The sequence below is a fragment of the Chamaea fasciata genome, unplaced genomic scaffold (assembly GCF_029207755.1).
Source record: "Chamaea fasciata isolate MVZ Bird 193981 ecotype frontalis unplaced genomic scaffold, bChaFas1.0.hap1 SCAF_14, whole genome shotgun sequence".
NCBI lineage: Eukaryota > Metazoa > Chordata > Aves > Passeriformes > Sylviidae > Chamaea > Chamaea fasciata.
In genome coordinates this window covers 20,253,499-20,324,434 of record NW_027094099.1, presented here as the reverse complement: position 1 = coordinate 20,324,434, position 70,936 = coordinate 20,253,499, and the positions used below count along the sequence as shown (strand labels likewise).

At 51.7% G+C, this 70,936-nt stretch overlaps 3 long non-coding RNA genes across 6 annotated transcripts; all 3 read right to left on the bottom strand.

Moving 5' to 3' along the window:
• Positions 1–45,221: 45,221 nt before the first annotated feature.
• Positions 45,222–48,410, bottom strand: LOC136296843 (uncharacterized). Of its 2 annotated transcripts, none has more exons than XR_010723016.1 (7): positions 48,106–48,410; positions 47,986–48,027; positions 47,726–47,895; positions 47,563–47,641; positions 46,329–47,485; positions 45,561–45,783; positions 45,222–45,399 (listed from the first exon to the last, which is right to left on the bottom strand). It is a non-coding gene; the product is annotated as an uncharacterized lncRNA (long non-coding RNA). The 2 variants fall into 2 exon arrangements; XR_010723017.1 differs by having other exon boundaries at positions 46,398–47,485.
• An 848-nt stretch (positions 48,411–49,258) lies between these two features.
• Positions 49,259–52,056, bottom strand: LOC136296795 (uncharacterized). 3 transcript variants are annotated; one of them, XR_010723004.1, is made up of 5 exons: positions 51,966–52,056; positions 50,666–50,841; positions 50,511–50,565; positions 50,378–50,420; positions 49,259–50,179 (listed from the first exon to the last, which is right to left on the bottom strand). It is a non-coding gene; the product is annotated as an uncharacterized lncRNA (long non-coding RNA). The 3 variants fall into 3 exon arrangements; XR_010723005.1 differs by lacking the exon at positions 51,966–52,056 and adding an exon at positions 51,822–51,842; XR_010723003.1 differs by lacking the exon at positions 51,966–52,056 and having other exon boundaries at positions 50,666–51,714.
• A 10,781-nt stretch (positions 52,057–62,837) lies between these two features.
• On the bottom strand, positions 62,838–67,798 carry LOC136296872 (uncharacterized). Its single transcript, XR_010723020.1, has 7 exons — positions 67,645–67,798; positions 66,719–67,115; positions 65,430–65,534; positions 65,028–65,133; positions 64,349–64,497; positions 63,628–63,737; positions 62,838–62,990 (listed from the first exon to the last, which is right to left on the bottom strand). It is a non-coding gene; the product is annotated as an uncharacterized lncRNA (long non-coding RNA).
• Between the last annotated feature and the right edge of the window lie 3,138 nt (positions 67,799–70,936).

The following is a 70,936-nucleotide window of genomic DNA, read 5'->3' as shown; positions in this document are numbered from 1 at the left end:
GGGCTTCTGCCACTTAGAATTCTGAACAGTGTACTTACTCCCACAACCACGCTGCCATGAAGCTGAAACCCTAGCTGCCCTTAGACTGCCAAACACCCCCTGCAAACTGACATCAGGAACTTGGAGGGGTGAGTTTAGCTTTCCACAGAAAAGACCCACCGTTCCTGCACAGAACTACCGGCCACGCAGTGGGCTGCGAACTGAAAAAAATAAGTTCAGCACAGGACATCTGCCAGATCCAAGCATCCAAAAGCTGGAACCCTAACTGTCCTTGGAGTGCCCAATGTCTCCTACAGCCTGACATTAGGAACTTAGTCGGTGAGTATAGCTTCCCACAGAAGAGAGCCACTGTTCCTGCACAGAGCTCTGTGCCCGGGAGTGGGCTTCTGCCACTTAGAATTCTGAACAGTGTACTTACTGCCACAACCAAGCTGCCATGAAGCTGAAACCCTAGCTGCCCTTAGACTGCCAAGCACCCCATGCAAACTGACATCAGGAACTTGGAGGGGTGAGTTTAGTTTCCCACAGAAAAGACCCACAGTTCCTGCACAGAGCTCTGTGCCCGGGAGTGGGCTTCTGCCACTTAGAATTCTGAACAGTGCACATAACTCCCAGAACCAAGCTGTCAGAAGCTGGAACCCTAACTGTCCTTGGAGTGCCCAATGTCTCCTACAACCTGACATTAGGAACTTAGGGGGTGAGTTTAGCTTCCCACAGAAGAGAGCCACTGTTCCTGCACAGAGCTCTGTGCCCGGGAGTGGGCTTCTGCCACTTACAATTCTGAACACTGCTGCACTTCTCCCATATCCAAGCTCCCAGAAGCTGGAACGCTAAGTGTCCTGCGAGTGCCCAATGTCTCCTACAACCTGACATTAGGAACTTAGTCGGTGAGTATAGCTTCCCACAGAAAAGACCCACCGTTCCTGCACAGAGCTCTGTGTCCAGGAGTGGGCTTCTGCCACTTAGAATTCTGAACAGTGTACTTACTCCCACAACCAAGCTGCCATGAAGCTGAAACCCTAGCTGCCCTTAGACTGCCAAACACCCCCTGCAAACTGACATCAGGAACGTGGAGGGGTGAGTTTAGCTTTCCACAGAAAAGACCCACCGTTCCTGCACAGAACTCTCGGCCACAGAGTGGGCTGCGAACTGATAAAAATAAGTTCAGCACAGGACTTCTGCCAGATCCAAGCATCCAGAAGCTGGAACCCTTACTGGCCTTGGAGTGCCAAATGGCTCCTACAGCCTGACATCAGGAACCTGCTGGGGTGAGTTTAGTTTCCCACAGAAAAGACCCACAGTTCCTGCACCGAGCTCTGTGCCCCGGAGTGGGCTTCTGCCACTTAGAATTCTGAACAGTGCACATTACTCCCACAACCAAGCTGTCAGAAGCTGGAACCCTAACTGTCCTTGGAGTCCCAATGTCTCCTACAACCTGACATCAGGAACTTAGGGGGTGAGTTTAGCTTCCCACAGAAGAGAGGCACTGTTCCTGCACAGAGCTCTGTGCCCGGGAGTGGGCTTCTGCCGCTGAGAATTCTGAACAGTGTACTCACTCCCACAACCAAGCTGCCATGAAGCTGAAACCCTAGCTGCCCTTAGACTGCCAAACACCCCCTGCAAACTGACATCAGGAACTTGGAGGGGTGAGTTTAGCTTTCCACAGAAAAGACCCACCGTTCCTGCACAGAACTATCGGCCACGGAGTGGGCTGCTAACTGATAAAAATAAGTTCAGCATAGGACTTCTGCCAGATCCAAGAATCCAGAAGCTGGAATCCTTACTGTCCTTGGAGTGTCAAATGTCTCCTACAGCCTGACATCAGGAACCTGCTGGGGTGAGTTTAGCTTCCCACAGAAAAGACCCACCGTTCCTACACAGAGCTCTGTGCCCGGGAGTGGGCTTCTGCCACTTAGAATTCTGAACACTGCTGCACTTCTCCCATATCCAAGCTCCCAGAAGCTGGAACCCTAACTGTCCTTGGAGTGCCCAATGTCTCCTACAACCTGACATTAGGAACTTAGTCGGTGAGTTTAGCTTCCCACAGAAGAGAGCCAATGTTCCTGCACAGAGCTCTGTGCCCCAGAGTGGGCTTCTGCCACTTAGAATTCTGAACAGTGTACTTACTCCCACAACCAAGCTGCCATGAAGCTGAAACCCTAGCTGCCCTTAGACTGCCAAACACCCCCTGCAAACTGACATCAGGAACTTGGAGGGGTGAGTTTAGCTTTCCACAGAAAAGACCCACCGTTCCTGCACAGAGCACTGTGCCCCGGAGTGGGCTTCTGCCACTTAGAATTCTGAACACTGCTGCACTTCTCCCATATCCAAGCTGTCAGAAGCTGGAACCCTAACTGTCCTGCGAGTGCCAAATGTCTCCTACAACCTGACATTAGGAACTTCGGGGGGTGAGTTTAGTTTCCCACAGAAGAGAGCCACTGTTCCTGCACAGAGCTCTGTGCCCCAGAGTGGGCTGCTAACTGATAAAATTAGGTTCAGCACAGGACATCTGCCAGATCCAAGCTCCCAGAAGCTGGAACCCTAACTGTCCTTGGAGTGCCAAATCCATCCCATAAACTGACATCAGGAGACTTATGGGGGGAGTTAAGTTTCCCACAGAAAAGACCCACCGTTCCTGCACAGAGCTCTGTGTTCGGGAGTGGGCTTCTGCCACTTAGAATTCTGAACAGTGCACATTACTCCCAGAACCAAGCTCCCAGAAGCTGGAAGCCTGGCTCCCCTTGGACTGCCAAATGGCTCCTTAAAACTGACAATCTGAACCAGAGAGGTATATTTACTTTCCCCAGAAAAGCGGCCACCGTTCCTGCACAGAGCTCTGTGTCCCGGAGTGGGCTTCTGCCACTTTCAATTCGGAACACTGCTGCACTTCTCCCATATCCAAGCTCCCAGAGGCTGGAACCCTAACTGTCCTTGGAGTGCCAAATGTCTCCTACGACCTGACATTAGGAACTTAGGGGGTGAGTTTAGCTTCCCACAGAAGAGACTCATTGTTCCTACACAGAGCTCTCTGCCCTGGAGTGGGCTGCTACCTGATAAAATTAAGTTCAGCACAGGACATCTGCCAGATCCAAGCTCCCAGATCCTGGAACCCTAACTGTCCTTGGAGTGCCAAATCCATCCCATAAACTGACATCAGGAGCCTGCTGGGGTTAGTTTAGGTTCCCACAGAAAAGACCCACCGTTCCTGCACAGAACTCTGTGTTCGGGAGTGGGCTTCTGCCACTTAGAATTCTGAACAGTGCACATTACTCCCAGAACCAAGCTGCCAGAAGCTGAAACCCTAGCTGCCCTTAGACTGCCAAACACCCCCTGCCAACTGAGATCAGGAACTTGGAGGGGTGAGTTTAGCTTTCCACAGAAAAGACCCACCATTCCTGCACAGAACTCTCGGCCACGGAGTGGGCTGCTAACTGATAAAAATAAGTTCAGCACAGGACTTCTGCCAGATCCAAGCATCCAAAAGCTGGAACCCTTACTGGCCTTGGAGTGCCAAATGTCTCCTACAACCTGACATCAGGAACCTGCTGGGGTGAGTTTAGTTTCCCACAGAAAAGACCCACAGTTCCTGCACAGAGCTCTGTGTCCCGGAGTGGGCTTCTGCCACTTAGAATTCTGAACAGTGCACATTACTCCCAGAAGCAAGCTGTCAGAAGCTGGAACCCTAACTGTCCTTGGAGTGCCCAATGTCTCCTACAACCTGACATTAGGAACTTAGTCGGTAAGTATAGCTTCCCACAGAAAAGACCCACCGTTCCTGCACAGAACTCTCGGCCACGGAGTGGGCTGCTAACTGATAAAAATAAGTTCAGCACAGGACTTCTGCCAAATCCAAGCATCCAAAAGCTCGAACCCTAACTGTCCTGCGAGTGCCCAATGTCTCCTACAACCTGACATTAGGAACTTAGTCGGTGAGTATAGCTTCCCACAGAAGAGAGCCACTGTTCCTGCACAGAGTTCTGTGCCCGAAAGTGGGCTTCTGCCACTTAGAATTCTGAACAGTGTACTTACTCCCACAACCAAGCTGCCATGAAGCTGAAACCCTAGCTGCCCTTAGACTGCCAAACACATTCTGCAAACTGACATCAGGAACTTGGAGGGGTGAGTTTAGCTTTCCACAGAAAAGACCCACCGTTCCTGCACAGAACTCTCGGCCACGGAGTGGGCTGCGAACTGAAAAAAATAAGTTCTGCACAGGACTTCTGCCAGATCCAAGCATCCAAAAGCTCGAACCCTAACTGTCCTGCGAGTGCCCAATGTCTCCTACAACCTGACATTAGGAACTTAGTCGGTGAGTATAGCTTCCCATAGAAGAGAGCCACTATTCCTGCACAGAGCTCTGTGTCCCGGAGTGGGCTTCTGCCACTTAGAATTCTGAACAGTGTACTCACTCCCACAACCAAGCTGCCATGAAGCTGAAACCCTAGCTACCCTTAGACTGCCAAACACCCCCTGCAAACTGACATCAGGAACTTGGAGGGGTGAGTTTAGCTTTCCACAGAAAAGACCCACCGTTCCTGCACAGAACTCTCAGCCACGGAGTGCGCTGCTAACTGATAAAAATAAGTTCAGCACAGGACTTCTGCCAGATCCAAGCATCCAGAAGCTGGAACCCTTACTGGCCTTGGAGTGCCAAATGTCTCCTACAGCCTGACATCAGGAACCTGCTGGGGTGAGTTTAGTTTCCCACAGAAAAAACCCACAGTTCCTGCACAGAGCTCTGTGTCCCGGAGTGGGCTTCTGCCACTTAGAATTCTGAACAGTGCACATTACTCCCAGAACCAAGCTGTCAGAAGCTGGAACCCTAACTGTCCTTGGAGTGCCCAATGTCTCCTACAACCTGACATTAGGAACTTAGGGGGTGAGTATAGCTTCCCACAGAAGAGAGCCACTGTTCCGGCACAGAGCTCTGTGCCCGGGAGTGGGCTTCTGCCACTTAGAATTCTGAACACTGCTGCACTTCTCCCATAGCCAAGCTCCCAGAAGCTGGAACCCAAACTGTCCTGCGAGTGCCCAATGTCTCCTACAACCTGACATTAGGAACTTAGTCGGTGAGTATAGCTTCCCACAGAAGAGAGCCACTGTTCCTGCACAGAGCTCTGTGTCCCGGAGTGGGCTTCTGCCACTTAGAATTCTGAACAGTGTACTCACTCCCACAACCAAGCTGCCATGAAGCTGAAACCCTAGCTGCCCTTAGACTGCCAAACACCTTCTGCAAACTGACATCAGGAACTTGGAGGGGTGAGTTTAGCTTTCCACAGAAAAGACCCACCGTTCCTGCACAGAACTCTCGGCCACGGAGTGGGCTGCGAACTGAAAAAAATAAGTTCTGCACAGGACTTCTGCCAGATCCAAGCATCCAAAAGCTGGAACCCTAACTGTCCTGCGAGTGCCCAATGTCTCCTACGACCTGACATTAGGAACTTCGGAGGGTGAGTTTAGCTTCCCACAGAAGAGAGCCACTGTTCCTGCACAGGGCTCTGTGCCCGGGAGTGGGCTTCTGCCACTTAGAATTCTGAACAGTGTACTTACTCCCACAACCAAGCTGCCATGAAGCTGAAACCCTAGCTGCCCTTAGACTGCCAAACACCCCCTGCAAACTGACATCAGGAACTTGGAGGGGTGAGTTTAGCTTTCCACAGAAAAGACCCACCGTTCCTGCACAGAACTCTCGGCCACGGAGTGGGCTGCTAACTGATAAAAATAAGTTCAGCACAGGACATCTGCCAGATCCAAGCATCCAAAAGCTGGAACCCTTACTGGCCTTGGAGTGCCCAATGTCTCCTACAGCCTGACATTAGGAACTTAGTCGGTGAGTATAGCTTCCCACAGAAGAGAGCCACTGTTCCTGCACAGAGCTCTGTGCCCGGGACTGGGCTTCTGCCACTTAGAATTCTGAACAGTGTACTTACTCCCACAACCAAGCTGCCATGAAGCTGAAACGCTAGCTGCCCTTAGACTGCCAAACACCCCCTGCAAACTGACATCAGGAACTTGGAGGGGTGAGTTTAGCTTTCCACAGAAAAGACCCACCGTTCCTGCACAGAACTCTCGGCCACGCAGTGGGCTGCGAACTGAAAAAAATAAGTTCAGCACAGGACATCTGCCAGATCCAAGCATCCAAAAGCTGGAACCCTAACTGTCCTTGGAGTGCCCAATGTCTCCTACAGCCTGACATTAGGAACTTAGTCGGTGAGTATAGCTTCCCACAGAAGAGAGCCACTGTTCCTGCACAGAGCTCTGGACCCGGGAGTGGGCTTCTGCCACTTAGAATTCTGAACAGTGTACTTACTGCCACAACCAAGCTGCCATGAAGCTGAAACCCTAGCTGCCCTTAGACTGCCAAACACCCCCTGCAAACTGACATCAGGAACTTGGAGGGGTGAGTTTAACTTCCCACAGAAGAGATCCACCGTTCCTGCACAGAGCTCTGTGCCCGGGAGTGGGCTTCTGCCACTTGCAATTCAGAACACTGCTGCGCTTCTCCCATAACCAATCTCCCAGAAGTTGGAACCCTTACTGGCCTTGGAGTGCCAAATGTCTCCTACAGCCTGACATCAGGAACCTGCTGGGGTGAGTTTAGTTTCCCACAGAAAAGACCCACAGTTCCTGCACAGAGCTCTGTGCCCCAGAGTGGCCTTCTGCCACTTAGAACTCTGAACAGTGTACTTACTCCCACAACCAAGCTGCCATGAAGCTGAAACCCTAGCTGCCCTTAGACTGCCAAACACCCCCTGCAAACTGACATCAGGAACGTGGAGGGGTGAGTTTAGCTTTCCACAGAAAAGACCCACCGTTCCTGCACAGAGCTCTGTGCCCCGGAGTGGGCTTCTGCCACTTAGAATTCTGAACACTGCTGCACTTCTCCCATATCCAAGCTCCCAGAAACTGGAACGCTAAGTGTCCTGCGAGTGCCCAATGTCTCCTACAACCTGACATTAGGAACTTAGTCGGTGAGTATAGCTTCCCACAGAAAAGACCCACCGTTCCTACACAGAACTCTCGGCCACGGAGTGGGCTGCTAACTGATAAAAATAAGTTCAGCACAGGACTTCTGCCAGATCCAAGCATCCAGAAGCTGGAACCCTTACTGCCCTTGGAGTGCCCAATGTCTCCTACAGCCTGACATTAGGAACTTAGTCGGTGAGTATAGCTTCCCACAGAAGAGAGCCAATGTTCCTGCACAGAGCTCTGTGCCCGGGAGTGGGCTTCTGCCACTTAGAATTCTGAACAGTGCACATAACTCCCAGAACCAAGCTGTCAGAAGCTGGAACCCTAACTGTCCTGCGAGTGCCCAATGTCTCCTACAACCTGACATCAGGAACTTAGGGGGTGAGTTTAGCTTCCCACAGAAGAGAGCCACTGTTCCTGCACAGAGCTCTGTGCCCGGGAGTGGGCTTCTGCCGCTGAGAATTCTGAACAGTGTACTCACTCCCACAACCAAGCTGCCATGAAGCTGAAACCCTAGCTGCCCTTAGACTGCCAAACACCCCCTGCAAACTGACATCAGGAACTTGGAGGGGTGAGTTTAGCTTTCCACAGAAAAGACCCACCGTTCCTGCACAGAACTATCGGCAACGGAGTGGGCTGCTAACTGATAAAAATAAGTTCAGCATAGGACTTCTGCCAGATCCAAGCATCCAGAAGCTGGAACCCTTACTGTCCTTGGAGTGTCAAATGTCTCCTACAGCCTGACATCAGGAACCTGCTGGGGTGAGTTTAGCTTCCCACAGAAAAGACCCACAGTTCCTGCACAGAGCTCTGTGCCCGGGAGTGGGCTTCTGCCACTTAGAATTCTGAACACTGCTGCACTTCTCCCATATCCAAGCTCCCAGAAGCTGGAACCCTTACTGTCCTTGGAGTGCCCAATGTCTCCTACAACCTGCCATTAGGAACTTAGGGGGTGAGTATAGCTTCCCACAGAAGAGAGCCAGTGTTCCTGCACAGAGCTCTGTGCCCCAGAGTGGGCTTCTGCCACTTAGAATTCTGAACAGTGTACTTACTCCCACAACCAAGCTGCCATGAAGCTGAAACGCTAGCTGCCCTTAGACTGCCAAACACCCCCTGCAAACTGACATCAGGAACTTGGAGGGGTGAGTTTAGCTTTCCACAGAAAAGACCCACCGTTCCTGCACAGAGCACTGTGCCCCGGAGTGGGCTTCTGCCACTTAGAATTCTGAACACTGCTGCACTTCTCCCATATCCAAGCTGTCAGAAGCTGGAACCCTAACTGTCCTGCGAGTGCCAAATGTCTCCTACAACCTGACATTAGGAACTTCGGGGGGTGAGTTTAGTTTCCCACAGAAGAGAGCCACTGTTCCTGCACAGAGCTCTGTGCCCCAGAGTGGGCTGCTAACTGATAAAATTAGGTTCAGCACAGGACATCTGCCAGATCCAAGCTCCCAGAAGCTGGAACCCTAACTGTCCTTGGAGTGCCAAATCCATCCCATAAACTGACATCAGGAGACTTATGGGGGGAGTTAAGTTTCCCACAGAAAAGACCCACCGTTCCTGCACAGAGCTCTGTGTTCGGGAGTGGGCTTCTGCCACTTAGAATTCTGAACAGTGCACATTACTCCCAGAACCAAGCTCCCAGAAGCTGGAAGCCTGGCTCCCCTTGGACTGCCAAATGGCTCCTTAAAACTGACAATCTGAACCAGAGAGGTATATTTACTTTCCCCAGAAAAGCGGCCACCGTTCCTGCACAGAGCTCTGTGTCCCGGAGTGGGCTTCTGCCACTTTCAATTCGGAACACTGCTGCACTTCTCCCATATCCAAGCTCCCAGAGGCTGGAACCCTAACTGTCCTTGGAGTGCCCAATGTCTCCTACAACCTGACATTAGGAACTTAGTCGGTGAGTATAGCTTCCCACAGAAGAGAGCCACTGTTCCTGCACAGAGCTCTGTGCCCGGGAGTGGGCTTCTGCCACTTAGAATTCTGAACACTGCTGCACTTCTCCCATAGCCAAGCTCCCAGAAGCTGGAACCCTAACTGTCCTGCGAGTGCCCAATGTCTCCTACAACCTGACATTAGGAACTTAGTCGGTGAGTATAGCTTTCCACAGAAAAAACCCACCGTTCCTGCACAGAACTCTCGGCCACGGAGTGCGCTGCTAACTGATAAAAATAAGTTCAGCACAGGACTTCTGCCAGATCCAAGCATCAAGAAGCTGGAACCCTTACTGGCCTTGGAGCGCCAAATGTCTCCTACAGCCTGACATCAGGAACCTGCTGGGGTGAGTTTTGTTTCCCACAGAAAAGACCCACAGTTCCTGCACAGAGCTCTGTGCCCGGGAGTGGGCTTCTGCCACTTAGAATTCTGAACAGTGCACATTACTCCCAGAACCAAGCTGTAAGAAGTTGGAACGCTAACTGTCCTTGGAGTGCCCAATGTCTCCAACAAACTGACATTAGGAACTTAGGGGGTGAGTATAGCTTCCCACAGAAGAGAGCCACTGTTCCTGCACAGAGTTCTGTGCCCGGAAGTGGGCTTCTGCCACTTAGAATTCTGAACACTGCTGCACTTCTCCCATAGCCAAGCTCCCAGAAGCTGGAACCCTAACTGTCCTGCGAGTGCCCAATGTCTCCTACAACCTGACATTAGGAACTTCGGGGGGTGAGTTTAGCTTCCCACAGAAGAGACCCACAGCTCCTGCACAGAGCTCTGTGTCCCGGAGTGGGCTTCTGCCACTTAGAATTCTGAACAGTGTACTTACTCCCACAACCAAGCTGCCATGAAGCTGAAACCCTAGCTGCCCTTAGACTGCCAAACACCCCCTGCAAACTGACATCAGGAACTTGGAGGGGTGAGTTTAGCTTTCCACAGAAAAGACCCACCGTTCCTGCACAGAACTCTCGGCCACGGAGTGCGCTGCTAACTGATAAAAATAAGTTCTGCACAGGACTTCTGCCAGATCCAAGCATCCAAAAGCTCGAACCCTAACTGTCCTGCGAGTGCCCAATGTCTCCTACAACCTGACATTAGGAACTTAGTCGGTGAGTATAGCTTCCCACAGAAGAGAGCCACTGTTCCTGCACAGAGCTCTGTACCCGGGAGTGGGCTTCTGCCACTTAGAATTCTGAACAGTGTACTCACTCCCACAACCAAGCTGCCATGAAGCTGAAACCCTAGCTGCCCTTAGACTGCCAAACACCCCCTGCAAACTGACATCAGGAACTTGGAGGGGTGAGTTTAGCTTTCCACAGAAAGACCCACCGTTCCTGCACAGAACTCTCGGCCACGGAGTGCGCTGCTAACTGATAAAAATAAGTTCAGCACAGGACTTCTGCCAGATCCAAGCATCCAGAAGCTGGAACCCTAACTGGCCTTGGAGCGCCAAATGTCTCCTACAGCCTGACATCACGAACTTAGTCGGTGAGTATAGCTTCCCACAGAAGAGAGGCACTGTTCCTGCACAGAGCTCTGTGCCCGGGAGTGGGCTTCTGCCACTTAGAATTCTGAACAGTGTACTTACTCCCACAACCAAGCTGCCATGAAGCTGAAACCCTAGCTGCCCTTAGACTGCCAAACACCCCCTGCAAACTGACATCAGGAACTTGGAGGGGTGAGTTTAGCTTCCCACAGAAGAGAGCCAATGTTCCTGCACAGAACTCTCGGCCACGGAGTGGGCTGCTAACTGATAAAAATAAGTTCAGCACAGGACTTCTGCCAGATCCAAGCATCCAGAAGCTGGAACCCTAACTGGCCTTGGAGCGCCAAATGTCTCCTACAGCCTGACATCAGGAACCTGCTGGGGTGAGTTTAGCTTCCCACAGAAAAGACCCACAGTTCCTGCACAGAGCTCTGTGCCCGGGAGTGGGCTTCTGCCACTTAGAATTCTGAACAGTGCACATTACTCCCAAAACCAAGCTGTCAGAAGCTGGAACCCTAACTGTCCTTGGAGTGCCCAATGTCTCCTACAACCTGACATTAGGAACTTAGTCGGTGAGTATAGCTTCCCACAGAAAAGACCCACCGTTCCTGCACAGAACTCTCGGCCACGGAGTGGGCTGCTAACTGATAAAAATAAGTTCAGCACAGGACTTCTGCCAGATCCAAGCATCCAGAAGCTGGAACCCTAACTGGCCTTGGACCGCCAAATGTCTCCTATAGCCTGACATCACGAACTTAGTCGGTGAGTATAGCTTCCCACAGAAGAGAGCCACTGTTCCTGCACAGAGCTCTGTGCCCGGGAGTGGGCTTCTGCCACTTAGAATTCTGAACAGTGTACTTACTCCCACAACCACGCTGCCATGAAGCTGAAACCCTAGCTGCCCTTAGACTGCCAAACACCCCCTGCAAACTGACATCAGGAACTTGGAGGGGTGAGTTTAACTTCCCACAGAAGAGATCCACCGTTCCTGCACAGAGCTCTGTGCCCGGGAGTGGGCTTCTGCCACTTGCAATTCAGAACACTGCTGCGCTTCTCCCATAACCAATCTCCCAGAAGTTGGAACCCTTACTGGCCTTGGAGTGCCAAATGTCTCCTACAGCCTGACATCAGGAACCTGCTGGGGTGAGTTTACTTTCCCACAGAAAAGACCCACGGTTCCTGCACAGAGCTCTGTGCCCCAGAGTGGGCTTCTGCCACTTAGAACTCTGAACAGTGTACTTACTCCCACAACCAAGCTGCCATGAAGCTGAAACCCTAGCTGCCCTTAGACTGCCAAACACCCCCTGCAAACTGACATCAGGAACTTGGAGGGGTGAGTTTAGCTTTCCACAGAAAAGACCCACCGTTCCTGCACAGAACTCTCGGCCACGGAGTGGGCTGCGAACTGATAAAAATAAGTTCAGCACAGGACTTCTGCCAGATCCAAGCATCCAGAAGCTGGAACCCTTACTGCCCTTGGAGTGCCCAATGTCTCCTACAGCCTGACATTAGGAACTTAGTCGGTGAGTATAGCTTCCCACAGAAGAGAGCCAATGTTCCTGCACAGAGCTCTGTGCCCGGGAGTGGGCTTCTGCCACTTAGAATTCTGAACAGTGCACATAACTCCCAGAACCAAGCTGTCAGAAGCTGGAACCCTAACTGTCCTGCGAGTGCCCAATGTCTCCTACAGCCTGACATTAGGAACTTAGGGGGTGAGTTTAGCTTCCCACAGAAGAGAGCCACTGTTCCTGCACAGAGCTCTGTGCCCGGGAGTGGGCTTCTGCCACTTACAATTCTGAACACTGCTGCACTTCTCCCATATCCAAGCTCCCAGAAGCTGGAACGCTAAGTGTCCTGCGAGTGCCCAATGTCTCCTACAACCTGACATTAGGAACTTAGTCGGTGAGTATAGCTTCCCACAGAAAAGACCCACCGTTCCTGCACAGAGCTCTGTGTCCAGGAGTGGGCTTCTGCCACTTAGAATTCTGAACAGTGTACTTACTCCCACAACCAAGCTGCCATGAAGCTGAAACCCTAGCTGCCCTTAGACTGCCAAACACCCCCTGCAAACTGACATCAGGAACTTGGAGGGGTGAGTTTAGCTTTCCACAGAAAAGACCCACCGTTCCTGCACAGAACTCTCGGCCACAGAGTGGGCTGCGAACTGATAAAAATAAGTTCAGCACAGGACTTCTGCCAGATCCTGCATCCAGGATCTGGTACCCTTACTGTCCTTGGAGTGTCAAATGTCTCCTACAGCCTGACATCAGGAACCTGCTGGGGTGAGTTTAGCTTCCCACAGAAAAGACCCACCGTTCCTACACAGAGCTCTGTGCCCGGGAGTGGGCTTCTGCCACTTAGAATTCTGAACACTGCTGCACTTCTCCCATATCCAAGCTCCCAGAAGCTGGAACCCTTACTGTCCTTGGAGTGCCCAATGTCTCCTACAACCTGACATTAGGAACTTAGTCGGTGAGTTTAGCTTCCCACAGAAGAGAGCCAGTGTTCCTGCACAGAGCTCTGTGCCCCAGAGTGGGCTTCTGCCACTTAGAATTCTGAACAGTGTACTTACTCCCACAACCAAGCTGCCATGAAGCTGAAACGCTAGCTGCCCTTAGACTGCCAAACACCCCCTGCAAACTGACATCAGGAACTTGGAGGGGTGAGTTTAGCTTTCCACAGAAAAGACCCACCGTTCCTGCACAGAGCACTGTGCCCCGGAGTGGGCTTCTGCCACTTAGAATTCTGAACACTGCTGCACTTCTCCCATATCCAAGCTGTCAGAAGCTGGAACCCTAACTGTCCTGCGAGTGCCAAATGTCTCCTACAACCTGACATTAGGAACTTCGGGGGGTGAGTTTAGTTTCCCACAGAAGAGAGCCACTGTTCCTGCACAGAGCTCTGTGCCCCAGAGTGGGCTGCTAACTGATAAAATTAGGTTCAGCACAGGACATCTGCCAGATCCAAGCTCCCAGAAGCTGGAACCCTAACTGTCCTTGGAGTGCCAAATCCATCCCATAAACTGACATCAGGAGACTTATGGGGGGAGTTAAGTTTCCCACAGAAAAGACCCACCGTTCCTGCACAGAGCTCTGTGTTCGGGAGTGGGCTTCTGCCACTTAGAATTCTGAACAGTGCACATTACTCCCAGAACCAAGCTCCCAGAAGCTGGAAGCCTGGCTCCCCTTGGACTGCCAAATGGCTCCTTAAAACTGACAATCTGAACCAGAGAGGTATATTTACTTTCCCCAGAAAAGCGGCCACCGTTCCTGCACAGAGCTCTGTGTCCCGGAGTGGGCTTCTGCCACTTTCAATTCGGAACACTGCTGCACTTCTCCCATATCCAAGCTCCCAGAGGCTGGAACCCTAACTGTCCTTGGAGTGCCAAATGTCTCCTACGACCTGACATTAGGAACTTAGGGGGTGAGTTTAGCTTCCCACAGAAGAGACCCATTGTTCCTACACAGAGCTCTCTGCCCTGGAGTGGGCTGCTACCTGATAAAATTAAGTTCAGCACAGGACATCTGCCAGATCCAAGCTCCCAGATCCTGGAACCCTAACTGTCCTTGGAGTGCCAAATCCATCCCATAAACTGACATCAGGAGCCTACTGGGGTTAGTTTAGGTTCCCACAGAAAAGACCCACCGTTCCTGCACAGAGCTCTGTGTTCGGGAGTGGGCTTCTGCCACTTAGAATTCTGAACAGTGCACATTACTCCCAGAACCAAGCTGCCAGAAGCTGAAACCCTAGCTGCCCTTAGACTGCCAAACACCTTCTGCAAACTGACATCAGGAACTTACTCGGTGAGTATAGCTTCCCACAGAAGAGACCCATCGTTCCTGCACAGAACTCTCGGCCACGGAGTGGGCTGCAAACTGAAAAAAATAAGTTCTGCACAGGACTTCTGCCAGATCCAAGCATCCAAAAGCTGGAACCCTAACTGTCCTGCGAGTGCCCAATGTCTCCTACAACCTGACATTAGGAACTTAGTCGGTGAGTATAGCTTCCCACAGAAGAGAGCCACTGTTCCTGCACAGAGCTCTGTGTCCCGGAGTGGGCTTCTGCCACTTAGAATTCTGAACAGTGTACTTACTCCCACAACCAAGCTGCCATGAAGCTGAAACCCTAGCTGCCCTTAGACTGCCAAACACCCCCTGCAAACTGACATCAGGAACTTGGAGGGGTGAGTTTAGCTTTCCACAGAAAAGACCCACCGTTCCTGCACAGAACTCTCGGCCACGGAGTGCGCTGCTAACTGATAAAAATAAGTTCAGCACAGGACTTCTGCCAGATCCAAGCATCCAGAAGCTGGAACCCTAACTGGCCTTGGAGTGCCAAATGGCTCCTACAGCCTGACATCAGGAACCTGCTGGGGTGAGTTTAGTTTCCCACAGAAAAGACCCACAGTTCCTGCACAGAGCTCTGTGCCCCGGAGTGGGCTTCTGCCACTTAGAATTCTGAACAGTGCACATTACTCCCAGAACCAAGCTGTCAGAAGCTGGAACCCTAACTGTCCTTGGAGTGCCCAATGTCTCCTACAACCTGACATTAGGAACTTAGTCGGTGAGTATAGCTTCCCACAGAAGAGAGGCACTGTTCCTGCACAGAGCTCTGTGCCCGGGAGTGGGCTTCTGCCACTTAGAATTCTGAACACTGCTGCACTTCTCCCATAGCCAAGCTCCCAGAAGCTGGAACCCTAACTGTCCTTGGAGTGCCCAATGTCTCCTACAACCTGACATTAGGAACTTAGTCAGTGAGTATAGCTTCCCACAGAAAAGACCCACCGTTCCTGCACAGAACTCTCGGCCACGGAGTGGGCTGCTAACTGATAAAAATAAGTTCAGCACAGGACTTCTGCCAGATCCAAGCATCCAGAACCTGGAACCCTAACTGGCCTTGGAGCGCCAAATGTCTCCTACAGCCTGACATCACGAACTTAGTCGGTGAGTATAGCTTCCCACAGAAGAGAGCCACTGTTCCTGCACAGAGCTCTGTGCCCGGGAGTGGGCTTCTGCCACTTAGAATTCTGAACAGTGTACTTACTCCCACAACCAAGCTGCCATGAAGCTGAAACCCTAGCTGCCCTTAGACTGCCAAACACCCCCTGCAAACTGACATCAGGAACTTGGAGGGGTGAGTTTAGCTTTCCACAGAAAAGACCCACCGTTCCTGCACAGAACTACCGGCCACGCAGTGGGCTGCGAACTTAAAAAAATAAGTTCAGCACAGGACATCTGCCAGATCCAAGCATCCAAAAGCTGGAACCCTAACTGTCCTTGGAGTGCCCAATGTCTCCTACAGCCTGACATTAGGAACTTAGTCGGTGAGTATAGCTTCCCACAGAAAAGACCCACCGTTCCTGCACAGAGCTCTGTGTCCAGGAGTGGGCTTCTGCCACTTAGAATTCTGAACAGTGTACTTACTCCCACAACCAAGCTGCCATGAAGCTGAAACCCTAGCTGCCCTTAGACTGCCAAACACCCCCTGCAAACTGACATCAGGAACTTGGAGGGGTGAGTTTAGCTTTCCACAGAAAAGACCCACCGTTCCTGCACAGAACTCTCGGCCACGGAGTGCGCTGCTAACTGATAAAAATAAGTTCAGCACAGGACTTCTGCCAGATCCAAGCATCCAGAACCTGGAACCCTTACTGGCCTTGGAGTGCCAAATGGCTCCTACAGCCTGACATCAGGAACCTGCTGGGGTGAGTTTAGTTTCCCACAGAAAAGACCCACAGTTCCTGCACAGAGCTCTGTGCCCCGGAGTGGGCTTCTGCCACTTAGAATTCTGAACAGTGCACATTACTCCCAGAACCAAGCTGTCAGAAGCTGGAACCCTAACTGTCCTTGGAGTGCCCAATGTCTCCTACAACCTGACATTAGGAACTTAGTCGGTGAGTATAGCTTCCCACAGAAGAGAGCCACTGTTCCTGCACAGAGCTCTGTGCCCGGGAGTGGGCTTCTGCCACTTAGAATTCTGAACACTGCTGCACTTCTCCCATAGCCAAGCTCCCAGAAGCTGGAACCCTAACTGTCCTTGGAGTGCCCAATGTCTCCTACAACCTGACATTAGGAACTTAGTCAGTGAGTATAGCTTCCCACAGAAAAGACCCACCGTTCCTGCACAGAACTCTCGGCCACGGAGTGGGCTGCTAACTGATAAAAATAAGTTCAGCACAGGACTTCTGCCAGATCCAAGCATCCAGAACCTGGAACCCTAACTGGCCTTGGAGCGCCAAATGTCTCCTACAGCCTGACATCACGAACTTAGTCGGTGAGTATAGCTTCCCACAGAAGAGAGCCACTGTTCCTGCACAGAGCTCTGTGCCCGGGAGTGGGCTTCTGCCACTTAGAATTCTGAACAGTGTACTTACTCCCACAACCAAGCTGCCATGAAGCTGAAACCCTAGCTGCCCTTAGACTGCCAAACACCCCCTGCAAACTGACATCAGGAACTTGGAGGGGTGAGTTTAGCTTTCCACAGAAAAGACCCACCGTTCCTGCACAGAACTACCGGCCACGCAGTGGGCTGCGAACTTAAAAAAATAAGTTCAGCACAGGACATCTGCCAGATCCAAGCATCCAAAAGCTGGAACCCTAACTGTCCTTGGAGTGCCCAATGTCTCCTACAGCCTGACATTAGGAACTTAGTCGGTGAGTATAGCTTCCCACAGAAAAGACCCACCGTTCCTGCACAGAGCTCTGTGTCCAGGAGTGGGCTTCTGCCACTTAGAATTTTGAACAGTGTACTTACTCCCACAACCAAGCTGCCATGAAGCTGAAACCCTAGCTGCCCTTAGACTGCCAAACACCCCCTGCAAACTGACATCAGGAACTTGGAGGGGTGAGTTTAGCTTTCCACAGAAAAGACCCACCGTTCCTGCACAGAACTCTCGGCCACGGAGTGCGCTGCTAACTGATAAAAATAAGTTCAGCACAGGACTTCTGCCAGATCCAAGCATCCAGAACCTGGAACCCTTACTGGCCTTGGAGTGCCAAATGGCTCCTACAGCCTGACATCAGGAACCTGCTGGGGTGAGTTTAGTTTCCCACAGAAAAGACCCACAGTTCCTGCACAGAGCTCTGTGCCCCGGAGTGGGCTTCTGCCACTTAGAATTCTGAACAGTGCACATTACTCCCAGAACCAAGCTGTCAGAAGCTGGAACCCTAACTGTCCTTGGAGTGCCCAATGTCTCCTACAACCTGACATTAGGAACTTAGTCGGTGAGTATAGCTTCCCACAGAAGAGAGCCACTGTTCCTGCACAGAGCTCTGTGCCCGGGAGTGGGCTTCTGCCACTTAGAATTCTGAACAGTGTACTTACTCCCACAACCAAGCTGCCATGAAGCTGAAACCCTAGCTGCCCTTAGACTGCCAAACACCCCCTGCAAACTGACATCAGGAACTTGGAGGGGTGAGTTTAGCTTCCCACAGAAGAGAGCCAATGTTCCTGCACAGAACTCTCGGCCACGGAGTGGGCTGCTAACTGATAAAAATAAGTTCAGCACAGGACTTCTGCCAGATCCAAGCATCCAGAAGCTGGAACCCTAACTGGCCTTGGAGCGCCAAATGTCTCCTACAGCCTGACATCAGGAACCTGCTGGGGTGAGTTTAGCTTCCCACAGAAAAGACCCACAGTTCCTGCACAGAGCTCTGTGCCCGGGAGTGGGCTTCTGCCACTTAGAATTCTGAACAGTGCACATTACTCCCAAAACCAAGCTGTCAGAAGCTGGAACCCTAACTGTCCTTGGAGTGCCCAATGTCTCCTACAACCTGACATTAGGAACTTAGTCGGTGAGTATAGCTTCCCACAGAAAAGACCCACCGTTCCTGCACAGAACTCTCGGCCACGGAGTGGGCTGCTAACTGATAAAAATAAGTTCAGCACAGGACTTCTGCCAGATCCAAGCATCCAGAAGCTGGAACCCTAACTGGCCTTGGACCGCCAAATGTCTCCTATAGCCTGACATCACGAACTTAGTCGGTGAGTATAGCTTCCCACAGAAGAGAGCCACTGTTCCTGCACAGAGCTCTGTGCCCGGGAGTGGGCTTCTGCCACTTAGAATTCTGAACAGTGTACTTACTCCCACAACCACGCTGCCATGAAGCCGAAACCCTAGCTGCCCTTAGACTGCCAAACACCCCCTGCAAACTGACATCAGGAACTTGGAGGGGTGAGTTTAGCTTTCCACAGAAAAGACCCACCGTTCCTGCACAGAACTACCGGCGACGCAGTGGGCTGCGAACTGAAAAAAATAAGTTCAGCACAGGACATCTGCCAGATCCAAGCATCCAAAAGCTGGAACCCTAACTGTCCTTGGAGTGCCCAATGTCTCCTACAGCCTGACATTAGGAACTTAGTCGGTGAGTATAGCTTCCCACAGAAGAGAGCCACTGTTCCTGCACAGAGCTCTGGACCCGGGAGTGGGCTTCTGCCACTTAGAATTCTGAACAGTGTACTTACTGCCACAACCAAGCTGCCATGAAGCTGAAACCCTAGCTGCCCTTAGACTGCCAAACACCCCCTGCAAACTGACATCAGGAACTTGGAGGGGTGAGTTTAACTTCCCACAGAAGAGATCCACCGTTCCTGCACAGAGCTCTGTGCCCGGGAGTGGGCTTCTGCCACTTGCAATTCAGAACACTGCTGCGCTTCTCCCATAACCAATCTCCCAGAAGTTGGAACCCTTACTGGCCTTGGAGTGCCAAATGTCTCCTACAGCCTGACATCAGGAACCTGCTGGGGTGAGTTTACTTTCCCACAGAAAAGACCCACGGTTCCTGCACAGAGCTCTGTGCCCCAGAGTGGGCTTCTGCCACTTAGAACTCTGAACAGTGTACTTACTCCCACAACCAAGCTGCCATGAAGCTGAAACCCTAGCTGCCCTTAGACTGCCAAACACCCCCTGCAAACTGACATCAGGAACTTGGAGGGGTGAGTTTAGCTTTCCACAGAAAAGACCCACCGTTCCTGCACAGAACTCTCGGCCACGGAGTGCGCTGCTAACTGATAAAAATAAGTTCAGCACAGGACTTCTGCCAGATCCAAGCATCCAGAAGCTGGAACCCTTACTGGCCTTGGAGCGCCAAATGTCTCCTACAGCCTGACATCAGGAACCTGCTTGGGGGAGTTTAGTTTCCCACAGAAAAGACCCACAGTTCCTGCACAGAGCTCTGTGCCCCGGAGTGGGCTTCTGCCACTTAGAATTCTGAACACTGCTGCACTTCTCCCATATACAAGCTCCCAGAAGCTGGAACGCTAAGTGTCCTGCGAGAGCCCAATGTCTCCTACAACCTGACATTAGGAACTTAGTCGGTGAGTATAGCTACCCACAGAAGAGAGCCAATGTTCCTGCACAGAGCTCTGTGCCCGGGAGTGGGCTTCTGCCACTTAGAATTCTGAACAGTGCACATAACTCCCAGAACCAAGCTGTCAGAAGCTGGAACCCTAACTGTCCTGCGAGTGCCCAATGTCTCCTACAGCCTGACATTAGGAACTTAGTCGGTGAGTATAGCTTCCCACAGAAGAGAGCCACTGTTCCTGCACAGAGCTCTGTGCCCGGGAGTGGGCTTCTGCCACTTAGAATTCTGAACAGTGTACTTACTGCCACAACCAAGCTGCCATGAAGCTGAAACCCTAGCTGCCCTTAGACTGCCAAGCACCCCATGCAAACTGACATCAGGAACTTGGAGGGGTGAGTTTAGTTTCCCACAGAAAAGACCCACAGTTCCTGCACAGAGCTCTGTGCCCGGGAGTGGGCTTCTGCCACTTAGAATTCTGAACAGTGCACATAACTCCCAGAACCAAGCTGTCAGAAGCTGGAACCCTAACTGTCCTTGGAGTGCCCAATGTCTCCTACAACCTGACATTAGGAACTTAGGGGGTGAGTTTAGCTTCCCACAGAAGAGAGCCACTGTTCCTGCACAGAGCTCTGTGCCCGGGAGTGGGCTTCTGCCACTTACAATTCTGAACACTGCTGCACTTCTCCCATATCCAAGCTCCCAGAAGCTGGAACGCTAAGTGTCCTGCGAGTGCCCAATGTCTCCTACAACCTGACATTAGGAACTTAGTCGGTGAGTATAGCTTCCCACAGAAAAGACCCACCGTTCCTGCACAGAGCTCTGTGTCCAGGAGTGGGCTTCTGCCACTTAGAATTCTGAACAGTGTACTTACTCCCACAACCAAGCTGCCATGAAGCTGAAACCCTAGCTGCCCTTAGACTGCCAAACACCCCCTGCAAACTGACATCAGGAACTTGGAGGGGTGAGTTTAGCTTTCCACAGAAAAGACCCACCGTTCCTGCACAGAACTCTCGGCCACAGAGTGGGCTGCGAACTGATAAAAATAAGTTCAGCACAGGACTTCTGCCAGATCCTGCATCCAGGATCTGGTACCCTTACTGTCCTTGGAGTGTCAAATGTCTCCTACAGCCTGACATCAGGAACCTGCTGGGGTGAGTTTAGCTTCCCACAGAAAAGACCCACCGTTCCTACACAGAGCTCTGTGCCCGGGAGTGGGCTTCTGCCACTTAGAATTCTGAACACTGCTGCACTTCTCCCATATCCAAGCTCCCAGAAGCTGGAACCCTTACTGTCCTTGGAGTGCCCAATGTCTCCTACAACCTGACATTAGGAACTTAGTCGGTGAGTTTAGCTTCCCACAGAAGAGAGCCAGTGTTCCTGCACAGAGCTCTGTGCCCCAGAGTGGGCTTCTGCCACTTAGAATTCTGAACAGTGTACTTACTCCCACAACCAAGCTGCCATGAAGCTGAAACGCTAGCTGCCCTTAGACTGCCAAACACCCCCTGCAAACTGACATCAGGAACTTGGAGGGGTGAGTTTAGCTTTCCACAGAAAAGACCCACCGTTCCTGCACAGAGCACTGTGCCCCGGAGTGGGCTTCTGCCACTTAGAATTCTGAACACTGCTGCACTTCTCCCATATCCAAGCTGTCAGAAGCTGGAACCCTAACTGTCCTGCGAGTGCCAAATGTCTCCTACAACCTGACATTAGGAACTTCGGGGGGTGAGTTTAGTTTCCCACAGAAGAGAGCCACTGTTCCTGCACAGAGCTCTGTGCCCCAGAGTGGGCTGCTAACTGATAAAATTAGGTTCAGCACAGGACATCTGCCAGATCCAAGCTCCCAGAAGCTGGAACCCTAACTGTCCTTGGAGTGCCAAATCCATCCCATAAACTGACATCAGGAGACTTATGGGGGGAGTTAAGTTTCCCACAGAAAAGACCCACCGTTCCTGCACAGAGCTCTGTGTTCGGGAGTGGGCTTCTGCCACTTAGAATTCTGAACAGTGCACATTACTCCCAGAACCAAGCTCCCAGAAGCTGGAAGCCTGGCTCCCCTTGGAATGCCAAATGGCTCCTTAAAACTGACAATCTGAACCAGAGAGGTATATTTACTTTCCCCAGAAAAGCGGCCACCGTTCCTGCACAGAGCTCTGTGTCCCGGAGTGGGCTTCTGCCACTTTCAATTCGGAACACTGCTGCACTTCTCCCATATCCAAGCTCCCAGAGGCTGGAACCCTAACTGTCCTTGGAGTGCCAAATGTCTCCTACGACCTGACATTAGGAACTTAGGGGGTGAGTTTAGCTTCCCACAGAAGAGACCCATTGTTCCTACACAGAGCTCTCTGCCCTGGAGTGGGCTGCTACCTGATAAAATTAAGTTCAGCACAGGACATCTGCCAGATCCAAGCTCCCAGATCCTGGAACCCTAACTGTCCTTGGAGTGCCAAATCCATCCCATAAACTGACATCAGGAGCCTGCTGGGGTTAGTTTAGGTTCCCACAGAAAAGACCCACCGTTCCTGCACAGAGCTCTGTGTTCGGGAGTGGGCTTCTACCACTTAGAATTCTGAACAGTGCACATTACTCCCAGAACCAAGCTGCCAGAAGCTGAAACCCTAGCTGCCCTTAGACTGCCAAACACCTTCTGCAAACTGACATCAGGAACTTACTCGGTGAGTATAGCTTCCCACAGAAGAGACCCATCGTTCCTGCACAGAACTCTCAGCCACGGAGTGGGCTGCGAACTGAAAAAAATAAGTTCTGCACAGGACTTCTGCCAGATCCAAGCATCCAAAAGCTGGAACCCTAACTGTCCTGCGAGTGCCCAATGTCTCCTACAACCTGACATTAGGAACTTAGTCGGTGAGTATAGCTTCCCACAGAAGAGAGCCACTGTTCCTGCACAGAGCTCTGTGTCCCGGAGTGGGCTTCTGCCACTTAGAATTCTGAACAGTGTACTTACTCCCAGAACCAAGCTGCCATGAAGCTGAAACCCTAGCTGCCCTTAGACTGCCAAACACCCCCTGCAAACTGACATCAGGAACTTGGAGGGGTGAGTTTAGCTTTCCACAGAAAAGACCCACCGTTCCTGCACAGAACTCTCGGCCACGGAGTGCGCTGCTAACTGATAAAAATAAGTTCAGCACAGGACTTCTGCCAGATCCAAGCATCCAGAAGCTGGAACCCTTACTGGCCTTGGAGTGCCAAATGGCTCCTACAGCCTGACATCAGGAACCTGCTGGGGTGACTTTAGTTTCCCACAGAAAAGACCCACAGTTCCTGCACAGAGCTCTGTGCCCCGGAGTGGGCTTCTGCCACTTAGAATTCTGAACAGTGCACATTACTCCCAGAACCAAGCTGTCAGAAGCTGGAACCCTAACTGTCCTTGGAGTGCCCAATGTCTCCTACAACCTGACATTAGGAACTTAGTCGGTGAGTATAGCTTCCCACAGAAGAGAGGCACTGTTCCTGCACAGAGCTCTGTGCCCGGGAGTGGGCTTCTGCCACTTAGAATTCTGAACACTGCTGCACTTCTCCCATAGCCAAGCTCCCAGAAGCTGGAACCCTAACTGTCCTTGGAGTGCCCAATGTCTCCTACAACCTGACATTAGGAACTTAGTCAGTGAGTATAGCTTCCCACAGAAAAGACCCACCGTTCCTGCACAGAACTCTCGGCCACGGAGTGGGCTGCTAACTGATAAAAATAAGTTCAGCACAGGACTTCTGCCAGATCCAAGCATCCAGAACCTGGAACCCTAACTGGCCTTGGAGCGCCAAATGTCTCCTACAGCCTGACATCACGAACTTAGTCGGTGAGTATAGCTTCCCACAGAAGAGAGCCACTGTTCCTGCACAGAGCTCTGTGCCCGGGAGTGGGCTTCTGCCACTTAGAATTCTGAACAGTGTACTTACTCCCACAACCAAGCTGCCATGAAGCTGAAACCCTAGCTGCCCTTAGACTGCCAAACACCCCCTGCAAACTGACATCAGGAACTTGGAGGGGTGAGTTTAGCTTTCCACAGAAAAGACCCACCGTTCCTGCACAGAACTACCGGCCACGCAGTGGGCTGCGAACTTAAAAAAATAAGTTCAGCACAGGACATCTCCCAGATCCAAGCATCCAGAACCTGGAACCCTTACTGGCCTTGGAGTGCCAAATGGCTCCTACAGCCTGACATCAGGAACCTGCTGGGGTGAGTTTAGTTTCCCACAGAAAAGACCCACAGTTCCTGCACAGAGCTCTGTGCCCCGGAGTGGGCTTCTGCCACTTAGAATTCTGAACAGTGCACATTACTCCCAGAACCAAGCTGTCAGAAGCTGGAACCCTAACTGTCCTTGGAGTGCCCAATGTCTCCTACAACCTGACATTAGGAACTTAGTCGGTGAGTATAGCTTCCCACAGAAGAGATCCACCGTTCCTGCACAGAGCTCTGTGCCCGGGAGTGGGCTTCTGCCACTTAGAATTCTGAACAGTGTACTTACTCCCACAACCAAGCTGCCATGAAGCTGAAACCCTAGCTGCCCTTAGACTGCCAAACACCCCCTGCAAACTGACATCAGGAACTTGGAGGGGTGAGTTTAGCTTCCCACAGAAGAGAGCCAATGTTCCTGCACAGAACTCTCGGCCACGGAGTGGGCTGCTAACTGATAAAAATAAGTTCAGCACAGGACTTCTGCCAGATCCAAGCATCCAGAAGCTGGAACCCTAACTGGCCTTGGAGCGCCAAATGTCTCCTACAGCCTGACATCAGGAACCTGCTGGGGTGAGTTTAGCTTCCCACAGAAAAGACCCACAGTTCCTGCACAGAGCTCTGTGCCCGGGAGTGGGCTTCTGCCACTTAGAATTCTGAACAGTGCACATTACTCCCAAAACCAAGCTGTCAGAAGCTGGAACCCTAACTGTCCTTGGAGTGCCCAATGTCTCCTACAACCTGACATTAGGAACTTAGTCGGTGAGTATAGCTTCCCACAGAAAAGACCCACCGTTCCTGCACAGAACTCTCGGCCACGGAGTGGGCTGCTAACTGATAAAAATAAGTTCAGCACAGGACTTCTGCCAGATCCAAGCATCCAGAAGCTGGAACCCTAACTGGCCTTGGACCGCCAAATGTCTCCTATAGCCTGACATCACGAACTTAGTCGGTGAGTATAGCTTCCCACAGAAGAGAGCCACTGTTCCTGCACAGAGCTCTGTGCCCGGGAGTGGGCTTCTGCCACTTAGAATTCTGAACAGTGTACTTACTCCCACAACCACGCTGCCATGAAGCCGAAACCCTAGCTGCCCTTAGACTGCCAAACACCCCCTGCAAACTGACATCAGGAACTTGGAGGGGTGAGTTTAGCTTTCCACAGAAAAGACCCACCGTTCCTGCACAGAACTACCGGCGACGCAGTGGGCTGCGAACTGAAAAAAATAAGTTCAGCACAGGACATCTGCCAGATCCAAGCATCCAAAAGCTGGAACCCTAACTGTCCTTGGAGTGCCCAATGTCTCCTACAGCCTGACATTAGGAACTTAGTCGGTGAGTATAGCTTCCCACAGAAGAGAGCCACTGTTCCTGCACAGAGCTCTGGACCCGGGAGTGGGCTTCTGCCACTTAGAATTCTGAACAGTGTACTTACTGCCACAACCAAGCTGCCATGAAGCTGAAACCCTAGCTGCCCTTAGACTGCCAAACACCCCCTGCAAACTGACATCAGGAACTTGGAGGGGTGAGTTTAACTTCCCACAGAAGAGACCCACCGTTCCTGCACAGAGCTCTGTGCCCGGGAGTGGGCTTCTGCCACTTGCAATTCAGAACACTGCTGCGCTTCTCCCATAACCAATCTCCCAGAAGTTGGAACCCTTACTGGCCTTGGAGTGCCAAATGTCTCCTACAGCCTGACATCAGGAACTTCAGGGGGTGAGTTTAGCTTCCCACAGAAGAGAGCCACTGTTCCTGCACAGAGCTCTGTGCCCCAGAGTGGGCTTCTGCCACTTAGAACTCTGAACAGTGTACTTACTCCCACAACCAAGCTGCCATGAAGCTGAAACCCTAGCTGCCCTTAGACTGCCAAACACCCCCTGCAAACTGACATCAGGAACTTGGAGGGGTGAGTTTAGCTTTCCACAGAAAAGACCCACCGTTCCTGCACAGAACTCTCGGCCACGGAGTGCGCTGCTAACTGATAAAAATAAGTTCAGCACAGGACTTCTGCCAGATCCAAGCATCCAGAAGCTGGAACCCTTACTGGCCTTGGAGCGCCAAATGTCTCCTACAGCCTGACATCAGGAACCTGCTTGGGGGAGTTTAGTTTCCCACAGAAAAGACCCACAGTTCCTGCACAGAGCTCTGTGCCCCGGAGTGGGCTTCTGCCACTTAGAATTCTGAACACTGCTGCACTTCTCCCATATACAAGCTCCCAGAAGCTGGAACGCTAAGTGTCCTGCGAGAGCCCAATGTCTCCTACAACCTGACATTAGGAACTTAGTCGGTGAGTATAGCTACCCACAGAAGAGAGCCAATGTTCCTGCACAGAGCTCTGTGCCCGGGAGTGGGCTTCTGCCACTTAGAATTCTGAACAGTGCACATAACTCCCAGAACCAAGCTGTCAGAAGCTGGAACCCTAACTGTCCTGCGAGTGCCCAATGTCTCCTACAGCCTGACATTAGGAACTTAGTCGGTGAGTATAGCTTCCCACAGAAGAGAGCCACTGTTCCTGCACAGAGCTCTGTGCCCGGGAGTGGGCTTCTGCCACTTAGAATTCTGAACAGTGTACTTACTGCCACAACCAAGCTGCCATGAAGCTGAAACCCTAGCTGCCCTTAGACTGCCAAGCACCCCATGCAAACTGACATCAGGAACTTGGAGGGGTGAGTTTAGTTTCCCACAGAAAAGACCCACAGTTCCTGCACAGAGCTCTGTGCCCGGGAGTGGGCTTCTGCCACTTAGAATTCTGAACAGTGCACATAACTCCCAGAACCAAGCTGTCAGAAGCTGGAACCCTAACTGTCCTTGGAGTGCCCAATGTCTCCTACAACCTGACATTAGGAACTTAGGGGGTGAGTTTAGCTTCCCACAGAAGAGAGCCACTGTTCCTGCACAGAGCTCTGTGCCCGGGAGTGGGCTTCTGCCACTTACAATTCTGAACACTGCTGCACTTCTCCCATATCCAAGCTCCCAGAAGCTGGAACGCTAAGTGTCCTGCGAGTGCCCAATGTCTCCTACAACCTGACATTAGGAACTTAGTCGGTGAGTATAGCTTCCCACAGAAAAGACCCACCGTTCCTGCACAGAGCTCTGTGTCCAGGAGTGGGCTTCTGCCACTTAGAATTCTGAACAGTGTACTTACTCCCACAACCAAGCTGCCATGAAGCTGAAACCCTAGCTGCCCTTAGACTGCCAAACACCCCCTGCAAACTGACATCAGGAACTTGGAGGGGTGAGTTTAGCTTTCCACAGAAAAGACCCACCGTTCCTGCACAGAACTCTCGGCCACAGAGTGGGCTGCGAACTGATAAAAATAAGTTCAGCACAGGACTTCTGCCAGATCCTGCATCCAGGATCTGGTACCCTTACTGTCCTTGGAGTGTCAAATGTCTCCTACAGCCTGACATCAGGAACCTGCTGGGGTGAGTTTAGCTTCCCACAGAAAAGACCCACCGTTCCTACACAGAGCTCTGTGCCCGGGAGTGGGCTTCTGCCACTTAGAATTCTGAACACTGCTGCACTTCTCCCATATCCAAGCTCCCAGAAGCTGGAACCCTTACTGTCCTTGGAGTGCCCAATGTCTCCTACAACCTGACATTAGGAACTTAGTCGGTGAGTTTAGCTTCCCACAGAAGAGAGCCAGTGTTCCTGCACAGAGCTCTGTGCCCCAGAGTGGGCTTCTGCCACTTAGAATTCTGAACAGTGTACTTACTCCCACAACCAAGCTGCCATGAAGCTGAAACGCTAGCTGCCCTTAGACTGCCAAACACCCCCTGCAAACTGACATCAGGAACTTGGAGGGGTGAGTTTAGCTTTCCACAGAAAAGACCCACCGTTCCTGCACAGAGCACTGTGCCCCGGAGTGGGCTTCTGCCACTTAGAATTCTGAACACTGCTGCACTTCTCCCATATCCAAGCTGTCAGAAGCTGGAACCCTAACTGTCCTGCGAGTGCCAAATGTCTCCTACAACCTGACATTAGGAACTTCGGGGGGTGAGTTTAGTTTCCCACAGAAGAGAGCCACTGTTCCTGCACAGAGCTCTGTGCCCCAGAGTGGGCTGCTAACTGATAAAATTAGGTTCAGCACAGGACATCTGCCAGATCCAAGCTCCCAGAAGCTGGAACCCTAACTGTCCTTGGAGTGCCAAATCCATCCCATAAACTGACATCAGGAGACTTATGGGGGGAGTTAAGTTTCCCACAGAAAAGACCCACCGTTCCTGCACAGAGCTCTGTGTTCGGGAGTGGGCTTCTGCCACTTAGAATTCTGAACAGTGCACATTACTCCCAGAACCAAGCTCCCAGAAGCTGGAAGCCTGGCTCCCCTTGGAATGCCAAATGGCTCCTTAAAACTGACAATCTGAACCAGAGAGGTATATTTACTTTCCCCAGAAAAGCGGCCACCGTTCCTGCACAGAGCTCTGTGTCCCGGAGTGGGCTTCTGCCACTTTCAATTCGGAACACTGCTGCACTTCTCCCATATCCAAGCTCCCAGAGGCTGGAACCCTAACTGTCCTTGGAGTGCCAAATGTCTCCTACGACCTGACATTAGGAACTTAGGGGGTGAGTTTAGCTTCCCACAGAAGAGACCCATTGTTCCTACACAGAGCTCTCTGCCCTGGAGTGGGCTGCTACCTGATAAAATTAAGTTCAGCACAGGACATCTGCCAGATCCAAGCTCCCAGATCCTGGAACCCTAACTGTCCTTGGAGTGCCAAATCCATCCCATAAACTGACATCAGGAGCCTGCTGGGGTTAGTTTAGGTTCCCACAGAAAAGACCCACCGTTCCTGCACAGAGCTCTGTGTTCGGGAGTGGGCTTCTACCACTTAGAATTCTGAACAGTGCACATTACTCCCAGAACCAAGCTGCCAGAAGCTGAAACCCTAGCTGCCCTTAGACTGCCAAACACCTTCTGCAAACTGACATCAGGAACTTACTCGGTGAGTATAGCTTCCCACAGAAGAGACCCATCGTTCCTGCACAGAACTCTCAGCCACGGAGTGGGCTGCGAACTGAAAAAAATAAGTTCTGCACAGGACTTCTGCCAGATCCAAGCATCCAAAAGCTGGAACCCTAACTGTCCTGCGAGTGCCCAATGTCTCCTACAACCTGACATTAGGAACTTAGTCGGTGAGTATAGCTTCCCACAGAAGAGAGCCACTGTTCCTGCACAGAGCTCTGTGTCCCGGAGTGGGCTTCTGCCACTTAGAATTCTGAACAGTGTACTTACTTCCAGAACCAAGCTGCCATGAAGCTGAAACCCTAGCTGCCCTTAGACTGCCAAACACCCCCTGCAAACTGACATCAGGAACTTGGAGGGGTGAGTTTAGCTTTCCACAGAAAAGACCCACCGTTCCTGCACAGAACTCTCGGCCACGGAGTGCGCTGCTAACTGATAAAAATAAGTTCAGCACAGGACTTCTGCCAGATCCAAGCATCCAGAAGCTGGAACCCTTACTGGCCTTGGAGTGCCAAATGGCTCCTACAGCCTGACATCAGGAACCTGCTGGGGTGACTTTAGTTTCCCACAGAAAAGACCCACAGTTCCTGCACAGAGCTCTGTGCCCCGGAGTGGGCTTCTGCCACTTAGAATTCTGAACAGTGCACATTACTCCCAGAACCAAGCTGTCAGAAGCTGGAACCCTAACTGTCCTTGGAGTGCCCAATGTCTCCTACAACCTGACATTAGGAACTTAGTCGGTGAGTATAGCTTCCCACAGAAGAGAGGCACTGTTCCTGCACAGAGCTCTGTGCCCGGGAGTGGGCTTCTGCCACTTAGAATTCTGAACACTGCTGCACTTCTCCCATAGCCAAGCTCCCAGAAGCTGGAACCCTAACTGTCCTTGGAGTGCCCAATGTCTCCTACAACCTGACATTAGGAACTTAGTCAGTGAGTATAGCTTCCCACAGAAAAGACCCACCGTTCCTGCACAGAACTCTCGGCCACGGAGTGGGCTGCTAACTGATAAAAATAAGTTCAGCACAGGACTTCTGCCAGATCCAAGCATCCAGAACCTGGAACCCTAACTGGCCTTGGAGCGCCAAATGTCTCCTACAGCCTGACATCACGAACTTAGTCGGTGAGTATAGCTTCCCACAGAAGAGAGCCACTGTTCCTGCACAGAGCTCTGTGCCCGGGAGTGGGCTTCTGCCACTTAGAATTCTGAACAGTGTACTTACTCCCACAACCAAGCTGCCATGAAGCTGAAACCCTAGCTGCCCTTAGACTGCCAAACACCCCCTGCAAACTGACATCAGGAACTTGGAGGGGTGAGTTTAGCTTTCCACAGAAAAGACCCACCGTTCCTGCACAGAACTACCGGCCACGCAGTGGGCTGCGAACTTAAAAAAATAAGTTCAGCACAGGACATCTGCCAGATCCAAGCATCCAAAAGCTGGAACCCTAACTGTCCTTGGAGTGCCCAATGTCTCCTACAGCCTGACATTAGGAACTTAGTCGGTGAGTATAGCTTCCCACAGAAAAGACCCACCGTTCCTGCACAGAGCTCTGTGTCCAGGAGTGGGCTTCTGCCACTTAGAATTCTGAACAGTGTACTTACTCCCACAACCAAGCTGCCATGAAGCTGAAACCCTAGCTGCCCTTAGACTGCCAAACACCCCCTGCAAACTGACATCAGGAACTTGGAGGGGTGAGTTTAGCTTTCCACAGAAAAGACCCACCGTTCCTGCACAGAACTCTCGGCCACGGAGTGCGCTGCTAACTGATAAAAATAAGTTCAGCACAGGACTTCTGCCAGATCCAAGCATCCAGAACCTGGAACCCTTACTGGCCTTGGAGTGCCAAATGGCTCCTACAGCCTGACATCAGGAACCTGCTGGGGTGAGTTTAGTTTCCCACAGAAAAGACCCACAGTTCCTGCACAGAGCTCTGTGCCCCGGAGTGGGCTTCTGCCACTTAGAATTCTGAACAGTGCACATTACTCCCAGAACCAAGCTGTCAGAAGCTGGAACCCTAACTGTCCTTGGAGTGCCCAATGTCTCCTACAACCTGACATTAGGAACTTAGTCGGTGAGTATAGCTTCCCACAGAAGAGAGGCACTGTTCCTGCACAGAGCTCTGTGCCCGGGAGTGGGCTTCTGCCGCTGAGAATTCTGAACAGTGTACTCACTCCCACAACCAAGCTGCCATGAAGCTGAAACCCTAGCTGCCCTTAGACTGCCAAACACCCCCTGCAAACTGACATCAGGAACTTGGAGGGGTGAGTTTAGCTTTCCACAGAAAAGACCCACCGTTCCTGCACAGAACTACCGGCCACGCAGTGGGCTGCGAACTTAAAAAAATAAGTTCAGCACAGGACATCTGCCAGATCCAAGCATCCAAAAGCTGGAACCCTAACTGTCCTTGGAGTGCCCAATGTCTCCTACAGCCTGACATTAGGAACTTAGTCGGTGAGTATAGCTTCCCACAGAAAAGACCCACCGTTCCTGCACAGAGCTCTGTGTCCAGGAGTGGGCTTCTGCCACTTAGAATTCTGAACAGTGTACTTACTCCCACAACCAAGCTGCCATGAAGCTGAAACCCTAGCTGCCCTTAGACTGCCAAACACCCCCTGCAAACTGACATCAGGAACTTGGAGGGGTGAGTTTAGCTTTCCACAGAAAAGACCCACCGTTCCTGCACAGAACTCTCGGCCACGGAGTGCGCTGCTAACTGATAAAAATAAGTTCAGCACAGGACTTCTGCCAGATCCAAGCATCCAGAACCTGGAACCCTTACTGGCCTTGGAGTGCCAAATGGCTCCTACAGCCTGACATCAGGAACCTGCTGGGGTGAGTTTAGTTTCCCACAGAAAAGACCCACAGTTCCTGCACAGAGCTCTGTGCCCCGGAGTGGGCTTCTGCCACTTAGAATTCTGAACAGTGCACATTACTCCCAGAACCAAGCTGTCAGAAGCTGGAACCCTAACTGTCCTTGGAGTGCCCAATGTCTCCTACAACCTGACATTAGGAACTTAGTCGGTGAGTATAGCTTCCCACAGAAGAGAGGCACTGTTCCTGCACAGAGCTCTGTGCCCGGGAGTGGGCTTCTGCCGCTGAGAATTCTGAACAGTGTACTCACTCCCACAACCAAGCTGCCATGAAGCTGAAACCCTAGCTGCCCTTAGACTGCCAAACACCCCCTGCAAACTGACATCAGGAACTTGGAGGGGTGAGTTTAGCTTTCCACAGAAAAGACCCACCGTTCCTGCACAGAACTATCGGCCACGGAGTGGGCTGCTAACTGATAAAAATAAGTTCAGCATAGGACTTCTGCCAGATCCAAGCATCCAGAAGCTGGAACCCTTACTGTCCTTGGAGTGTCAAATGTCTCCTACAGCCTGACATCAGGAACATGCTGGGGTGAGTTTAGCTTCCCACAGAAAAGACCCACCATTCCTACACAGAGCTCTGTGCCCCGGAGTGGGCTTCTGCCACTTAGAATTCTGAACACTGCTGCACTTCTCCCATATCCAAGCTCCCAGAAGCTGGAACCCTAACTGTCCTTGGAGTGCCCAATGTCTCCTACAACCTGACATTAGGAACTTAGTCGGTGAGTTTAGCTTCCCACAGAAGAGAGCCAGTGTTCCTGCACAGAGCTCTGTGCCCCAGAGTGGGCTTCTGCCACTTAGAATTCTGAACAGTGTACTTACTCCCACAACCAAGCTGCCATGAAGCTGAAACCCTAGCTGCCCTTAGACTGCCAAACACCCCCTGCAAACTGACATCAGGAACTTGGAGGGGTGAGTTTAGCTTTCCACAGAAAAGACCCACCGTTCCTGCACAGAGCACTGTGCCCCGGAGTGGGCTTCTGCCACTTAGAATTCTGAACACTGCTGCACTTCTCCCATATCCAAGCTGTCAGAAGCTGGAACCCTAACTGTCCTGCGAGTGCCAAATGTCTCCTACAACCTGACATTAGGAACTTCGGGGGGTGAGTTTAGTTTCCCACAGAAGAGAGCCACCGTTCCTGCACAGAGCTCTGTGTTCGGGAGTGGGCTTCTGCCACTTAGAATTCTGAACAGTGCACATTACTCCCAGAACCAAGCTCCCAGAAGCTGGAAGCCTGGCTCCCCTTGGACTGCCAAATGGCTCCTTAAAACTGACAATCTGAACCAGAGAGGTATATTTACTTTCCCCAGAAAAGCGGCCACCGTTCCTGCACAGAGCTCTGTGTCCCGGAGTGGGCTTCTGCCACTTTCAATTCGGAACACTGCTGCACTTCTCCCATATCCAAGCTCCCAGAGGCTGGAACCCTAACTGTCCTTGGAGTGCCAAATGTCTCCTACGACCTGACATTAGGAACTTAGGGGGTGAGTTTAGCTTCCCACAGAAGAGACCCATTGTTCCTACACAGAGCTCTCTGCCCTGGAGTGGGCTGCTACCTGATAAAATTAAGTTCAGCACAGGACATCTGCCAGATCCCAGCTCCCAGATCCTGAAACCCTAACTGTCCTTGGAGTGCCAAATCCATCCCATAAACTGACATCAGGAGCCTGCTGGGGTTAGTTTAGGTTCCCACAGAAAAGACCCACCGTTCCTGCACAGAGCTCTGTGTTCGGGAGTGGGCTTCTGCCACTTAGAATTCTGAACAGTGCACATTACTCCCAGAACCAAGCTGCCAGAAGCTGAAACCCTAGCTGCCCTTAGACTGCCAAACACCTTCTGCAAACTGACATCAGGAACTTACTCGGTGAGTATAGCTTCCCACAGAAGAGACCCACCGTTCCTGCACAGAACTCTCGGCCACGGAGTGGGCTGCGAACTGAAAAAAATAAGTTCAGCACAGGACTTCTGCCAGATCCAAGCATCCAGAAGCTGGAACCCTTACTGGCCTTGGAGTGCCAAATGGCTCCTACAGCCTGACATCAGGAACCTGCTGGGGTGAGTTTAGTTTCCCACAGAAAAGACCCACAGTTCCTGCACAGAGCTCTGTGCCCCGGAGTGGGCTTCTGCCACTTAGAATTCTGAACAGTGCACATTACTCCCAGAACCAAGCTGTCAGAAGCTGGAACCCTAACTGTCCTTGGAGTGCCCAATGTCTCCTACAACCTGACATTAGGAACTTAGTCGGTGAGTATAGCTTCCCACAGAAGAGAGCCACTGTTCCTGCACAGAGCTCTGTGTCCCGGAGTGGGCTTCTGCCACTTAGAATTCTGAACAGTGTACTTACTCCCACAACCAAGCTGCCATGAAGCTGAAACCCTAGCTGCCCTTAGACTGCCAAACACCCCCTGCAAACTGACATCAGGAACTTGGAGGGGTGAGTTTAGCTTTCCACAGAAAAGACCCACCGTTCCTGCACAGAACTCTCGGCCACGGAGTGCGCTGCTAACTGATAAAAATAAGTTCAGCACAGGACTTCTGCCAGATCCAAGCATCCAGAAGCTGGAACCCTTACTGGCCTTGGAGTGCCAAATGGCTCCTACAGCCTGACATCAGGAACCTGCTGGGGTGAGTTTAGTTTCCCACAGAAAAGACCCACAGTTCCTGCACAGAGCTCTGTGCCCCGGAGTGGGCTTCTGCCACTTAGAATTCTGAACAGTGCACATTACTCCCAGAACCAAGCTGTCAGAAGCTGGAACCCTAACTGTCCTTGGAGTGCCCAATGTCTCCTACAACCTGACATTAGGAACTTAGTCGGTGAGTATAGCTTCCCACAGAAGAGAGCCACTGTTCCTGCACAGAGCTCTGTGCCCGGGAGTGGGCTTCTGCCACTTAGAATTCTGAACACTGCTGCACTTCTCCCATAGCCAAGCTCCCAGAAGCTGGAACCCTAACTGTCCTTGGAGTGCCCAATGTCTCCTACAACCTGACATTAGGAACTTAGTCAGTGAGTATAGCTTCCCACAGAAAAGACCCACCGTTCCTGCACAGAACTCTCGGCCACGGAGTGGGCTGCTAACTGATAAAAATAAGTTCAGCACAGGACTTCTGCCAGATCCAAGCATCCAGAAGCTGGAACCCTAACTGGCCTTGGAGCGCCGAATGTCTCCTACAGCCTGACATCACGAACTTAGTCGGTGAGTATAGCTTCCCACAGAAGAGAGCCACTGTTCCTGCACAGAGCTCTGTGCCCGGGAGTGGGCTTCTGCCACTTAGAATTCTGAACAGTGTACTTACTCCCACAACCACGCTGCCATGAAGCTGAAACCCTAGCTGCCCTTAGACTGCCAAACACCCCCTGCAAACTGACATCAGGAACTTGGAGGGGTGAGTTTAGCTTTCCACAGAAAAGACCCACCGTTCCTGCACAGAACTACCGGCCACGCAGTGGGCTGCGAACTGAAAAAAATAAGTTCAGCACAGGACATCTGCCAGATCCAAGCATCCAAAAGCTGGAACCCTAACTGTCCTTGGAGTGCCCAATGTCTCCTACAGCCTGACATTAGGAACTTAGTCGGTGAGTATAGCTTCCCACAGAAGAGAGCCACTGTTCCTGCACAGAGCTCTGTGCCCGGGAGTGGGCTTCTGCCACTTAGAATTCTGAACAGTGTACTTACTGCCACAACCAAGCTGCCATGAAGCTGAAACCCTAGCTGCCCTTAGACTGCCAAGCACCCCATGCAAACTGACATCAGGAACTTGGAGGGGTGAGTTTAGTTTCCCACAGAAAAGACCCACAGTTCCTGCACAGAGCTCTGTGCCCGGGAGTGGGCTTCTGCCACTTAGAATTCTGAACAGTGCACATAACTCCCAGAACCAAGCTGTCAGAAGCTGGAACCCTAACTGTCCTTGGAGTGCCCAATGTCTCCTACAACCTGACATTAGGAACTTCGGGGGGTGAGTTTAGTTTCCCACAGAAGAGAGCCACTGTTCCTGCACAGAGCTCTGTGCCCCAGAGTGGGCTGCTAACTGATAAAATTAGGTTCAGCACAGGACATCTGCCAGATCCAAGCTCCCAGAAGCTGGAACCCTAACTGTCCTTGGAGTGCCAAATCCATCCCATAAACTGACATCAGGAGACTTATGGGGGGAGCTAAGTTTCCCACAGAAAAGACCCACCGTTCCTGCACAGAGCTCTGTGTTCGGGAGTGGGCTTCTGCCACTTAGAATTCTGAACAGTGCACATTACTCCCAGAACCAAGCTCCCAGAAGCTGGAAGCCTGGCTCCCCTTGGACTGCCAAATGGCTCCTTAAAACTGACAATCTGAACCAGAGAGGTATATTTACTTTCCCCAGAAAAGCGGCCACCGTTCCTGCACAGAGCTCTGTGTCCCGGAGTGGGCTTCTGCCACTTTCAATTCGGAACACTGCTGCACTTCTCCCATATCCAAGCTCCCAGAGGCTGGAACCCTAACTGTCCTTGGAGTGCCAAATGTCTCCTACGACCTGACATTAGGAACTTAGGGGGTGAGTTTAGCTTCCCACAGAAGAGACCCATTGTTCCTACACAGAGCTCTCTGCCCTGGAGTGGGCTGCTACCTGATAAAATTAAGTTCAGCACAGGACATCTGCCAGATCCCAGCTCCCAGATCCTGAAACCCTAACTGTCCTTGGAGTGCCAAATCCATCCCATAAACTGACATCAGGAGCCTGCTGGGGTTAGTTTAGGTTCCCACAGAAAAGACCCACCGTTCCTGCACAGAGCTCTGTGTTCGGGAGTGGGCTTCTGCCACTTAGAATTCTGAACAGTGCACATTACTCCCAGAACCAAGCTGCCAGAAGCTGAAACCCTAGCTGCCCTTAGACTGCCAAACACCTTCTGCAAACTGACATCAGGAACTTACTCGGTGAGTATAGCTTCCCACAGAAGAGACCCACCGTTCCTGCACAGAACTCTCGGCCACGGAGTGGGCTGCGAACTGAAAAAAATAAGTTCAGCACAGGACTTCTGCCAGATCCAAGCATCCAGAAGCTGGAACCCTTACTGGCCTTGGAGTGCCAAATGGCTCCTACAGCCTGACATCAGGAACCTGCTGGGGTGAGTTTAGTTTCCCACAGAAAAGACCCACAGTTCCTGCACAGAGCTCTGTGCCCCGGAGTGGGCTTCTGCCACTTAGAATTCTGAACAGTGCACATTACTCCCAGAACCAAGCTGTCAGAAGCTGGAACCCTAACTGTCCTTGGAGTGCCCAATGTCTCCTACAACCTGACATTAGGAACTTAGTCGGTGAGTATAGCTTCCCACAGAAGAGAGCCACTGTTCCTGCACAGAGCTCTGTGTCCCGGAGTGGGCTTCTGCCACTTAGAATTCTGAACAGTGTACTTACTCCCACAACCAAGCTGCCATGAAGCTGAAACCCTAGCTGCCCTTAGACTGCCAAACACCCCCTGCAAACTGACATCAGGAACTTGGAGGGGTGAGTTTAGCTTTCCACAGAAAAGACCCACCGTTCCTGCACAGAACTCTCGGCCACGGAGTGCGCTGCTAACTGATAAAAATAAGTTCAGCACAGGACTTCTGCCAGATCCAAGCATCCAGAAGCTGGAACCCTTACTGGCCTTGGAGTGCCAAATGGCTCCTACAGCCTGACATCAGGAACCTGCTGGGGTGAGTTTAGTTTCCCACAGAAAAGACCCACAGTTCCTGCACAGAGCTCTGTGCCCCGGAGTGGGCTTCTGCCACTTAGAATTCTGAACAGTGCACATTACTCCCAGAACCAAGCTGTCAGAAGCTGGAACCCTAACTGTCCTTGGAGTGCCCAATGTCTCCTACAACCTGACATTAGGAACTTAGTCGGTGAGTATAGCTTCCCACAGAAGAGAGCCACTGTTCCTGCACAGAGCTCTGTGCCCGGGAGTGGGCTTCTGCCACTTAGAATTCTGAACACTGCTGCACTTCTCCCATAGCCAAGCTCCCAGAAGCTGGAACCCTAACTGTCCTTGGAGTGCCCAATGTCTCCTACAACCTGACATTAGGAACTTAGTCAGTGAGTATAGCTTCCCACAGAAAAGACCCACCGTTCCTGCACAGAACTCTCGGCCACGGAGTGGGCTGCTAACTGATAAAAATAAGTTCAGCACAGGACTTCTGCCAGATCCAAGCATCCAGAAGCTGGAACCCTAACTGGCCTTGGAGCGCCGAATGTCTCCTACAGCCTGACATCACGAACTTAGTCGGTGAGTATAGCTTCCCACAGAAGAGAGCCACTGTTCCTGCACAGAGCTCTGTGCCCGGGAGTGGGCTTCTGCCACTTAGAATTCTGAACAGTGTACTTACTCCCACAACCACGCTGCCATGAAGCTGAAACCCTAGCTGCCCTTAGACTGCCAAACACCCCCTGCAAACTGACATCAGGAACTTGGAGGGGTGAGTTTAGCTTTCCACAGAAAAGACCCACCGTTCCTGCACAGAACTACCGGCCACGCAGTGGGCTGCGAACTGAAAAAAATAAGTTCAGCACAGGACATCTGCCAGATCCAAGCATCCAAAAGCTGGAACCCTAACTGTCCTTGGAGTGCCCAATGTCTCCTACAGCCTGACATTAGGAACTTAGTCGGTGAGTATAGCTTCCCACAGAAGAGAGCCACTGTTCCTGCACAGAGCTCTGTGCCCGGGAGTGGGCTTCTGCCACTTAGAATTCTGAACAGTGTACTTACTGCCACAACCAAGCTGCCATGAAGCTGAAACCCTAGCTGCCCTTAGACTGCCAAGCACCCCATGCAAACTGACATCAGGAACTTGGAGGGGTGAGTTTAGTTTCCCACAGAAAAGACCCACAGTTCCTGCACAGAGCTCTGTGCCCGGGAGTGGGCTTCTGCCACTTAGAATTCTGAACAGTGCACATAACTCCCAGAACCAAGCTGTCAGAAGCTGGAACCCTAACTGTCCTTGGAGTGCCCAATGTCTCCTACAACCTGACATTAGGAACTTAGGGGGTGAGTTTAGCTTCCCACAGAAGAGAGCCACTGTTCCTGCACAGAGCTCTGTGCCCGGGAGTGGGCTTCTGCCACTTACAATTCTGAACACTGCTGCACTTCTCCCATATCCAAGCTCCCAGAAGCTGGAACGCTAAGTGTCCTGCGAGTGCCCAATGTCTCCTACAACCTGACATTAGGAACTTAGTCGGTGAGTATAGCTTCCCACAGAAAAGACCCACCGTTCCTGCACAGAGCTCTGTGTCCAGGAGTGGGCTTCTGCCACTTAGAATTCTGAACAGTGTACTTACTCCCACAACCAAGCTGCCATGAAGCTGAAACCCTAGCTGCCCTTAGACTGCCAAACACCCCCTGCAAACTGACATCAGGAACTTGGAGGGGTGAGTTTAGCTTTCCACAGAAAAGACCCACCGTTCCTGCACAGAACTCTCGGCCACAGAGTGGGCTGCGAACTGATAAAAATAAGTTCAGCACAGGACTTCTGCCAGATCCAAGCATCCAGAAGCTGGAACCCTTACTGGCCTTGGAGTGCCAAATGGCTCCTACAGCCTGACATCAGGAACCTGCTGGGGTGAGTTTAGTTTCCCACAGAAAAGACCCACAGTTCCTGCACCGAGCTCTGTGCCCCGGAGTGGGCTTCTGCCACTTAGAATTCTGAACAGTGCACATTACTCCCACAACCAAGCTGTCAGAAGCTGGAACCCTAACTGTCCTTGGAGTCCCAATGTCTCCTACAACCTGACATCAGGAACTTAGGGGGTGAGTTTAGCTTCCCACAGAAGAGAGGCACTGTTCCTGCACAGAGCTCTGTGCCCGGGAGTGGGCTTCTGCCGCTGAGAATTCTGAACAGTGTACTCACTCCCACAACCAAGCTGCCATGAAGCTGAAACCCTAGCTGCCCTTAGACTGCCAAACACCCCCTGCAAACTGACATCAGGAACTTGGAGGGGTGAGTTTAGCTTTCCACAGAAAAGACCCACCGTTCCTGCACAGAACTATCGGCCACGGAGTGGGCTGCTAACTGATAAAAATAAGTTCAGCATAGGACTTCTGCCAGATCCAAGAATCCAGAAGCTGGAATCCTTACTGTCCTTGGAGTGTCAAATGTCTCCTACAGCCTGACATCAGGAACCTGCTGGGGTGAGTTTAGCTTCCCACAGAAAAGACCCACCGTTCCTACACAGAGCTCTGTGCCCGGGAGTGGGCTTCTGCCACTTAGAATTCTGAACACTGCTGCACTTCTCCCATATCCAAGCTCCCAGAAGCTGGAACCCTAACTGTCCTTGGAGTGCCCAATGTCTCCTACAACCTGACATTAGGAACTTAGTCGGTGAGTTTAGCTTCCCACAGAAGAGAGCCAATGTTCCTGCACAGAGCTCTGTGCCCCAGAGTGGGCTTCTGCCACTTAGAATTCTGAACAGTGTACTTACTCCCACAACCAAGCTGCCATGAAGCTGAAACCCTAGCTGCCCTTAGACTGCCAAACACCCCCTGCAAACTGACATCAGGAACTTGGAGGGGTGAGTTTAGCTTTCCACAGAAAAGACCCACCGTTCCTGCACAGAGCACTGTGCCCCGGAGTGGGCTTCTGCCACTTAGAATTCTGAACACTGCTGCACTTCTCCCATATCCAAGCTGTCAGAAGCTGGAACCCTAACTGTCCTGCGAGTGCCAAATGTCTCCTACAACCTGACATTAGGAACTTCGGGGGGTGAGTTTAGTTTCCCACAGAAGAGAGCCACTGTTCCTGCACAGAGCTCTGTGCCCCAGAGTGGGCTGCTAACTGATAAAATTAGGTTCAGCACAGGACATCTGCCAGATCCAAGCTCCCAGAAGCTGGAACCCTAACTGTCCTTGGAGTGCCAAATCCATCCCATAAACTGACATCAGGAGACTTATGGGGGGAGTTAAGTTTCCCACAGAAAAGACCCACCGTTCCTGCACAGAGCTCTGTGTTCGGGAGTGGGCTTCTGCCACTTAGAATTCTGAACAGTGCACATTACTCCCAGAACCAAGCTCCCAGAAGCTGGAAGCCTGGCTCCCCTTGGACTGCCAAATGGCTCCTTAAAACTGACAATCTGAACCAGAGAGGTATATTTACTTTCCCCAGAAAAGCGGCCACCGTTCCTGCACAGAGCTCTGTGTCCCGGAGTGGGCTTCTGCCACTTTCAATTCGGAACACTGCTGCACTTCTCCCATATCCAAGCTCCCAGAGGCTGGAACCCTAACTGTCCTTGGAGTGCCAAATGTCTCCTACGACCTGACATTAGGAACTTAGGGGGTGAGTTTAGCTTCCCACAGAAGAGACTCATTGTTCCTACACAGAGCTCTCTGCCCTGGAGTGGGCTGCTACCTGATAAAATTAAGTTCAGCACAGGACATCTGCCAGATCCAAGCTCCCAGATCCTGGAACCCTAACTGTCCTTGGAGTGCCAAATCCATCCCATAAACTGACATCAGGAGCCTGCTGGGGTTAGTTTAGGTTCCCACAGAAAAGACCCACCGTTCCTGCACAGAACTCTGTGTTCGGGAGTGGGCTTCTGCCACTTAGAATTCTGAACAGTGCACATTACTCCCAGAACCAAGCTGCCAGAAGCTGAAACCCTAGCTGCCCTTAGACTGCCAAACACCTTCTGCAAACTGACATCAGGAACTTAGTCGGTGAGTATAGCTTCCCACAGAAGAGACCCACCGTTCCTGCACAGAGCTCTGTGCCCGGGAGTGGGCTTCTGCCACTTGCAATTCTGAACACTGCTGCACATTACTCCCAGGTCCAAGCTGTCAGTAGCTGCAACCTTGGCTCCCCTTAGACTGCCAAATGACTGCAACCAAGTTGCACATAGTGAACAGCACAGAAAAAAGAAACAACACGGATGTGAACGTCCAGAAAATCTAACTGTTAAGTAAGAACCATCTGTAAGCATCACTGTTTATTAACTATCGCTACCATTGTCTGTATACAGCTGTATGTTGCTTCTATAAAGACGTAAGTGTGTGGAATATATGTGTTCCTAGAGTTAGAATTCAATTTGTTTTGATAAGTTTATGATATGGGGATAAGACATAGAATGCCCTAGGGTGAGTTTATGCCGCTTGTATCCCCAGTCGCTTGTTCTGGACCTTTAAGACTGATTTTGAGAGCTAAGCAAGGAAAGAAAATGGGTGCAGTTTGTTTTAAGAAAACGACTTTCACTCCTCTGAATACCCTCTCTCGTATATTCAGCTCAAGCACAGACAGACTGCAGCACAAAGATGTGCTTTGCTCTTGGTTTCAGCTAGTTAGGGCAGAGAAGTTCCCTCGCTATTTGTTTTCCTTTTTCTTAGGACTGTTTAAACCTGCTGCAGACTGAAAAACCCAGAGCAGCGCCGAGAGCTGGCACCTGCAGCCCACGGGGCCTGCACCTGAGCATTTTATCAACACCAGAACAGCTGATAAGAGACCAAAAGAGCTCAGCTACAGCCCACAGCAAAGACTTTCTGAAGTTACCATCTCGCTTCAAAATAACAAAAAGTTTTATTATTTCATATTATTCATTCTTTATGCTTGTGACCACTTTGTTTGTTAAATAAATAGGTTTTCCCACTTTTCTCCAAAGAAGTTCTTTGCAAAAGCAGTTTAAAAGAATGAGACTGTTTAGGTTTACTTTCCAGAAGAACCCCATTCAAAGGTTTCCTCCCAAATTTACCCTAAACCTCGACAGCAACAAACAAATCAAACTACACAACAAAGAAGTCACAAATAAATTTCAATTAAAAACACCAAAACAAATAATTCCTAACTCAAGAAACCCATAAACCTCAAACCATCAAAACAAAAATACCACTTATAAATACACACAAAACCAAAAAAATCAATGTAACTATAAACAATACCTTTCAAATTATCCATAAGTATAAAACATATACTGCAATCAAACAAGCCAAATAAATTAACCCCTCTACTATAATAAACAATAGTCCAATTACAAATATTAGGAAACACAAAAAAATTACCTACATTCCACTACCTCAACCCACCAAAACAAACACTACATACTCACCATGATAAAAGCCACCGCTAAATAAATAACCTCCCCTATACCTCACACTACAGCCACTTCCACCATTGTAAACCTTAGAAAACATTTCCTTTAAAAATACAATATCTCACCAAAAAAAAAAATTTCAACAATAAAACTCAGTTCTAAAACAATCTGATCGACATGTAAACTAAGAAACCTACCATGAAATAAATAGACCGTATCCCTTAGCATACACCATCTACAAACAAAATAAAACTACACAAAAAATTATTGAAAACCACCTTAAAACAACTAAACAGAAAAAAACTTTTAAAAATATTAAAATTGCATCTAACAAAACCTCCACCGGCCAGGCTGGCCCTAGGTAATCTGAATCCCTACATACAATAAACAAAAACAAAACCCCAATCGCACGTATCAGAAGCCTATTAAAAAAAAAAAAAAAAAAAAAAAAGCTACTTAAATTAATTCTACCTCAAATACAAACAAACCCATCCATACAGTTACCTTCCCTCAAAAACCAAATTACAGGCAATAAATAATACCAAAAAATAAAACAAAACACTATGTACCACCAAAGAATGCAATATTGAATAAAAGCACCATATAAGTAATAAAGTAATAAAAGCACCGCATAGAAGTACCACTATTTATTAAAATCCCAGGTGAAGGGGGATTCCCCCAGTTTGAACACAGACAATAAAAGGAGTTTCTTTCCTCAATTTAAACTCTTTTGTCCTCAAAACCCCCTTTTTTTTTTTCTAGGGACGCCAGGGAAGGATTGGGAAGACAAAATTGAAAGGGAAAAGGAGAAAAGTCCCCCCTACAAATCCACACCGGCTCACCTGCTCCTGCTGCCCGGCACAAAGGTTTGTCCCTCGGCATCTCCTGAAGCAATACTCCATATCCGAGGGTTCCCCCAAACTCTGTAAGACGAGCTCGCCATCATCCCGTAAGACACTCCAGAGAGCCTCGCAGAAGCTGCTCCCTCCGGCAGCTCCACGCTAGAGTGAGCTGAGGCTCCCCGCGTAAGCAGCTCGGGCAGGAGCCACCTGCCCATTATCCTTTACAGCTCACGCCTGCGGCTGCTCTGTCCCCTCGTTATCCTAACAGCTCACACGTGCAGCTGCTGCCAGCCCGAGGGTGAGGGCGGGGCAGAGGGAACTTGCTGCAGACATTTCACTGTTTGCACCGACACACTGGGGCACCGGGCTTTGCTTGCTAGGGATAAGCAAAAATTAAAGAGTTGACTTTTCTTGTTGTCATCATCCTTGAAGAAAGGAAAAATATATCAGGACTCGTGTGACTTCTCTGTGAACACAAAGTGCAAGGAACTTGGGAGGGGGAGGTCTTAAAACAACACCGGTTTCCTATAGCAGCAGCTGCTTTTGGTGCACACTGAAGCTTCTCTAGGCTTGTTTCAACGCTCTGCAGCAGTTAAGAGAGTACCACCTATTTAGGGGATACTGTAAAAGCTTTAGCTTTTCTAGAGATTTTCTCACCCCTTAAAACTGTATTTTATATTTCTATTTTTGTTACTTATATTTTTCTATTTTTGTATTTATTTAATTTGTGTTGACTTGTTTATTTTTTAAACTATATGAATTCATTTACCTAACACATCAGAACCACAATGAATTAAAATTAAATTAGCCTCGTTTTCTAAGGGGTAAAGATTTAATATTTATTTAATAATGTTGGTATGTTTTCTCTGTCATTGTTTTTTCTTGGGGGGCAGTGTTTGTAGGGGCTTTTGTTTTGGTTTTTGTTTTTCTGTTTGCTTTGTTTTGGAGTTCTTTGTTAATAAACAAAGAGGTTCAGAGAGGCACAAAATAAAATGTCAACTTTGTTTTATTGCTACCTCTGAAATACAACTCGACACCAAGTTATTGCTGGTAATACTGTGTATGGGTAGAATGAGACCTGTTAAGGGGTTGAAAGGAAAAAAGTGGCAGCGTGGTGCTGAATAGCTCCTGCTTTACCAACATGAATTTGGTAAATTTCCTTGGAAATGTGCCCTACAATGTACAAAAACTCCAATTAGGATGGAAAACTGGAAAAAAAAATATATTCTCTTACTAGAATCAGAGAGAGAAAAAACATCAAATAAAAGGAAGAAATAACATCTAAATCCCAGCTTGCCTGGAAAACAAGCTTAGGCATTTCTAACACTGCAAACTTTTGGAACAGTCATCAAGTTGGTGGAAGTTCATGGAACAACAAATTTAAATCTGCTTCCTCTGCTCTAAGTTTAAAGGGAAGTGGAAATTCAACAGGTCCAGCTACTCCTATCCAAGAATGATCTGTGTTTTGTGGGAGTAACAATGCAAAGAAACTCGAATCTTACTTGTATTTGACATCGGAAACTCTCAGCAGAGTTGGGAAGTTTCAGTGGAACAAAAGCACCACACTTCCTACAGTAACAAAATTGGACTCGGCAAGTCAGGAATTTTATTTACACATCCATGGACGAGGAGGGGGATGACACCAGGAATACACTCCAGCTGAAAGCAAGGATTTATTGGAAAAGGCAGGAAATCAAACTGACAGTCTCTGTCCAGTTATGGCCAGGCAATTATCCAGGAGTCAGAAAGAAAAGTGGGAACCTTGGACTGGGATAAGGCCTTCCAGTGGCTTCACTTCCTACTGGCTCTCTCCTTTTTGCCCACAACCTGCAAGAGGAAAAACAACAGGAATAAAGTCTCAAACAGGATGGCCTTGGTCCAGGCAGACTGAAATGCAGCTCCCAGGGAGGGAGGCCAGGCTGTGCCTCGGGGAGCTCCGGGAATCTGGGATTGCCCGTGGGATTCAAGGGCTGGAAAAGCACACCCACCTGCCAGGTTCAGTGCTGGGACCGAGCAAGGCCGGGGCTCGGGGGCAGCAGTTAGAGCTGGGACTGCAGGAGAACACCCCAAACCCGGGTTAAACATCCGGCATGACACGCAGCACGCTCCGGGAGAAACTCGGGCGGGAGAAGCCCCGGGATGCTCCACGTTCCTTGCCCTTGGCAGCTGTGCCAGGGCCTCCCTCAGAATGCTGACCTCACCGTGCAGCTCCTACAAAACAGGAGAACTTATGGGAATCGCCCAGAATCCCTGGACTTCCAGTTATTAAGAACCACAGCTGCAGCGAAAGGTGCCCAAACTCTACTGCAAACCAGTAGGTCTGAGGAGACACAGGACTTTATTCCAGAGGTGGCATGTTGGTGTTACTACTTTAAGCTCCTGCCGCTAGAACATATTTGTACCATAAATTCATTATTGAGGCAGCTAAATTGAAATTAGATTTTTTACAGTAAAGTCAGCCAAAAAAGAGAGTCTCAAAAATAGGATATAGGCCGCACAGTTATTAAAAAAAAAAGTTCTCATTCATGAGCATAACCTGCCAGCCTCTCATGTTTTCAGTCCTTACCATTTATTTTTACCAAGGTGATGATTAAAACCTTGTCAAAAGCTCAAAAAAAAAAAAAAAATCCAGGACAAGGCAGGTGTTTTCCCAAGCACCCTCAGTGTGGAGCTGTGTCAGCCACAAGTGTTTGCTCCCTCAGCCCAGCCCGGAGCAGGCTCCAGCTGCTGCCCAGGGGGGTTACCAAGGGACTCACTTGTTTGAAGCTGTAAACGCAGGTGGCCTGCACTGGAGTGCCAATAAATGTGAAATGTGTGACTCTCACATTGAATAGCGATCGATCTTCTCAGGGGAGCCCCTCACCCAGGATGGGGGGCTCTGCCACGGATTTCATCTCTCCGCATCTGAAACAAAGTCAGGACAACAGTCAGAGTGCTGCAGGATACCTTGACAGCTCCAGACATCTTGTGGCAATCTAGGAATACCCTCTACAGTCTAACCACACCCCACATCACAAATTTTAAAGTCCCTGGGACTCGTCCTATTACCCCCTACACCCAGACTGAGCAGCAAGGCAGAGCAGCTCCGGGCCAAACACACACCAACACCCGTGACACAGCACAGGACAAACGAGGGGACGCAACAGGGACAGAAAACTCTGGGCAAGAAGAATGACCCTGAGGGTCCAGAGAACTCGGAATGAGATGACCGAGGTGAGACGGAAGGTGAGCTGGCCAGGCTCAGAGAACCCTGCAGGAACAAGATGCCATCGGGATGACTTATCCCAAGAAACACAGAGATGGATGCCTGAGAATCCTACGGTCAGAATCCTTGACCTGTCTTTGCATTCTCACAAGACCTAACCCGCCGGAATGGATCAGGGCGGTGCACGGCTGTCAGTACAGCTCAGAACAAGACCTGAAAAGGCATCGGACTGGATGCTTGTGAAGAGAGATGGATTCTGATGAGTGTCCGAGCAGCTGAGGCAAAGGCACCCGGCTGAGGAGCACAGAGATCAGAAATGCTAAGACTGATGCCAGGGGTTTTGACAGGCCCCTGAAAGGACTAAAGGAAAAGACAAGACACCAAACAGACAGAGTGCACAACAGACAAGTGACACAACACACACCAGGACTGCTCTGCCCTGCACACCTCAGCACTGACATGAAAAATGAGACTTTCCCTTCATGTAGCCTAAGGGGTCACATCTTGGTGCCCCCAACTCCAAATCTGACTTAAAAAACCCCTCCCGGTGATCCCTGCCCTGGCATCCTGCTTTCATCCCCTCTGTGAGCCATCACCCTCCACTTATCTCTCAGGCATCCAGGGAGGCAAATCCCTGCCAGGTCCAAAGAAGGCCGCCTCTGCCTCAGGAAAATTCCTGCTGTCGCTGGGCTGTTGTCTCTTAGTCAGCTACAACAAAGAAAACCAAACATGAATGCGTGATCTTAGCAGCCCATCACCCAAACCCCGACAATTCTGCTACTCACTGTCTCCTAAGCTTGCCTGTGTCCTCGGCCCCGCGCTTCAGCTGCGCTCAGAGGCCAACGCCGGCGTCGCAGGGTCTGCCTGGGTAAAGAGCAGACAAGGTGACGTGGCAGCGCTGGAACTTGAGGGGACCCTCCCTCCTCCTCCTTCTCCTCCCTGACTCACCTCAACTCCTCGGCCGTTATCCAGGCCTACCTGGATGGGGCCTTCACAAGGAGAAGATCAAGGCTCCATCACAGACTCCTGGAATGCTCCCGGAGGGCTCACGGGTGAGGTGACCCGGGTCTGTCGTCCGGTTGGTGAGAGGGGAGCTCGGCCTCCTGCGAGTGGACTCCCTAAAACACACAAGAACGGAGGCTTAGAGTTGCACCAGCGAGTGAGGCTTGAACAATAGCAACGGCTTCTGTCCACCCGTCACTGCTCACCTCGCCCACGTCAGCTTGACTGCTGAGATCCGGCTTCACCACCTAAAAATAAAGACAAAGAACAGAGCTGTAACACAGCCATCATTTACACCTCCCCTGCAAACAGAAACAGGGACTGACCTTCTCAGGGGAGCCCCTCACCCAGGATGGGGGGCTCTGCCACAGATTTCATCTCTCTGCATCTGAAAGAAAGTTCGGACAAAAGTCAGAGTGCTGCAGGATACCTTGACAGCTCCAGACATCTTGTGGCAATCTAGGAATACCCTCTACAGGCCTACTACACCCCACATCACAAATTTCAAGCCCCCGGCACTATTACCCTCGTACCCCTACACCCAGACTGAGCAGCAAGGCAGAGCAGCTCCGGGCCAAACACACACCAACACCCGTGACACAGCACAGGACAAACGAGGGGACGCAACAGGGACAGAAAACTCTGGCAAGAAGAACGACCCTGAGGGTCCAGAGAACTCGGAATGAGATGACCGAGGTGAGACGGAAGGTGAGCTGGCCAGGCTCAGAGAACCCTGCAGGAACAAGATGCCATCGGGATGACTTATCCCAAGAAACACAGAGATGGATGCCCGAGAATCCTACGGTCAGAATCCTCCACCTGTCTTTGCATTCTCACAAGACCTAACCCGCCGGAATGGATCAGGGCGGTGCACGGCTGTCAGTACAGCTCAGAACAAGACCTGAAAAGGCATCGGACTGGATGCTTGTGAAGAGAGATGGATTCTGATGAGTGTCCGAGCAGCTGAGACAAAGGCACCTGGCTGAGGAGCACAGAGATCAGAAATGCTAAGACTGATGCCAGGGGTTTTGATAGGCCCCTGAAAGGACTAAAGGAAAAGACAAGACACCAAACAGACAGAGTGCACAACAGACAAGTGACACAACACACACCAGGACTGCTCTGCCCTGCACACCTCAGCACTGACATGAAAAATGAGACTTTCCCTTCATGTAGCCTAAGGGGTCACATCTGGGACATCCCCAGCTCCAAACCCGACTCAAAAAATCCCTCCCAGTGATCCCTGCCCTGGTACCCCACTTTCATCCCCTCCCTAGTTCCGAGCCCTCCACTTATCTCTCAGACGTCTGGGGAGGTGAATCCACGCTGGGCCCCAAAGAAGGCCGCCTATGCCTCTGGGAAATTCCTCCTGTCACTGGGCTGCTGTCTCATAGTCAGCTACAATAAAGAAAACCAAATATCAAAGCATAATCTTAGCTGCACATCAGCCAAAACCCAGCAGCTCTGCTACTCACCGTCTCTTAAGCAGGACCGGGTCCTCGGGCCCCGTGCGTGCTTCAGCTGAGCTCGGAGGCCGACGCTCGCAGCGCCAAAGCCTTAGAGGCATTACTGGCACCGAGCCCACCCACCGTGGCCTCCATTAGGGCTGTGAGCATCCCCGGTTAGAGCAGGACAGGAACGCAGGGTGGACATCCCCGGTGAACCTCAACCCTGTGGACTCTGCCCCACCACTGTCACTTCCTGCCTGGCCCTAGCTTAGGGCTACTGCCTGCACCTCTCAGGACTTCTGGCCTTGTCTTGCATTAGGATTGCTGCCGGCACCTGCTCTCAGGGAAACAGTGTTGGCAGCAGCGCTGTGAGGGCTGGTATACCTGTACTCTGACTTGTATCCTAGGCTGTACCCCCGATTTTCACTGTGTGTTCTCTAGACCTCGAGTCCTTTACTTCTCAAGCCCTCCTTCAGCCTCTGTGTGCCACTGTAAACTCCCCCTGCTGAACCCTACTAACCCTACGCCTTGCAACTGGCATTGCTCCTAATCAGGACACTCCTGGGCCAGGAATCCCCTGCTGCAGCCTAACCCTGTGGACTCTAAAAGAAGGCCAATAATGTGAAGCTCCCTAGAACATGGAGATGGGTCAGAACTGCCCCGCCCAGCAAAGGCTCTGGTGATGCTGAGGAGAAACCCTCACCCTTTACTTTTGAAGGGACCACCCCACTAGGGCCTTCTCTTCTAAGGTAACTTTAAATCACCTCCCGGGACTGAAAAGGTTTTTTCCCTTCTCCTGACCACCAGCCCCAACACTTAGCTTTTGGAACACGAGTGGAACGTCCGTCCTCGACAGAAATGAACATGTCGGCACCGCAGACGTCGACGTGTTCTCAGCATCCGCTTTGGGGCTGCCATATCCAGACTTTGTCTCCGCACCTCCTCGCGCTACCTAGGATCACAAAACAGGAAATGTGACTATCCCCCTCCAGAAGAGTAATCCCCAGGGCTCCTCTGCACCGCTGCCCCAGCTCCCCCTCAGATCTTCACTCCGCTCCAGAGGCTGACAGGAGTGGACCCAGCAAAAGGAAAAAGTAAATGCTGAGCACATCGCTCACCTATGGGTCACCCTGCCTAAAGGGCAACTCACCGGCTCTCTCTATTCCTTAGCACGCCTGGGACAGCAGTGGCACCTGCAAAGAAACAAAAGAAGCAAAAAATCATGCTGAGTTACTGTGAAACAGCAACCTCCCCAGTCTGACTGAAGCATGCCACAAGTATACCTTAATGCTGCACCCATCTGGCCTCTGGGGCCAGCACATCTGGCAAGGGGACAACCTAAAGTTAAAAAAAAAAAAGAACAGTGAATGCTTAGAGTTGCACCAGCAAGTGAGACTTGAACAATAGCAACTGCTTCTGTCCACCAGTCACTGCTCACCTGGCCCACGTCAGCTTGACTGCTGAGATCCAGCTCCACCTCTGGGAATTCCTTGCTGTCACCAGACTGCTGTCTCTTAGTCAGGTACCATAGAGAAAACCAAATGCTGATGTACAATCTCAGCAGATCTGTTGGCCGGTCAGTGAGGGGGTCTCCCTGTAATACCAGTGGACCACCTAAAACACACAAACAATAATGGAGGCTTACAGCTGCACCAGAAACACCACTACCCTGACCACACAAATACATGAATACTAGAAAAGAAAAAACAAAAAATAATGCAGCAAAAAAAGCCAACTCTTATTACTATAAGTCCAACTACCAAATATAATAAAAATAACCCCCATGTCCAATCCCCTCAAAAAACCTTCAAAATATATACCTGCAACCCCCTCAATCCTAAAACTAAAAGATCCATTCAACTATAAACAGCATCTCCCAAATTTTCCATAATTATAGAACACACACTAAAACCAAACAAGCTAAATAAATAAATCCCTGTAATACAATAAACAATAATTGAATTATAAATATTAGAAAACCCTAATAAATTAGCTACATCACACTACCCCAAACCCATCAAAACAAATACTACACACTCACCATAATAAAAACCACCACCAAATAAATAAAAACCTCCTTTACATCTCACACTACAGCCAATTACACCATTGTAAACCTTAGAAAACACACCCTCAAAAAACACTGTATCTCACCAAAAACAATTCAACAAAACTCAGTTCAAAAATACTCTGACCGACATGTAAACTACAAAACCTAACACGAAAAAGAAACCATATCTCTCACCATACACCATCTACAAACAAGATAAAGCTACACAATAAATCATTCAAAGCCACTAAACAGAAAAAATAGCCCTACCCAACCTGAATCCCTGCATATCACACACAAAACCCCAATAACACCTATCAGAAGTCTAGCAAAAAAAGCTACTTAAATTAATTCTACCTCAAATACAAACAACCCCCCCAACAAAGTCATCCTCACTCAAAAACCAAATTACACATAACATCAAAAATCAGACAAAACACTACACACCACCCAAGAGCATAATACTTAATAAAAACCACATAGAAATACCACAACTCATTAAAAATCCAGGTGGAAAGAAGTTTTCTCCAGTTTGAATACTGACAACCACAGAAGAAGAGTTTCTTCAATGAATTTGAACTCCTTTTCTCTCCATAACTCCTTTTATTTCCTGGGAGCACCACAGAGAAATTAGTAAGACAAAGCTGCAAAGAAAAAAAATCTCCCCTACAAACCCATGCTGGCTTACCTGCTACTGCTGCCCGGCACAAAGAAACCCCCCACACCCACGTGCTCCTGCAGGCGCTGTAAGCTTTCCCACCACCGCAGAAACCACGCTGAGCTCCTCACAGCCCGATGCCAAAGTGAACTCGGGCTCCTCTATTAAACCGCCCCCGGCTAGAACCGGCCCCTCATTATCCTTTACAGCTCACACTTGTGGCGGCTCTGCTGCCCTCCTCATCCTGACGGTCACACCTGGGGCTGCTCTGTCCCCTCACCATCCTGTGACAGCTCTCACCTGCAGCTGCTGCCAGTCCGAGTGTCGGGGCACGGGAAGAGGGGACTCGTGCTCATCCCCGGAGAATTCGTTGTCCGCACCTGACGCGCTGGGGCACCGGGCTTTCCTTGATAGGGATAACGACCCCTCTTCTCCTGCATGTGCCCAAGGCTGAAACTGGGATTCCACCTCCTAAATTCCGTATGTGTGAGGGTCATAATCCCCAAGGAAATCCCCCTGCAATCGTTACCCTCCATTTACAGTTTTTCCTTTGGAATCGTCACTAACTTGTCTTTCTGTGCAAGGGTTCCAAACGTCCATTGGGAGTTCAGTAACCGGGTTGGCTTGTTTATAACTTGGCTGACAATCCCAGGCTAAATCCAAACACCCAGAGATACAGGGAAATATGGAGACAGTTTATAAATATTGCCCACCCCTTACCCTGAATTCTTCATCGCACATCCTCGGAGCAGATTTACTCCATCCTTTCTTCCCAGCAGCACCTCTCCAGCACAAATCTCACTTCTCACACCTGTTTCTTCCCACAAACCAAACAGAAATCTACTACAGGGCGAGGCGGGGAGGGGCGAGGCCGGTCTCGGGGCAGAGCCCCCGGGCCCTCAGGGCGGGCCGGGGGGACCGGAGCAGAGCCCGGGCCGGGTTGGAGCCGGAGCCGGTCTGAGGGCGGAGGCCCCGGGCCCTCAGCGCGGGCCGGGGGGCGGGGGTGGTTCCCGGGGCCCGCTGTCCAATCAGCACTGCCGATGCCTCAGCGAGCCCGCCAATCGCAGGGATTCAAAAGGGTGGCGGAAGTAGCTGCTGCTCTATGGGGTCGGTGTGGCACGCCCCGGTGGGGTACCGGCGCCGTGCACTTGGGACCCGCCCCGCGCCCCTGAAGCCGCGCCCCCGGTACTGCCCGGCCCCGGCTGCCTCCGGGCCCCGCCTCACAGAGCCCCGGCTCCGCCTCGGCTCCGCCCCGGCTCCGCCCCGAGCCCGCCCCGGCTCCGCCCCGAGCCCGCCCCGGCTCCGCCCCGAGTTCGCCCCGGCTCCGCCCCGAGCCCGCCCCGGCTCCGCCCCGAGTTCGCCCCAAGCCCGCCCCGAGCCCGCCCCGGCTCCGCCCCGAGTTCGCCCCGGCTCCGCCCCGAGCCCGCCCCGGCTCCGCCCCGAGCCCGCCCCGGCTCCGCCCCGGCTCCGCCCCGAGCCCGCCCCGAGCCCGCCCCGGCTCCGCCTCGGCTCCGCCCCGAGCCCGCCCCGGCGCCCCGCGCTGCCCGGGATGGGGGCGGGACCATCGCCCGCGGCCCCGCCCCGCCCCTCGAAGCTGAGCCGAGCCGAGGTTGCTCGCGGCCCTGCGCGGAGCCAGGCGGGGCCGGGAATGGGACCGGCCGTTCTGGTTCGGGTCCTGTCAGTGTCGGCTGCGGCTCCCGAGCGGTGCGGCCCCCCCCGGCGGGCGGGCTGTGGGTCTCGGGGCCGGAGGACCAGGGTGGCGTTGCGGTCGGGATCGGGACCGGGATCGCTGCGGGCGGCAGGAGCCGCTCCTGCTCCGCCTGCAGCCGGAGCTGCGCTGGGGTCCTGGCGGGGCTCTGGGCACGGGAGGACGGCGGCGGCGATTTCCTCGTGCTGAGCGGGACCGGCCGGGGCGCGGGGACCCCCCGTGCCGGCCCCAGGACCCCCCAAACCCCACCGCTCCCCGCGGTGCTGGGGAATTTTTTTTCAGGACAGGCAGAGAATTCCTTATGAGAGAACTCAGAACTCAAGGATACGGGGTCGGAGGGGAGAGGAGAGATTCTGGTATAAATTCAAAACGCATTGGGAAAAATAAATCTATGCAACAGATCATTTCCTCTCCCAGACTGGCTTCTGTGTGATCGTCTGTGATTCCAACTGCTACGATGGGCTTTTCGACCCGTGTGGCTACAATGTCCTGCCAGGTTCTAAGCACGCCAGAAAATAACGGGAGAGCTCTCTGGATCAGGCAGTTGAGCCCCTTAGTAGTGTCCCAAAGGTCCAGCAGTGCCCAGCATCTCTGACTGGAATTTGAGGGGTCCCAGCACGGGACCCTCAAACCTTTGAGCACAGAGCCTCCAGGCACCGCTTATTTCTTCTGAGATTTGATTCAAGAAGACCATTTTTCAGAACCTGACATGAGATTGGCAACTAAGTTTCATTTTACAACTCTTCCCCTTTTTAAACTGTGTTTCCTCAAAGCTTCCCAATTGTGCTAAGCTTAGAATTCACCCCAAGGAAGACCTGAAAAATGCCTTGCCATTTCCTTTCCTCCTCCCTCAAGCTCCATCAGGCTGGCAGAAGGCATTAGTACTGTTTCCAGAGCAGTTGGCCTCACTTGTACTGTTGGTCTGTAATGGCTGCAACAAAATACGCCCTCCTGGAAGCAGTTCAGCACTTACTGATCACTCCTTTGTTTTGGCACTTCCCAGCCAGGGCCTGCGGGGCCTCCTGCAGATGCAGGTCTTCGCTGACAAGGCTCCACTTGTGCAGCAGGAGCAGCAGCTCCCTGAAATTTTAGAAAATATTAGAAAAATACAGGCAAAAATCTCACCTCTGTCCTCCCCTAAGAACATCCCCAGGACATCATCCCAGTTTTTCCCAGCTAGGAGCTGCAAGGAATTCAGGCAGGGGAAATGACATCAGGGAACAGCTTTGTAAATTCAAAGGCAGAAAGAGAAGATCCACCAGCAAAGGGCAGGAAAGGGGAAAGGTTTCCGAAAACATTTCTGCAGTCTAATTAATAATTATTTCTGCTTCCCCAGCGAGAAGAACACAGATTCACAGCCATTCAGGCCTGACAGTCCCCTGCAGCCAGAGCTCAGCACACATCCACAGAAGCAAGACCAGCATCTGAAAGAAAAAAAAAAAAAACAAAACAATCAAACCGGAAGGAAAAGGTGATCTCTTTGGCTTCAAAGTTATTTCAAGTTCTTAAAGCCCAACACAGCTGATAGGAGAAACAGAGCCAGGGCTCCTGGCAGACAGAGGGTGTTTTCCCCCCGAGGGGATTGCAGAGGAATTGTCTGGGACTTGGACTGTCCCTCGGGGTGACACCAGTTGCTGTGACTTCTATCATTCCATATGTTTGACTCCCAAAACTTCCCAGCCCAGGGGCTTGAGCTGACAGGGCAGCACAAAGATTGTTCTCTGTGTGGTGCCCAGATTTGGGGTTCACTGTCACCTTTGCTAGTTTAGATGAATTATACCCACGGCCCCGAATTCCCTGCTCAGTTCCCGCTGCAATAACCTCACAGTGCCTCACGGAGCACGGATATTCCCACGCAGAGCTGCTGCTTGAATGCCAGACGTGTCAGGAACCAGCAGAGCTTCCAAGGAAGCTCAGCAGGATGGGGACAGGATAGGTTTCTATTCCATAGATTTGGTTAATTATAACCCTCACCCCCTGGGGGTCACCTGTCAGATTTCCCTGGAATTCAGCCACCCCCCTGAGCTCGGGCTCCAGGTGATGTTTCAGAGCAGGAGAAGGCACTGGCCGGCCTGTGCTGAGGCAGCGCCTGTGCCCTCGGGAGGACACAGCTCCCTGCAGGAGCTCAGCTCCTTTCCGAGCCCCAGCAGTGGCCTCTGCAAGTGCCTTTCCCTCAGGCAAGGGACGCCCATCCCTGCCTTCAGCACGCCTCCAGTGGGACCCACCTGCAAAAGCTTTCTATCACTTCTGCACTCCGGCCGGCTCCCTGGAAAAGTCCAGACTTCATCCAAACGAAACTCCATCCCACTCAAACCTTTGATTTTGAGGCATCTCCGAGGGCCGTTGCTCTGGATTTAATTTCTGTGAGGGAGGAGCGCCTTGGCTTTAATGCTGCCGACGGGTGATGTCCTCAGGCTGAAAGGGAGGGGATTTGGGGTGGCCAGGACATCCCTGGCAACTGTGTGGGAGCTCCGGGAGGTGGGAATTGCTATCTGAGCCCCTCTGCAGACAGCCCGAGCCGCCGTTCCCAGGCAATGCCAGCTGTTCCCTGGGGAGCTCTTGGGCTGTGGGTGCCTCTGTCCGGGCTGCAGCATCTCCCCGTGCCCGGCGGGAGCAGCCCCTGGCCGAGGAGCCGCGGCAGCCCCGGGGCCGTGTCCGTGCCGGGGCCATGTCCGTGCCAGCCCCGAGCCCGGCCCCCGGCCCTGCATTTGGCCGCCGCTGCCACGGGCGGGGCCCCGCAGGCACAGCTCCTCCCTGCACATCATCCCAGGGCTGCTGGCCCCGCTGGGGCTGCCGGCCTCCTTCCTCCCTGCGCCTCCGGGCACCCGGGACACCTGCAGGAAACCCCGAGGGACACTGCAGGCGGCACGGGGGGCCACCGAGGCCTCCGGCCAGAAAAGCAGCCCCGGCCTCAGCAGCTGCCATCATTTTGGCCCGGCAACACTCACCTGCAGGAAACGCCCCTGTGCGGGTGGGACCGGCCCTGCCTCTCTGCAGAGCTTTGGCCGTGGAAGAAGGGAAGCCTCAGGACTTGTCCTGCTCCTTTCCGCCCGGAAAGAGACTTTGTGTGAGTACTTTTACGGCAGCTGCTGGGTAAATCCTGGAAAGGACAGGAAATCAGCGTCACTGGAAGAGCTTTGTGCTATCGTGAGCTGCCAGCCACTTCTGCCCTCGAGCCATTCCAGGGGCTGGTGTGTGAAGCAGCTTTGGCAGAGAAGGCGGCACTGCACTTACCTTAGTGGGGCCAAGCGTTGCCATCCTATGGAGGTCCATCCCCATAATGCAGAGATTGGTTCAGCTGCTTGGAGCAGAGTCCGGGTAATGCCAAGGTGCTGAGTTCGATTCTCAAACGGTCCGTCTGCTTGAGAGTCAGATTTTAGGATCCCTCTCAGCCTCAGTATATCCTGTGACCTGGAAATAAGAGAAAAATTCTCGGCTGAGTTTTAATGAAACAGCTTTTGCCATTGCAGGGTGTGAGCTGCACTCGGCGATTTTCGGCCGCGACGAGCCCCACGAGCCTTCCGCCCTTCCTTGCCGCCATCTTGGTTGCGTCTGAGGCCACTTCCGGTCCCGCCGGCATCTTTTTTGCGGCTCGACATAGGCCCCGGCAGGTGTTTACACAGACGCCTGACTAAATCCACGAATTTAAAAGCAAACGCGGCGCGGCTGAGCACACGGCCGGTGTCCCCACACCTGGAGACGCCGCGGAAAATTGCGCCCGGGCGGCGCCGTAGTCGGGGTTTTTGTGCAGGCATCTGGGTAAACGCCTATAGGGTCCTTATTTTTTCCCGCCCTTTTGGCCGCCCTTTTTGGAAGGTCGGGCGCCTCGCGCCTGGGCGCCATTTTGTGAGGGGCGTCGCGTGACTTCCGCTTTTCATTGCCGCCATCTTTGTTGTGGCTGAGGCCACTTCCGTCCCGGTCGCCATGTTCTTTGCGGCTCGGCATAGGCCCCCGGCAGGTGTTTACACAGACGCCTGACTAAATCCACGAATTTAAAAGCAAACGCGGCGCGGCTGAGCACACGGCCCGTGTCCCCACACCTGGAGACGCCGCGGAAAATTGCGCCCCGGCGGCGCCGTAGTCGGGGTTTTTGTGCAGGCATCTGGGTAAACGCCTATAGGGTCCTTATTTTTTCCCGCCCTTTTGGCCGCCCTTTTTGGAAGGTCGGGCGCCTCGCGCCTGGGCGCCATTTTGTGAGGGGCGTCGCGTGACTTCCGCTTTTCATTGCCGCCATCTTTGTTGTGGCTGAGGCCACTTCCGTCCCGGCCGCCATGTTCTTGGCGGCTCGGCATAGGCCCCCGGCAGGTGTTTACACAGTCGCCTGACTAAATCCACGAATTCGAACGCAATCGCGGCGCGACTCAGCACACGGCCCGTGTCGGCACACCTGGAAACGCCGCGGAAAATTGCGTCCCGGCGGCGCCGTAGTCGGGGTTTCGTGCAGGCATCTGGCTAAACGCCTATAGGGTCCTTATTTTTTCCCGCCCTTTTGGCCGCCCATTTTGGAAGGTCAGCCGCCTCCCGCCTCGGCGCCATTTTGTGAGGGGCGTCGCGTGACTTCCGCTTTTGCTTGCCGCCATCTTTGTTGCGGCTGAGGCCACTTCCGTCCCGGCCGCCATGTTCTTTGCGGCTCGGCATAGGCCCCCGGCAGGTGTTTACACAGACGCCTGACTAAATCCACGAATCCGAACGCGGACGCGGCGCGACTGAGCACACGGCCGGTGTCCGCACACCTGGAAACGCCGCGGAAAATTGCGCGCGGGCGGCGCCGTAGTCGGGGTTTTTGTGCAGGCGTCTGGGTAAACGCCTATAGGGTCCTTATTTTTCCCCGCCCTTTTGGCCGCCTTTTTTAGAAGGTCAGGCGCCTCGCTTCTCGCCGCCATCTTGGTAGTGGAACCCACTAAAATTCCCCCTCGGCTGCTCGCACAGGCGCCTGACTCAATGGACTGCCGCCCGCGGCGCCGCTGCGCCCCCATCCCGTGTCCGCACACCCGAAAACGCCGCGGAAAATCGCGCCCGGACGGCTCCGGGGTCCGGGTGGCGCGCGCAGGCAGCCGGCTGCCACGCGCCCGGGCTCCTTGCCTTTTTCCCTCCCTTTCGGCCCCGAGCTGCGGGCGGGCGGGCGGCAGCGCCGCCCCCGAGCTCACAATGCGGGGCTGCCACGCGCGTCGGGGACGGGCGGGGGGGACAGCTGCACTACCGCTCTTTGCCCACAGGGTGGCAGCATTGCCGCACAGATCAGGCGGGACGGGCGGGAGGGACAGCTGCACTACCGCTCTTTGCCCACACGGTGGCAGCACTGCCGCACAGATCAGGCGGGACGGGCGGGGGGGGGGGGACAGCTGCACTACCGCTCTTTGCCCACAGGGTGGCAGCATTGCCGCACGGCTCCCCATAAATCCTCCAAAAAATCCCCCAAATATCCTACTAAAAATCCCCAAAAACTTCCCCAAAATCCCCCCCAAAATTCCCCAAAATTTCCTCCCAAAAATCCACCACAAAATCCACGAAATCCCCACAAAAATCTCCTCAAAAATCCTCCCAAATATTCCTGCAAAATTCCCCAAATATCCACAAAAAATCCTCTCAAAAATCCCCAAATATCGCCCCAAAAATCCCCGAAAATATCCTCCCAAAAATCCCCCCCAAAATCCCCCAAAAATCCCCCCCAAAATTCTCCAAACATGCTGCAAAATATCATCCAAAAATCAAAAAAAAATCCTCCCCCAAATTCCCCCTAAATCCCCCAAGAATCCCCCCAAAATCCTCCCTAAAAATCCACGGAAAGATCCTCGAAAAACACCCCCCGGGAATCCCCAAAAATATCCCCAAATTCGCCCCAAAAATCCAATCAAAATCCCCCAAAAATCCTCCCCAAAAAATTCCTAAAAATCCCCCTAAAAATCTCCCCTAAAATTCCCCAAAATTCCCCCCCAAAACACCTCCAAAAATCCCCCCCAAAAATCCTCCAAAAAATCCCGCCAGGTTCCCCCAAAAATCCTCCCAAAAACCTCCCAAAATTACACCAAAAATGCCCCCAAAAATCCCCCAAAAATCCTGCCAAAACTCCCCCAAAAATCCCCGAAAAATCCCCCTAAAATCCATAAAAATCCCCCCAAAAATCCCCAAAAAAATCCTCCCAAAATTCCTGCAAAATTCCCCAAATATCCACAAAAAATCATCCCAAAAATTGCCCCTAAAATCATCAAAAAATCTCGCAAAATTCCCCAAAAATCCTCCCAAAAATCCCGCAAAACCCCCCCAACATCTCCCCGAAAAAGCCTCCAAAAATCCACAAATATACCTCCACACTCCCACAAACTCCCCCCAAAAATCCCCAAAGAAATTCCCCTATAATCCAGAAAAATGCCCCCAAATCCTGTCGTTTTCTTCAATCCGTGTTTATTTGGTCACATTTGAAATGATGGTTCAAACCAGACGAATTCCTTCCCCTAACACATCACAAACACAGTTCATTAGAATTCAAGGAGCCTGGTTTCCTAAGGGGTCCAATTCCCATCTCCATTCCAATCCCATTGGTGTATTTTCTCTTTCTCTGCTGTATGTCTGCTGGGGGGGCCGGGGGGTCGTGGGGGCTTTATTTGGGGGGGTTTTTCCATTCGCTTCCCCTAAGCCCAACCCAAAATTCAACAAAAGCAGCTCTGCCCTCGGCAAGGCAGGAAAGAACCAGCCCCGTGTCCAAGGAACAGCAATCAAGCCGGCATTCAGCTTTTAATGGCATTCATGGAACTGAAAACGCAGCGAATTGAACTTCACAAAGAGATGAATCCAGGCAATTAAACAAACACTTGGCAAGTTTTCCTGGGAGTTCCCAAAACTCTGCAGACACGGTGCTGAACAATTCCTCATTTACTAACGTGAATTGGGTCCCTTTCCTTGGAAATGTGCCCCACCACGTCCAAAACTTCCAGTTCGGATGGAAAATTGGCACTGGCTAGAAACGTTCCCTTCCTAAAATCAGAGAGAGGAAAACCATCAAATAAAAGGAAGGAATAACACCTACATCCCAACTTGCCTGAAGACAAGCTCAGCAATTTCTAACGTGGAAAACTTTCCCGACAGCCAGGAAACCGGTGGGGTTCGTGGAACGACGATTTCAAATCTGCTGCCTCTGCTCTCATTTTCAAGGGAAGGGAGAATTTAAAAGGTCAAGCCACTCCTATCCCATAGGAATGGACCGAATAATCCCTCTATTTTGTGGGAGTAACAATGCAAAGAAACTCCAATCTTACTTGGATTTGACACCGGAAACCCTCAGCAGAGTTGGCAAGTTTCAGTGGAACAAAAGAGCCACAATTCCTGCAATAACCAAAATTCACCTTGGCAAAAAGAGGAGGAGGAGGAGGAGGACGAGGACGAGGACGAGGAGGAGGAGACCAGGAACACACTCCGGCTGACAGCAAGGATTTCTTGGAAAAGGCAGGAAATCAAAGGGACAGTCTGTGTCCAGTTCTGGCCAGGTAATTACCCAGGAGTCAGAGAGAAAAGTGGGAACCTTGGACTGGGATGAGGCCTTCCAGTGGCTTCACTTCCTACTGGCTCTCTCCTCTTTTTGCCAACTACCTGCAAGAGGAAAAACAACAGGAGTCAAGTTCAAACACGGACAGGATGTGCTGGCTTCAGGCAGACTGCAGTGCACCTCGCAGAAATCACTGAAAGGCGTGAAAGGAACCAAGGGAACTTAAAGAAGAGCTGCCACCTCCAAGGGCTCTCCAAGGCAGGCTCAGAACCCTTACCAACGATTGGCTTTAATACAGCAACTCACACAAAGTCACCAACACCACACGGACACAGCACCGTTCTTTTGGAGTGGAGTTCTAGAGAAATACGGAAGAACGGAAAAGCCTTCCTAAACCCGGAAACTCTTTGAAGAGATAGACGGGGCACAGCTGCTGACAAAGCCTTGGGATTCAGGGGGGAAAACCCCAAGTTTTCAGTCTTTAGCATCTTCCACTCTGCCATCGTTGACAGCAAACACGGATTCAGCCTCAGGGAGACGCGGAGAACTCCGAGATTTTGCAGATCCTGCCCTCACCTCTCGCCCCATATTTTTCCTTTCTTCCAAAACGATGACAACAAGAAAAGTCAACTATTGCAGTTTTGCTTGCTTGATGTGTTTTTTGGTTTTACTTACACGTGACTTTCAGATCCCCATCCACACTCAGAATCATTCAAACCTTCGAGCACAGAGCCTCCAGGCACCGCTTATTTCTTCTGAGATTTGATTCAAGAAGACCATTTTTCAGAACCTGACATGAGATTGGCAACTAAGTTTCATTTTACAACTCTTCCCCTTTTTAAACTGTGTTTCCTCAAAGCTTCCCAATTGTGCTAAGCTTAGAATTCACCCCAAGGAAGACCTGAAAAATGCCTTGCCATTTCCTTTCCTCCTCCCTCAAGCTCCATCAGGCTGGCAGAAGGCATTAGTACTGTTTCCAGAGCAGTTGGCCTCACTTGTACTGTTGGTCTGTAACGGCTGCAACAAAATACGCCCTCCTGGAAGCAGTTCAGCACTTACTGATCACTCCTTTGTTTTGGCACTTCCCAGCCAGGGCCTGCGGGGCCTCCTGCAGATGCAGGTCTTCGCTGACAAGGCTCCACTTGTGCAGCAGGAGCAGCAGGAGCAGCAGCAGGAGCAGCAGGAGCAGCAGGAGCAGCAGGAGCAGGAGCAGCAGGAGCAGCAGGAGCAGCAGCTCCCTGCTGGAGAGGACGCTGTCGTTCACCTCATCCCCCTAAAAGCCTCAGCAGCAACAGCACGGTGTTCCTGCACAGAGCTGAGGGGGCCGAAGAACTCGGTCAGCCTGGCCAGATCTACGTTAGTCCTGCCAAAAGGAAACACAAGTGCCACGTGTTTTCCTGCGTGCTAATTAATGAGTACAGTTTCTAAGCCTTACTGTGGCAAGGGCCAGAAATGAAGGACCTAGGACTTGACAGCAGCTGTGCATCACACTTTACTTTCTTTCCCCATGTCTTCAAACACCTAAATCCTCCTGTCAGAGAAATCTCGTCCAAATTCACTACTCGACACGCAAACTGAAGGCGAAAAAAGCCATTCATCAACCAGAGACAAAGAAATCCTCCTGGCCTTAATAAAGGTCAAACTGGACAGAGGATGAAATGCAAACTGACCAAAACAAAAAACAAAACAAAGACTTACCCAATATGTTTGATGAAGGTGGCCAAAACATACAGAAACTCATTTACAAGCTGAATAGGGAGGAGGGATTGATTCTTGTTTTGTCTCTTCTCCTGGGATTGATTCTTGTTTTGTCTCTTTTCTTAGCCACAGAGTACGGAGTAAGGAAGTCATCTGACTGATCCCCTTGCTTTTCAGAAACCTGAGAAACAAAACAAAACAAAACGAAATTATCAAGCCCAACGAAACCAACCAACCAACAAGAAAACAAAACAGAGAACCACTTTGGGAAGGCAGATCCTCGCCGGCAGCTGGTCCATCACCTACACAGGGGACCCTATTCCAGGGCACTTTTGGGGCACCTGCCTGAGCCTGTCAGGGCGCTCTGCGCAGAAGAGATTTCTGCCGGATGCAAACGTACCTGAGGGAGAGGCAAGGGGGGAGGAATGTTCTAGACAGCTCAAAGCCATTGCTGTGCCACTTCCCGTGCGGCAGGTCCCGTGACAGGACGGGATCTGAGGCTGTTTGAAACTCAAAAGGTAGAGACACCGATTCCAGGTGCCAGTTGGCTTTCTCAGTTTTTCCAGCAAGTGTTTTCCAAATCACGAAGCCCCCCCAGCATCATCCCCCTCCTATCACAACCTGAAAGCATCTCGATTCTGTTTTCGAAACCCCAAGGGACACCTCAGAGTTCAGCGAGTTCTGCCCGTCCGGCCCTCGGTGCCCCCGCCTCCCTGCCTGTCACCCTTCTTTTCATACTCACTCACACAGTTATTCTACCGTGGGCAGCAAAATTGTTCCCGTTTCTCCTGTACTTCTCTGCTCACCTTTGCTCTCAGCTGTGCGGGACCCACGGGAGGAGGCCGTGATCCCGGATCAGCTCACAGGCAGCTTTGCTGGCACGGGCAGCGCTTTGGAATATCTCCAGAATACCGCTCTGAAACAGAAAATAGGACCTGTTCTTCTACGGTCAAGATCGAACGATCGAACTCAGAATTAGCAATCGGACCGGCATCTGATCAGCTTCAAGGTGACACGAACACCAGCTGCTCTCAGCGACTCCAGGGAAGGAAAGACGCTCTCCGTTCAAAGCTACTCTCACGAGGAGTCTTCAGGCAGTGAGAGGATTTTGTTCTTTTGTCCAAGGCTTCGATACCCGAACCGCTCAGGGCGGACGCTGCCGAAGCCGAGAGCTCCCGGCACGTGAGCTTCCCTCCCGCTGAAGCGCAGTTCAGGTAACAAACGTGCTGCCTGTGGATGGAGACCCCCGAAAGAGAAAAGGCCCTGACAGCAGGCACAAAGGCACGGTGCCCACGTGAGGCTCCGTGATGGCAGCAACCTGTTCCAGTTTCAGGGGACAAGGCTGCGACCGGTTTGGACACAAGCAATTATCTCCCCCTCCACACGGACACAAAATCAACAAGGAACAGGTTTTCAAGAAGGCAAAGGCAGAGTCAGCTGCTCCTTTTTGCTTTGGCCTTGAGATCTCAAAGCCATGCAGACTTCTGTACTTTGGGGTTTTTTGGTGCTTTCTTTCCAAATTCTTACCTGGGAGCGAGCCCTCATCACACAAGAGACTGTTGAAAAGGAGAGAATGACCTCAAAAATCCTCTGGCAGTCATAAAGCCCACAGCAACGTTTGCCACGAAGCCCTTCCCCAGGACATCTGAGGATCCACTCGCAGGCTCTGCTTTGTACTGGAAGGCACAGAAATACCATCATCAGACATTTAGACGTTGCCAAAGAATACCTGCTCCTAAGAGCACAAAACTCTGGTTCCCTGGGAGTGCCAGCTCAGGCCTGACCACAGCTTCTTCTGGACCTGTCCATTTCCATTCCTATCGAATTTCATCCCTAACATCCATCAGGAACAGTCAGCCTGCAGCCCAAACATGCAGTGCAAATGGAATCGTAGAGGTTGCCGTTCCCAAGACACTTCAGTGCGACTCTAACATTACTAATCGAAACTCAGAGATGAATGTCAGCTCGCTGGGGCAGAACATTCTGTTTGTCGTGCTCGCAGAGCAATACGCAGCGCAAGTCGTTGCGCCTTAGCACTAAAAACCAACGCAGTCCCCACAGACATGGCAGTTTTAACCCCAAGAGGAAACAAAAGAAAGATGCCTCTAATTAACCACCCACGGGAGAATGAGAGTTCATTGTATTTTTATGGCTTTTTTCTATACATTTCTCAAGAATTCCTGGATCGAGAAAGCGGGACTCTTACCTCCAAATCAATACTGAAGAAAAGCTGGAAAAAACTGGTACTTTCCTCAGGTCCGAGTACTGATGTGACGGAAGGAATCTGTCTCCCTTGAGGTACATGTGCTCCTCTGTGAAGAGAAAAAGGTGGGGCATCGTGGAGGAGGACAACCTTCCCAATCCACAAGCACGGACAATAATGAATGGAAGCTGTACTGTGCAGTGTTCCAAGCTGGGAGAACAGCGCAGGAACTGCAGAAGGCCTTTGCTCTGAGGCTCAGCGTGTTGCTGGCCACCCCTCCCCTTCTCTTCCCCAGAATGAAAAGCTCAGTCAAGAGTGTCTGAGCACAAAGCAGGTGGGGAGATCACCATTCCCCAGGGCTCTGCTTTTCACCCCAGCAGTGACACACGCAGGAAGTTCCAGTACCTGGCTTCAGGATCTGCTGTGCCACACGAGCAGGGTCAGGGAGAAGGTGAACCTGAGGTGTGGCCGCCTGATTCCATTCTGCACCGCATCCCAGAGACACAGCAACTGCAAGAGCCCAGGGAGAAAAGCCTGAACTACAGCCCAGATGAACACAACAGGAGCATGGATACATGAACCAGCTTCTGGGACATTTCATAGGCCAGGCAGGTCAAATATCAGTTCTCTCAGGATTTCCGTTCCTACAAGCAAAATTCCCAAGAATTTCTAAAACACATTTCCCACTTTCTCTGTCCATGGATTGTAACAGGTGGCAACACAAAGCAGTAGAGGAGAAACAAGGGAGAGAGGATGGAAATCTTCTTTTAGCTGTCTCACCACGTGCATGCAGGTGGATGAGCGAGGCAACACCTCTCCCAGACACGTCCATGAGCTACAAGCTCTCACCTGCCAAACTGGCAACCGAGCTGAGCCTTACCTGGCTCATCTCTCGAAAGCAAGCCCCTTCCAGATGGGGTCATAAGGAAGCCAGCCGCTCTCATGTTGGAATCATGGCTGCTTAGGGCAGCTACTGTAAGACCCAGGGCGAGGAAACGGCCTCCCGTGATCCCAGGGCAAATCAGGCCAAATATTGGGAAGTCTGATGGTGGGAGGGCTGTCCAGCCCTGGCACAGCTGCCCAGGGCAGTGGTGGAGGCCCCGTCTCTGGAGGGATCAAAAGCTATGCGGACGTGGCACCTGGGGACATGGGACAGGGTGGCACCGGGGGAATGGTTGGCACTGCCATCTCAGAGGGCTCCTCCGACCTGAAGGTTGCCTGGCAAGCCCAGGATGCCAGGAGCCAGCAGCCATTTCTCTTGGATTTCCTGCCTACAGGCATTTTAAGCCTGCTTGGCTTCACAGGTGGTTTTATGCCAAGGGCATTGCCATCATTTCTGATCTTAATTCAAGGTTTGGAAAGCTGATTTTTATGAGAACTGGTCCATTTCTTTTGATAAGCCTTAACTTGAGAGTTTCTCTGCGCACCAAAATCAGGGGGTGAACCCAACGTGGCCCCAAAGGGCTGTGAGATCCCAGCTATCCAAGGCCCAATTCTCTTGGGATTGGTTTCTTGAACCTTTTCAGGGTTCATTTAGCGAACTTAAGGGTTTGGTATAATTTCATGATGAAAACAACCAGAAACCTGTGAAAAAGAAACTGAACGAAAGCCGGCTAAAAGCATCCCCTGCTGATGACTCATTAAAACAACTCGTTCAAAAGGAGGCAGGATTGATTCAATCCTCACCAACCCACCTGGCTAAGGTCAGAGTTCTCTGCCCACCGAGGACACAGCATGCAGCAGGGACCTTTCTCCCGCTCTCCAGCACAGGCTGCCTCCCTCCACGGGCAGGGAACTGCAGCCACTCAGGGAACACCGACTTAGTCCTGGGCTGGCAACAGGAGAGGCACAAGGAATATTGTGAAGTCATTCCGATCTCAGCACTGTCCACGCCTGGGAGAAAGTGCTTCCCACACCATTCTTGGAATTGTCTTGTCTGTCCCTTCCAGCTTCGGAAGGTTTTCTGTGGGAGCTGGGATTCTCGGTGCGCTTCAGGAGCCGCAGGTGCCTAAAGCATTCCCCGGGGAACGTGCAGCTTCCCTTGTGCCTTTCAGTTCTTTATCCCAAACAGTCTCCCCAGTGCTCTACAACCTAGAAAGAAAAAAGCCAAAAGAAGGAAAACCAATTCATTCTGACACGACGGAGGCTTGCTTATACCAACACACTTCCAGGCAAAAAACCATTTCTGCCACTCTAACAAATCGACTTGATCTACTGCCTCAACTCGACGGTAAACTATTTAAACATTGCTTTGAAGGTAAACTATTTAAACATTGTTTCAAGAATTCCAGGCTTGGAAATCTCAGCCAGTGCTCAGCTTGGCTACTTCAAGGACATCCCCACCCAGGGCACCCAGCGCTCCCGGTCCCAAACACCACATTCGCTACAAAGCCCATGAAAACCTTGCACGCACAGACGGCACAAGGTTGCTGCGCGTCCTCTCCGGCGGCGGCAGCGGCTCCCGGGGACGTGACCAGCAGAGCCCGCTCCCAGCTGGCTCAGCCCGGACTCGGTGCAGCCCTCAGCCAGAGCTGCGGGGAGCTGACACCGTCCCCGGGAAGCCCTGCCCGGACAACCGGGGCGTCCTCCCCGCCGCCCCCGCCGAAAGCCCCGCGCTTACCTCCGCCGCGCTGAGCTTTGAGTCAGAGAGCAGCCGCTTCCTGCTGCCGGCTGCGGGACGGGCACGGCTCGGGCCGGCTCGGCCGACTTCTTCTGCCCTAAGGCTTTTGTATTTCCCTCCATTTCCCCGGGCCGGAGGGCCGCGGGGGTGGCGTGTGGGCGCGGCGGAGAGCGGCGGGAACGTGCGGAGCGAGACGGGCGGCCGGCACGGCGGGCGCGGCGGGACCTCGGCAGAGAGAGGTGCCGCCGCCGCTGCCTGCCGGCGCGGGCCCGGCTCCCGCCCCCCCGCCCGCGGCGCCGCCGAGCCCACAGCCCGTGGCCGCGCACCCGGACACGCCGCGGAAAATCGCGGCCGGGCGGCGCCGTGGTCACGGCAGGGCGAAGGCAGCCGGGCAGGCGCCCCCGCCCACCCCGTCCTTGCCGTTTTCCCGCTCTTTTTGCCGCCGTCTTTGGAAGGTCAAGCGCGTCGCGCCGAGACGCCAGCTTGGGAGGGGAAGGACGCGACTTCCGCCCTTCCTCGCCGCCATGTTGGTTGAGGGTGAAGCCACTTCCGGTCGGTCCGCCATCTTTCGTGTTGGCACTGTTCAGGCCCCCCGCGCCGGCTGCTCACCCAGTCACCTGAGTGAATAAAAAACCCGAACCCGCCCGCGGCGCCGCTGCGCCCCCATCCCGCGTCCGCACACCCGCAAACGCCGCGGAAAATCGCGCCCGGACGGCTCCGGGGTCCGGGTGGCGCGCGCAGGCAGCCGGCTGCCACGCGCCCGGGCTCCTTGCCTTTTTCCCTCCCTTTCGGCCCCGAGCTGCGGGCGGGCGGCAGCGCCGCCCCCGAGCTCACAATGCGGGGCTGCCACGCGCGTCGGGGACGGGCAGGGGGGACAGCTGCACTACCGCTCTTTGCCCACAGGGTGGCAGCATTGCCGCACAGATCACGCGGGACGGGCGGGGGGGGACAGCTGCAGTACCGCTGTTTGCCCACAGGGTGGCAGCATTGCCGCACAGATCACGCGGGACGGGCGGGGGGGACAGCTGCACTACCGCTCTTTTCCCACAGGGTGGCAGCACTGCCGCGCGGCGGCGCGGAGCGGAGCCATAAACGAACGTGCCCAGGAATGCCCTTCCGAACAGCCTCCGGAATAAATGGCCCAAAAGACCCCCGAGCACACCTGCGAGAGCCCTGCCAGCAACCAGACCGAAACAAAAAAGCCTTTCGTTCAGGCTCTATTCCAAAAATCCCCCCGAATCCCCCAAAAATTACACAAATATCCCCCAAAATTCCCCCTAAAATCCCCCCAAACTCCCCCAAATATCAACAATTCCCCCCCAAATCCCCCCGATTCCCCCCCAAAAATCCTCCCAAAAATCCCCCAAAATCCCCCCAACATTGCCCCAAAATCCACCCAAAATTCCCCAGAAATGCCCCAAAATCCCCCCCAAAATTCCTGCAAATTTCCCCAAATATCCTCCAAACATCCTCCTAAAAATCCCCCCAAAAATGCCACCAAAACTTCCCCAAATACGCCTTCCAAAATCCACAAAAAATCCCGCAAAAATCTCCCAAAATCCCCCCCCCAAACTCCCCTAAGTTCCTCCCCGAAATCCCCTAAAAATCCACAAAAAATCCCCAAAAAATCCCCGAAAAACTCCTCACAAAAATCCCAAAAAAATCCTCACAAAAATCCCGCCAAAAATCCAATCAAACCCCCACAAAATCCCCCCAAAATCCTGAAAAAATATATCCGAAAATCGCCCCCAAAATCCAGTCAAAATCCCCCCCAAAATCCCGACAAAAATCCCCACATAAAACCCCAAACACTCCCCAAAAATATCCCCAAAAATCGCCCAAAAAAACCCATCAAAATCCCCTTAAAACTCCACGGAAAAATCCCCAAAAAAATCGCCCCCAAATCACCCCAAATTTCCCCTGAAAATCCCCCCCCAAATGCCCCCATAATCGCCCTAATAATTACATAAAAATACACCCCAAATATCCTCCAAAACCCCCAAAAAGTCCCCGCAAAAATCCGCCCAAAAATCTCCCAAAATTATTAAAAAATCCACAAAAAACTCGCAAAATCCCCCCAAAAATCCTCCAAAAATTCCCCAAAATTCCCCCCAAAACAGCCCTCAAAATCCCCCCAAAAATCCTCTCAAAAATCCCTCAAAATTTCCTCCCAAAAATCCACCCCAAAATCCAGGAAATCCCCATAAAGGTCCTCCCAAAAATACCCAAAAATCGCCCCAAAAATTCTCCCCAAAATTCCCCCAAAATCAAAAAAAAATCCCTCCAAAAATCCACGAAAATACCCTCCCAAAAATCCCCTCCAAAATCCCCAAAAAATCCCCCCCAAAATTCCCCAAACATGCCGCAAAATATCCTCCAAAAATAAAAAAAAATCCCACCCAAAATTCCCCCTGAATCCCCCAAAAATCCCCCCAAAATCCTCCCCAAAAATCCACGGGAAAATCCCCGAAAAACTCCCCCCCGGAACCGCCAAAAATATCCTCAAATTCGCCCCAAAAATCCAATCAAAACCCCCCAAAAATCCTCCAAAAAAAATTCCTAAAAATCCCCCTAAAAATCTCCCCCCAAATTCGCCAAAATTCCCCCAAAACACCTCTAAAAATCCTCCCAAAAATCCCCGAAAAAATCCCCCCCCAAAATCCCCCCAAAAATCCATTCAAATTCCCCCCAAAAATCCCCCCAAATATGCCCCCAAAATCCCCCCAAAAATCATCAAAAAATCCACAAAAAATCTCGCAAAATACCCCCAAATGTCGTTCAAAAAAATCCCCCAAAATCCCCAAAAATATCCCCAAAAATCGCCCCAAAAAATCCCACCAAAAATCCTTTCAAATTCCCCAAAAAAATCCCCCCAAGTATGTCCCCAAAATCCCGCCAAATCCCCCCAAAAATTCCTGCAAAATTCCCCACATATCCTCCAAAAAATCCCCCCAAAATAATAAAAAAATCCACAAAAAATCTCGCAAAATCCCCCCAAAAATCGTCCCAAAAATCCCCCAAAATCCCCAAAAATATCCCCAAAAATCGCCCCAAAAATCCCTCTGAAAATTCATCCAAATATACCCCCCAAATCCCCCCCGAAATTCCCCCAAAAAATCCACCCCAAAATCCACGAAATCCCCACAAAAAATCCGCTCAAAAATCCTCCCAAAAAATCCCTAAAAATCTCCCTAAAAATCTCCCCCAAAATTCCCCAAAATTCCCCAAAAACACCTCTAAAAATCCTCCCAAAAATCCCCGAAAAAATCCCCCCCCAAATTTTCACCAAAAA